A 72,089-nucleotide genomic window follows, 5' to 3' on the forward strand; every position below is an offset into this window, starting at 1 on the left:
CTCCCCCAAATTTTTCTTCATTTACTTGTTATTTCAACTTATTTTCATTCTATTCCACTTCAATTTCATCATTTTTCCTTCCCCTCCTAATTCCCCCAAATTCACATAAGAACCCTAAGTTAAAAAATCTAGGATTTAAGGGAAACTAAGGTAAAATTCCATGAAATTACTTCCTAACTTAATCAAATAAGCTTAAGAAAACATCTAAATCAAACATTAAATCCAAACTTCTCATGCTTACCTATTGCTTTTCTTCCAATTTCTCTTCTCTTCCAAAGTTAGCTGAATTCCCCTTCTCAAATCCTCCTTCCTTCACTTGCTTTAGTGTTTTATAGGTTGAACTTGCAAGCTTATAAAGGTATTTTCTCAATTTCCTTATTGTTTTTCCTTACTTTTCTCTCTTTCTCTCACGTTATGCTCTGTTTCTCTTTTCACCTTTTTGTTTCTGCCCATTTGGCAGTTAATAGAAGAGAAGGAGAGCTTATATGTTTTGTTTTCAATGGCAAATTACTATTATACCCTTAATGAATATTTTTTTCCTCTTTGACGGTCTTTATTTTTTTTTGCTAGCACTACCGAGCTCCATTCATCTTAAAATTTTAACCAGATTTTATTCAATATATTTTAAGGTTCCTCATAAAATTTCAGCTCAATCCGATGGTCGGATTGAAAATTACATCCAATAACGTAAGACTAGTCGAATTGTGATTTTTCGTCAAATTTTCGAATTTCTCTAAAAATTATGAAATTTTAACCCAAGCTAAGGTATCATATTAGAAGGCTTCACGCAAAATTTCAGAATTTTTTTGATAACCCAACCAAGAGTTACGAATTTTTTTGTTTTACATAAAACTAGTCAATTTATGATTTTTCGCCCGGAGGTTTTACAATTTTAATGTGTAGAAATGAATGAGGTTAATTATTAGAAAATGGTGTGATAAAACCAATAAAAGGAATGTGTAATGAGTGGATGAAAACATTGATATGTGTATATATGTTTACTTTGTATATAGGGTATGAGTGATAAGGGTGTTAAGTGATAAACTAATTTAAGGACTCTTAGAACAATTAGAAGAGAGGTAGGTGCTCAACATTCAATTTATCTATTTTGTTAATTAGTTAAATTAACAACGAATTGTGTAATATATTAAAGGCATCATGATGAATGGTATTAGCATTGGTTGGTATTCGGGTAATTGGGTACTAATGATATCAATAACAATTAGTGTCTGCAGGAAAGAATGATATCGACATCAGTCATTTGTTCATGTGTATGGCTGCTAAAGATAACAAGGATAATTAGAAAGAAACTCCTTCAATGTTTTTTTGTTTTTTAAAATCTAATTATTAAGGTACATGATTTAAGAATGAAAGGTGGATAATAGTCTTATAAATTAGAAGAATTTGTATATTTCATGAATAATGGTTTTTAGCAAGACTAAACAAGGAAAATATTGTAGGTGAAAAACTTAATTGATGGTTGATGAAATTGAAATGAGACTTGGTTGGAAAGTCTTGATGTAAATATATGTATACCTAGTCATTTAATGTATTGAATAGTTAAATTAAAATGTGTTGTTACGATAATTTAAGCTGAAGAGCTGTTAAGATTCATAAGCCTAAGGTTATTTTGAAGAGGAACATGATACATATGGTTTAATGTAATACAAAGATAGTATGAGAATGTGTTAAGTCAAAGGAAGGTATTGTAATTGAAACTTAAAATGACATAATGAAAAATATTGTCAAAGGACCATCATTAAATGATTTCTTAATGTTGGTTAAGGCTCGTGGTCAGGATTATGGACAGGGCTATATGAAATTGTTGTAATAAATTCTAAAAACAAATAAAATAGTAAAGTTTCTTTTATAGATAAATATGTGTGATATAAATGATGGATGAAGTGCTCGATTAAACTTTCCAGACACAAGTATAAATGGTTTCCATCTAATGATTACATCAAATACTAGTTTGTGTGATTAGTAAAAGCAAAAAATGAGTTAATGATGTCAAATGTTGAATCATTATAAATTGGTATATTGACATAATAAACGATGACAAATGATAACAAGTATGGAGATTGAAATACGAACTAACTTAATAAGGTCGTGTATGTCTTATAGGAATTATCCCCTTAAAGTTTAAGTGTTGAATGATGTTCATAAATCCAAGTTTGTTATACATCTAGGAAGCTATAAGATATACAGAGATTTGCAAGAATTTTGTTAGTTGTCAAGATAGGTAGAAGAGTTATGTAGATAATAGGAGGAGACCTCTTGAGTTCAATATAGAAGACAAAGTGCTTTTAAAAGTCGCACCATGGAAACACATGCTGCTTTTTGGCATGAAAGGAAAGCTAGTACCGAAATACATCGAACCTTTCGAGGTTGAGAAGAGAATTGGACCTATAGCATATAAACTAGCTTTACCCCTACAATTGGCCTAGATTCATGATGTATTTTATGCCTCACTACTATGGAAAGCCGAAGTAGATCTTTCTCAAGTACTACCCCAGTTTCCTTTAGAAGTTAAGGAAGACCTAACTCTAGAAGTAAAACCAATGGGGGTGTTAGATCGAAGTGAAAAAGAGCTTAGAAATAGAAATATCCTTATGATAAAAGTATTACAGAGAAGCTTCCACATCATGGAAGAGACCTAGAAAAGAGAACACGAGATAAGGAGGAGGTATCCCAAACTATTTGTAAATTTAGGTACAGGTTCAAATTTTGAGGATGAAGTTTTCATTAAGGAGGGGAAAATGTAACACCTTAGTAAAAAATAAATAAAATTATACCAATGATTAAATGGTTTAAATTACATTAGAGAAAATATGAACAATGTAAAGATAAATAAAATAGGTGAATATAGCACTAAAGTGCTAGAAAGGAAAGCTTAGTGCAACAAAATAAAAATGTAAGACCAATAGAAAAGCCAATGTACAAATAATAAGAGATTAGTTATCAATGTACAAAGGATAAAAAGGGGTGAGGGTCAATGTACAAATGATAAAACATAAGTGGCCAATGTACAAAGAACAAAAAGGGTGAGGGTTAATGTGCAAATAACGTTAAAACAACACTATAAATACTTTTTTTTCTCTCTAAGGCAGTTGACCACAAGAAAAAAAAGAGAAGGATTAGGGTTCTTTTATTTCTTTCTTCATTCCTAATGAAATGTTCAACAAAAAGCTAACTTAAAGCAATTAAAAGAGCCAATACATGTTCATGTTTTAGGTGGTTTTGAGAGTTTAAAGTTTGAGAGTTAGGTTATTGAAGAGATTGAAGAAGACTTGTGTTGTTCTTACAATGTTCACTTGATTTATCATCCATTTAAGGTAAGAAAATCAATTAAAGAGTTTAATTTGATTGAACATGTGATTTATAGATGATGAGAATATTAGTGTTGTGAAGAACTTTAAATTTATGAAATGGGTTGTTTGGAATGTTATTCTTATAATTAAATGATTTTTGTTGACATGTTAAATGATTGGGTAATGTTTCAGTAACATTGCTGGATTAATTTGTATCCGGAAGAAGATAGCTGGAATATTGATGATTAAATGAATTGCCAAAGTTTTGACATGTACACGGGAATGTTGTTGAAATGAAATAATTAATGTTGGATATCTGAAAATGTGATTAATAATTTAATGAATTGATTTGTATTACTTTTGTTAAAAGTAGTATTAAGAATGATATTGAATAATAAGTTAACGAGTGAAATAGTGATTAAATTTTATATTATAATTGTATAAATACAGGGTCATCACAAGCCAAACAAGACTAGTAGGGAGTATGATTTGAAATAATTAGAAGAATTGATAGTTAAACTGTTATTTGAATGTGTATCAATATGGATACTAGTTTGATGTGCCAAGTAATTGAAAATAGGTAGTAGTTGTTTATATATATTGAATTCCTTTAAATGAGTATGTGTTGTTTATATTTTGATCGTCTTTAAATACTTATGTCATATGGTGGTTCAATGTATGCTTGGATACGTGGTGAATTGGAAAGTATGGTTAGTCTCGAATAAGACATGATCCAAAATGATTATATCATGAATGAAATTTGGAAATTGACATTAGTGATTAAGAGTGTGAATGTAAATAACTTGGTATGTAAAATTGCAGGGAAAACTCTACCAAAATAAATAAATAAAATTTCTTTGGTTTTTACTAATAGAATTTAAACATATAAATATGAATGTGATTATTATCATTGAGGTTGTTACATTTAAAAGTCTTGTCCAAGTTCGCTTGTTTTTTTTCTTTTTTAAGGTGATGTTTTTATTTATTTATTTTGTAAACACCTTAAAAAATATTATTATGAAATTAATGAGGGAATAATTATCCCAACAAATTAAGGTGAATATTTACCTTATAGGGAATATAATAGATGGACAAAATAAAATAAAAGGTTTGTGTATGTATTTTTAAAAATTAAATTATGAAAATACCTAGAAAAAAAACACAAAAACCTGAATTAAAACCAAATGAAAGGAATAAATAATGAAAGGAATATGGTGAAATGTAGTATAATGAAATTCAAAATAGTATGGTCTAAATTTAACAAAAACGGGTCTCATGATCAGGTAAAACAACAATTAATTAATGAGGAACATGAAAGGTTTAAAGTTATGATGTAAAGGAAGATAAGAAAGTTGTTATAAATATGACCATGTTGGCCGATCAAAGAGAATGAAATAGGGAGGTAATTGTCTTAAAGATTCCATTAAATTCTAGAGAGAAAGAGAGGAAACAAAAGAAGGGAATGCTTAGGAAAGTGTAGAGAAAGGAGAGAAATCTTTCAAATTTATGAGAATTCAATACTTAGGACACTAAATAAAAAGGAAAAGAAGTGAGAGGAGGAGGCGAAAGAGAGGAGGAAGTCGGCCAAGGAAGGAAGGAATGAGGGAAATCTTGAAATTCAATTGGAGCACATTTCAGGTTGAAACAAGTACTTTGGCAAGGTGTTTTCACTTAATTTTAACAAGTTGATATGAGATTTAAATGATTTTTTTAGTTGAAATTTTGTAAATTACATATAGGGATGATATGAATGAATTTAAGGTTTTTGGAAAGATTAGTTCAAATTGTTATTATTGGAAAGTGTTTTTATGGTGAAACTAATGAATTGATGGAAAATTTGACAAAGATTATGGTGTTGTGAGTAGGCTTATGGCCGGCCATGGAAAGGAAGTATATAGATGGATTAGAGTAGTTTATTTTTGTTTGTGTAATTGTGTTACGGTGAAATTAAGAAAATTAAAGAATGAATCATGGTGATTTGAAGAGGGGAAGAAGCGACCATTATAGATGATGATAGGAAATATTCAATACAATTAGGTATTAGAAGAGATTGTATGTAAATTGTGTTAGAGGAAAGTAAGAAATAGTTTAAGTAGAACTTTATTGATGCTAATACAAAAGAAAAAAAAAAGTGTAATTTTACCTGGGAAAAAAAGTGACATTATGAAATTTTATGAATGAATATGTAATGGTATTTGTTTAATGAAATTTGAAATATTTGATGATGAATTTGATGATTTATACAAGTTTTACATAAGATAACATTATGTGGTAAAAGTAATGAATGGTTAAATTGTTGTTAGTGTAGATATAAGATGATGAATTATGGTCTAACTATGGCAAAATCATTTTTATTTAGGAAGTGTAAACATGTTGATGGTGTGTTGTAATTAATTAGAATGTCTAATTGAATTGGAATATATTGATTTATAATCAAATGTTTTTTTAGTATGTTGCAACATGATGATTTGAGTTTGAATGGAGTTTTTGGTGTAATGTAACTACTAAAATTTAATGCATCTCAAAATAAGGCACGTTAGAATTATAGACAAGGTTATAACGAAAAGAATCTTGTTTGTTATAAAGGAGGTTGCTAGGAAGGAACAAGATTGTCACAAATAGGAGGTAGGTGTTCCATATTACACTTGAGTATTTGTTTTCTTTTCTTACATTTGATGTAATGTTTTATTTATAGTATCTTATTTATGTGTTAAGTAAAAGTGAATAAGGATGAGAAATTAATTAAATGAATAATAATAAGAAATGTTGGTAACATGAGAAGTTACTGATTTTGTTGGCATCCATGAGGGGATTGCTAGATTAATGATAATCAGAAGGATTATTAGATTTTTTGGCATCTGTGGGGGGATTGCGAAATTATTGACATTTGAAAGGATTGTCAGATTTATTAGCACCCATGAGGGGATCGCCAAAATAATGACAATCAGAAGAATTGTTGAATTAATTGGCATTCGTGAGGGGATTGTCAAATTAATGAAAATCAAAATGATTGTCAAATTTATTAGCATCCGTGAAAGGATTGCTAGAGTAATGATAATTGAAAGGATTTTCAGATTTATTAACATCCATGAGGGGATTGTCAGATTATGGATAATCAAAATGATTATTGGAGTTAGTGGCTTCCGTAAGGGGACTGCCAAATTTATAACATTCGGAAGGATTGTCAAAGATGGTGGTAATCATGGAAGGATAATCAAAGACCACCATGGAAGGATAATCAAAATAATATTAAAGTAATGTGTTCTTGTAACAGCACGGCTTTTACAAGCCCAAAACAACAGTAAATTTTTTTTTTTTTTGTACTTGACACACATCGTGTCGGTAATCGGCGAACATGTTCCCTTCACATCATCAATATATAATCCATACATCAACAATAATCAACATTTCATTTAAAAGTGAATCTTACATAAACTTATAATATTATGTTTGCATGATTAGAAGTTCGCATTTAAAATATACATGCATAGTCATGAGTTTGTATTCTATCCTACAAATAGTCATCACGAATTTAATCTAAAAGGATCTAATAATAGTTATACATTCAGTACATTGATTCATATAAAATACATCATGATTTAGAATGCAACTACATGATTCCTTGCAAAAGTAGGTTCCCATGTATCGGGTTTCCTAGGCACCTTGTTGGTATGACGTCCCTACTGCAGTACAAAACATTTACAAGAATGCAATTACTTAATAATAATAATAATAATAACAACAATAAGAAAATGGTCTGGCAGTTTAACGAAGCATTAACATTATCTCAAGTTTGAAGCGTGACATTTGTAGTTCCTTCATGTTCTTGATATACATAACTTGCAGTATATATATATATATACACCAATTCTTGCAATCAACTATAATCTTAAATCCGGCCATTCTTTTAAGACATCATTTGTCGAGGTTAACTATTAACTCACCCCGGCCATCCCCTTCAAATTCCATCAGCCAAAACTAATCAACCGTTTGTCCTGGTCATCCCTTTGGATGCCATTAGCCGAAGCTAATCATTCATTTATTCCGGTCATCCATTCGGATGCTATTAGCCGAAGCTAATCAATCGTTTGTCCCGGTCATCCCTTCAGATGCCATTAACCAAAGCTAATCATTTATTTGTCCTGGTCATCCATTCAGATGCCATTAGTCGAAGCTAATCAACAGTTTGTCCCGGTCATCCCTTCGGATGCCATTAGCCGAAGCTAATCATTCATTTGTCTCGGTTATCCATTCGGATGCCATTAGCCAAAGCTAATCAATCGTATTAGCCGAAGCTAATCATTCGTTTGTCCCGGTCATCCATTCGGATGCCATTAGCCGAAGCTAATCAATCATTTGTCCCGGTCATCCCTTCGGATGCCATTAGCCGAAGCTAATCAATCATTTGTCGCCGAAGCTAATCAATCATTTGTCCCGGTCATCCCTTCGGATGCCATTAGCCGAAGCTAATCATTCGTTTGTCCCGGTCATCCATTCGGATGCAATTAGCCGAAGCTAATCAATCATTTGTCCCGGTCATCCCTTCGGATGCCATTAGCCGAAGCTAATCAATCATTTGTCCCGGTCATCCCTTCGGATGCCATTAGCCGAAGCTAATCAATCATTTGTCAACATTTAAGCATTTGGCAATCTGATATCTGAATTAACACAATACGACAATGTTCATGATAAGGTATTTCAATGTTCAAGGTCATCTCTTCAGATGCCTTTAGCTGAAGCTAATCGTTCATTTGTTAACATTTAAGCATTTGATAGTCTGGTATCTGAATTAACACAATACAATAATATTCATGATAAAGTATTTTCATTATTCAACATTATTTAAAAGGAAGGTGAAAGTCACCTACCTGCAGTAGAAGCTCTACTTGTGCTCCCCTGTTGCTGCTGTTGCACCACACCGGTGGTCCCTCCTACAGTCACAGACTCATCTCATAAATTTTTCTCATTCAAGGATATGTTTTATAATAATCATATCAATAGCTAATAAATCTTTCTTTCAATCATTTCTTTCTTTATATCTTACGTTTTTCTCATTACACCCATTAATGTTGTCATCCTTTATCCAACCATAGTTATCATTCCTTTAGGCCGATATTATAGAGAATCCATATTCATCCATTACTCATATGTTACTTTCTTATGCATGTTCATTTCCTCATAATAACATACATACATATATCATGTATATTTTCAGAGTTAGTATCTCAATGTGCAAGTGTTCGTATGACTCAATTCCTTTATATAGTATTCACGTGAAAGTCTACTGTTACTGTCTAACTTTGAACTGTTGTTGTCCACTTTCCAACTGTTACTGTTTGACTTTGAGCTGTTACTGTTTGACTTTGAACTGTTACTGTTTGACTTTTCCAACGGTTACTGTCTGACTTTGAACCGTTACTGTTTGACTTTTCCAACCGTTACTGTTTGACTTTGAACTGTTACTGTTTGACTTTTCCAACCGTTACTGTTTGACTTTTCCAACTGTTACTGTCTGACTTCGAACCGTTACTGTTTGACTTTTCCAACCGTTACTGTTTGACTTTGAACCGTTACTGTTTGACTTTTCCAACCGTTACTGTTTGACTTTTCCAACTGTTACTGTCTGACTTCGAACCGTTACTGTTTGACTTTTCCAACCGTTACTGTTTGACTTTGAACTGTTACTGTCTACACTTTGAACTGTTACTGTCTAGACATTTGAACTGTTACTGTCTACACATTGAACTGTTACTGTCTAGACATTTGAACTGTTATTGTCTACACTTTGAACTGTTACTGTCTAGACATTTGAACTGTTATTGTCTACACTTTGAACTGTTACTGTCTAGACATTTGAACTGTTATTGTTTACACATTGAACTGTTACTGTCCAACTGTTACTATCTAGACATTGAACTGTTACTGTCTGAACATTCATCAGATTTTTAACTATATCTAGACTTATAGAACTCTGTTTCAAGCGAGATTAGTCTCGTTGGAAAGCTAATACACGAGGCTACAAGTTCTTTGAAGGAAGGAGAACCCAGTTCTGCCTTTGAGATAGTCAAAATTGCTCATCAACAAACACTACCCTACAGGGTCTGTCAAGACCCAATCTCGGTTGATGACCCATAGCTGGGGTTCTACAGCTCCATATTGAGCAAGACCAATTTCTTAGTTAGCTAACATCCAAAACTACAATTACTATGAGAAACTTGATCTTAATTCTCTCATCCTTCTACTCGAATTCTCTCCAAATGTTAGGAGACGAATTTGTCCAGATTCATCAACCTTTCCATTTACACACAACATCCACAATTTAACTCTTTCTCTATCATCTCAACCCCTGGTCATATCACATATCGTTTAAGACTGTAAAAAAAAAAGAATATATTTATAAGAGCCAATTTATCTTATTTATTTCAATCTCCCCCCTTAACGTCAAAATAAAACATTCTTGTCGATTTTACAAACTTTCCGAACAATATTCTTCTAAACACAATCCTTGACACAGTTCCTATAAACCATAAATAACAAACGAATAATATTCCAAACAATCTATACTGTCAAGTTATAATGAATTATTATGAGTATAACATATCCAAATATTAACTTCATCAAATGGTGAAATTTCCAGAAATATGGGTTTAACCGAACTGACCTCAAACTTGCAGACCTACTGTGCGAGATATACAACTTTTATACCAAATGTTTGTTTCAGATCTCCACCGTTCAGAATCTAGTCAAAATCAGGAAGAACAACATATTCAAGTTATAGCCTAATCCAACGGTGGCCGAAGGAGAAAACAGACAACAAAGAAGACTGTCCAGAAGTGTATTTCCCAAATATTTTCCTCCCTCGATATCTCTCAAACGGGGACTGATATAGAAGATCCCTACGGTGACAATGTACACGACATGGATGAGAACAACATACCCGAATATCGTGCTGATCCAACGGTGGAGGGTGGAGTTATAGCTGTCGGTTGATTTACCATCAATATATCTTCTCTCCAGCCTCTCTCTAAACTCTCTCCTACTCTTGCCAGTCACTCCAAGAGAGAAAATAGAATGATATTTATAGTTCTAACATCTTGTTAATTGCACATTTATCCCCACCCCTTTTTATCATTTATACATAAACTCCCAACCTTCTGTTATTTGAATATTGACCTCTCTTGATCTTACGTATTCATTTTGTCCTCACAAATGTTTTTCTTTTCAATGATTTAGTACTATATTCACTTTTCATTTCATTAATTTCACTATTTTTATCTTGATTAGGTTTCTTTAATTTAATTTAACCCATTTTACTATTGGTTAAATTTCTCATCTTTTAAATACCCAGAAAAATTATAACCGAGGGTTTACATCAATTAAAGATGATTATAAAGAATTACCAACGTAAAAATAATGGTATTTAGTAGTATGTGATATAAATGTTAGCTTGATGAATTGACCTTATCAAGTGGCATTAAATATAGTTCTACAATAGTTTATGAATAATAAATTTCATGGGTTAAGTAATTAATAAATTTTGATAAATTATTTGTTTTATTATAGGTTCATCATAGTTCAGACAAAATCAATAGGGTTTAGGGTATAAATTCTTTTAGTAGATATGATGTATTGATGTAATATTGTAGGCTTTTGATAACTTAGCATGTAAATTTAATGGTGTGCAGAGCTTGTAAATATATAGCATTTAAGGTAGGTGTCATGTTCTTGTAGGTACGTGTGTGCTTGTTGTTTTGTGAACTTTTGAATCTTTTTATATATTCATAGTTGTTAATTATATACCTTCTTTCAAATAATTATATGTGATTTTATAAATAGATTGAATTGTGTGGAAGCGATATTTAGAAGAAGAATGACATTGGTTGAGAAGTGATTCGGGATTAATGGATTAGGATATAAGATGGAAAATTGATGTGTTGGTAAATACATGAAAAAATATCGATAACTTAATATATAAAAATATAGGAGAAACTCTGCCGAAAACTTATTAAAAAAAATGCCATAATTTATCATTAAGATATATATAATTGGTTGAATTTCCTTGGTCTAATAAAAAGATGTGACTAACTGATTATATTTGATTTGTAAATGGTCGAGGATATTACATATTTTTTATCTATTTTTTTTGTTTTGTTTTTTTTTTATTTTTTGTGATTTATCTATCATTGTTTTTCAATTTCACCCCTTGCTATTTTTTAATCACTGAATGATCCATGAAATTATAAATATTTTTCAATTTCACCTCTAACATTTTTTTATCTTTCAAATTTGACTCTTATTCTTTTAATTACAATTTATTCTGTTTGTGTTCATTTTTAATTCTTTTTTTTCAAATTTCATTCTTCTTGAGTTTTTTTTTATCAAATTTTATCCCTATATTTCTCTTTGCTCTTTTTTTCTTTCTTTTGCAAGCTTTTTTTCATAATATTTTCACCAATTTCATCATTCAAAATTCAATTAGTTCATAATTGAGCTTCTTGATTTATTCTTGGTCCAATATTTCACGGGTTATGACTTTTAGAGATTAGATAAGATTTAAGAAGTTTGTCTAGGTTTGTTTGTTTTTGTTCCTTTTTAAGATGATATTTTCTTATTTTTATCCTTCTTCTTTTGTTGAGTTATCCCCTTATAATTTTTTTCAATTTAACCCCTTGTCATTTTTTAATCTATAAAATTATAAATGTTTTTCAATTTCATCTCTTATGATATTTTAATCTTTCAAATCCAATCCTCATTCTATTAATTGCTATTTATTTTGTTGATGATCATTTTCATTTTTTTTCTCAAATTTCATCCTCCCTACTCTTTTTCCTGTTAAATTTTATCCTCGTTTTGTTTGTTGTTTTTTTTTCTTTTGCAAGTTTTTTTATTGATATTTTTCACCAATTTTATAATTCAAAATTAAATTTGTTGAGAATTGAGCTTCTCGATCCAAAATTTTATGGGTTGTGAGTTTTAGAGATTAGATCGAATTTAAAAGGTTAATCCGAGTTTTCATGATTTTTTTTTATCAAGCTGATGTTTTCTAATTTTTTTAATCTTTTTTTGGAATTTTATTTTCTTATTTTTGCAATTTTATTACAATTTTTTCAGTTTCACCCCCTACCATTTTTTATTCTACAAATAATCTATTAAATTATAAATATTTTTCAATTTCACCCCCTATGACTTTTTAATCTTTCAAAACTAGTCCTCATTCAGTTAATTGCTATTTATTTTGTTTATGATCATTTTAATGTTTTTTTAAAATTTAATCCTCCTTGTGCTTTTTTCTATTAAATTTTATCCTTATTCTTTTTGTTGTAATTTTTTTCTTTTACAAGTTTTTTTTTTACATTTCATCATTCAAAATTAAATTTGTTTATAATTGAGCTTCTAAACTCGGGTCTAAGATTTAATGGGTTGTGAGTTTTAGATATTATACTAGGTTTAGGAGGTTCACCCGAGTTTACTTGTTTTTTTTTAAGATGATGTTTTCTTATTTTATATCTTTTTTTAGGTTTCTTTTGTGATTTTATGCTATTAGGTTATCTCTCTACAATATTTTCAATTTTAACACCCTATCATTTTTTAATCTATAAATAATCTATCAAATTATAAATATTTTTCAATTTCACCCCTATGATTTTTTAATTTTTCAAATTTGATACTCATTTTTTTAATTGTTATTTATTTTGTTTTGAATCATTTTTAATTTTGTTTTAAAAATTTTATCATTTTTAGGGTTTTTTCTCTCAAATTTTATACTCATTCTTTTTGTTGTTGTTTTTTTTTTTTTTTAAAAACTTTTGCAAGTTTTCTTTATTAATATTTTTTTCATCCTTCAAAATAAAATTGTTAAGTTTTTTTATTGAACTCGAGTCCATAATTTAACGAGTTGTAAGTTTTAAAAATTAAATCAAGTTTAGAAGATTCACCTTACTTTGCTTGTTTTTTTTTTTTTTTTTATAAGTTGTTTTTTTTTTGAAGTTTTGCTTTATTTTCTTTTGTGATTTATCTTCTATTAGGCTAGTATTAGGTTGTTTTAGATAGGCTAGTATTAGGTTGTTTTAGATAGATTGAGATCTAGTTTTTTTACCTTTTTTCGATACTGTTTTTATTTATTTTTATTTTTTTATTGTTACTATATTTGTTTTATATTATTTAAATTATTCAATTAAACCAATAACTTGTACTTTTAAAAAACTTAAATAATTTGGTTAAGCAAGATCCCTAAGGGTCCCTTACGGGCTTTAAGAGCGTGTTTGGTAGTGTGTTGCGGGTGCTTTTCAAATAACTTTTCGTGCCAAAATACATGCCACTGATGTTTTTTCATTTTTTAAAAATTATTTTTGACATCAGCACATTAAAACGATCCAAAACATACAAACTATATTAAATTTTAGTAAAAAAAAAAAAAATTAAATTTTTTAGGAACACAGCCGCAGCCGCGTTCCCAAACATTCCCTAAGTACGTCGTCAGTCCATCTCATTGTTTGGGCAAAACTCGGGCTAGAAACCAAACCAAACCAAATCCGGACCCAAGTCCTCGTGACCGGCTAACAACTCCCTCCGAGCCTATGTTCTTTCTAAAACCCTAACCTGAGAAATTCACTCACTCGTTCTTGAAAATTTGCAAGCAATCATGTACGGTGGTGGTGAGTTTAAAAAACCCCAACTCTACTCTACTCTACTTTACGTTTGTCTTGGAAATTGTTTCTTTTAAGTTTTTTTGTTTTGTTCTGTTGGTGAAAACAGATGAAGTATCAGCTATAGTCATTGACTTGGGCTCACACACTTGCAAAGTTGGTTATGCCGGCGAGGACGCACCGAAGGCCGTCTTTCCTTCTGTTATTCTCTTTCTCTCTCGCATATTATTTATCCTACATTTACAGCATTTTAACCTTTTTTTTAATTTGCTTTAGAAACAAGGAATTCCTGTTTGGAATTTCGAAATTGGCAAAATGCCTGTGACTATCAGCTAGGGTTTGAAGACTGTTATTATTATAATTTTTCCTTGTTTTAGAGGTTTTCTTGGTACATGTTACTCAGGTTGTTGGGTCGACGGATCAAATGGACGTTGATGACACTACAAGCAAATGTAAGTTATATGTAGGATCTCAGGCTTTAGGGTTTCGTCGAGACCATATGGAGGTCAGTTTTCTAGTTATTTTCTTGTCATGTTTTTGAGAGACTAGACGGGATTTGTTTAGGCTATGTAATAAATTCAGGTTTTTTCCATCAGGTGTTATCACCTTTTAAGGATGGGATCGTTGCTGACTGGGATATGGTTGACAACATATGGAATCATGCTTTCAGGTAAGATTCATTATCAAACACCCTGATTTCATTAACAAAAAAAAAGATAATTTTTTTTTCTTTTATTCTGTAATATCTCTATATCTAGAATTTTACTGTCTTTAGAGAGTGTCTATTGATTGACCCAAAGGAGCACCCGATGCTACTTGCAGAACCTTCATCCAACAGTCAACAACAGAGAGAAAGGTAAGCTGGCAATGCATGATATTCTCTACTTTAATGCCAGCTGCATCTGTTATCTCTGTACATTAGCTGGAAGTAACCCTCTTGATCCAATAAATGATTTCTTGCTTGTTGAGATTCTATGAGAATGACGACTACTAATGCCATTGATTAGTTGAATACTACTAATCTTGTGGTATGGACTATGAAGTTTTATCTAGGTCATTCTCTGGAAATTAGAAATAATTAAATAGTGTGATTTATTCACAAAGGAAGGAAGGAGGAAAAAGCTCCTAGTTTTGCAATATGTTCTTCACTTATGGTTGCCATGGTAATCATATGATTTATTCCTTGTTTCTAAGTGATGCAAGTTACTTCCTGTCCTGCAAGGCTTTGTTCGTCAGTTGTTTAGATTGACATTATTTCTTTGCTTGAAGTTAACTTTTTTTGTGATCTTGACCTTAAATAATTATTCTTTAGCTTGTTTTTGTGCGGGTAATGAATCTTCATAAAAATATTCTTTGTTTGTGTTATTGAAATTACTTTTTGCTTGAAGTTAATTTCAGTTTGTGTTATTGAAATTTAACTAAACTTCTTGGTTTCAGCTTATTTCATCATGCTGCTTTGATGTTTGCTGATTATGGTTGGGTTGTTGCATAATTGACAGGACAGCAGAGCTTATTTTTGAAAAGTACAATGTTCCTGCATTATTTTTGGCCAAGAATGCTGTATGTCCCTGTTCCATCTTATGCCCACCTCTCCAACTTGCACCTTAATTTTTTTTAATATGATTGGAGAATCTCATTCAATTTGGTGTGACTCAAGTTCTTCTTGCTGCCAGGTTCTAACATCTTTTGCATCAGGACGTGCTACCTCGCTAGTTGTTGATGGGTAGGAGTTATATAATTGTCAAGTCATGAGTGTATAACGTCTTCAACTGGCAGTGTCAGTGCTTTTCTGCATTTATTTTGCACTTAACTTCATCTTCTTACTACTTACACTATTTTAGTTGAAGTAACCACTTTGTCCCTTATCTCCACAATGTATTTCTTGCCATGCACATTTAGTGAAAAGGAACAAAACACAAGGAAACAAACTTGCTTTTAACTTTATAATGTGAGGATGCAATGGCATTTGTTAAAAAAAACAGTTTGGAACTGGTGCGTTTTTCATCCATGAGCTCTATGCTAAAACTTAGAACATTAAAGTTGTGACTGGTGGATAACATAATTTGAAATTGGTGCTCTCCTCACCATGAAAAGTTGATAGCAACATGCTAAACCTAGAAGATTGAAATATTCTATGGTATTAATTGGCAATTTATCTCCTTAGATTGATGCTGGCTCTAATCAATGTTTTGAGACTACAACATGGATGTTAACATAGTTGGATGTTTGAAGATTGCTTCTAGAACCATCTTATTTGCAATAACAGATTATGATGTGCCCATTATTTTCCTTACATTCTATTTGCCTTCTTTTTGCTAAACTTTTTGCTGGATTTTTTGCTTAATATAATGCTGAAAAAAATGGTATCTGTGCCAGTGGTGGAGGATCAACTACAATTGCCCCAGTCCATGATGGTTATGTTCTTCAAAAGGTACTGCTCTTTGCCTGATCAAGTGGCATATGTTACTTACAAATAATTGCTTTGGCTATGGTGTCTGTCTTTAGATTTTCAATAATAAACCAATCAATATCAGTCTTGCATTTTGTATGTGTTTGTAATTATTATTTTTAATTCTGTTGAAATCTCTTAACTTAAATCATTAGTAAAATTCTGGAATCTTGACATGTTCAATTTTCATTTGAAGATACTGGATAGTTCCATTGGAAATTATCGAATTTGGAGGGATTTGAAAGGACCAGCATGAAATCCCTTTAAAATGAACTGAGAATTTGTGAAATGTTTTAGAGTCACTGTGCTTGCATGTGAGTATGGAGTTCTCTCCTTCAGTTTTTCTCTTGGTCATTCCTTTGTATCCTATCAAACATTATGAATGTGTCCCTAAACTGCCAGATATCTGCAGAAATAATCTGTATTCAGCATCCCAAGAGATAACACTACTGATATCTTTGATTGGAATTTGTGGTTGTCAAGCAGTAAAAGAAATAGTTCCTTTGATATTTTTGTTTTTGTTCGAGAAAGTCTAGAAATTCATTAGAAAAGAAGCATTTAGAAGATTTGCTTTGGGAATGAGACATGCTCCTAAAAGATAAAGGAAAAGGGACTCCAAGCAAGAAAGCACTCCAAGCCTGTTGAATAACTGCTGGAGGAAACTCTTAATTGGAACTTTATTAAAAACTATCAACCTCTTTCACCAATCACTTGCCAGCAGCAGATTTAGTGCTGCTCTCTTCCTCTTTCTTAAAAATTTTAAAACAATAAAATTTAGCTAGGATCATGCCCCTGTTAATATCTCAAAGGTCTAATGCTGAGTTATCTGCCCATGACAAACTGACAGCCCTTTTCTTTTCATTGCTTTTGTTATTATAGGCAGTGGCCTCTTCTCCTATTGGAGGAGAACTTCTTACTGATTGCTTGCTGAAAAGCTTGGAGAGCAAAGGTGTCATGGTGAGTGAGTATAGGAATGAATTTGTGCTTTGAAAGGCCTAGTTGTTTTGTCAGAACTAACTAAAACATGCTCTTTTTTTTTCTTTTCAAAGTAATCTTTTTATTTGGCTATGCAGATAAAACCAAGGTACTCTTTCAAAAGAAAGGAAATACAGCTGGGTGTGTTTCAGGTAATTTTTAAATGTCACTGGAAATTGTTTTGGGTTGTTACCTGTTGTGATGACAATTCCTTTTTCCATGTTTCTGCTAGATATCCCTCAACATTTCTTTTGCTTTGTGATTCAGATCTAATTTCCATAGTTGCATTTTGTTCATTTGGATTTTTTTTTAATATATGCCATTGAGACCTCTTTCATTTTTTTGAATGTCGTAGACGGTGGATCTTGATTTTCCAAGTACAACTGAAAGCTATAGACTCTACTCTCAGGTCTGTGATTGGCTAGACAATTTTCCTCCTTGTGAAGTTGAGAATCTTTTTAAATCTGATTGTTTGTTTTGGAAACAGAGAGTGATTGCAAGTGATATCAAGGAATGTGTGTGTCGAGCCCCAGATACACCATATGATGGTGTGTATTCCTTCATGTTGTAAATGCAATGATTGATTACTTGTAGGTTTTATCCGTTAAGATCGCATGATCTACTTAACAGAATTTCTGGATTGTATATATTTTTTGTATGTGGATATGGTTTGTGGTGCAACCAATTTTTCTTGTTCTTGTAGTTTGAAAACATTAGAGCTGCTGTCAACTTTCATTAATGTTGCGGTTCATTTAATTCAAGGCATCAGATTTACCACCAATATCTGTTTGTTCCCACACAAAATGTGACCTTATTTCCTTTGAGGGGTTGGAGCACTGGTGATGTTGAATTAATAAAGCAAATGAAACTTGTACTGTAAAACCTGTTCCAAATTTTCTATCAAAGCTTCTACTTCTCAATGCATCCCAAAGTTCCGAAAGCACCTTTCTTTTTCAGAAGTACTGACAGAGTTGCTTAACATTTTCAAAATTGGTGAAATAGAATACCAGAAAATGTGCAAACTTTAGAAGCCAAGGGACACGCCTTCTCAACCAATTCATGATGATGACTGAATGATTTCCATGACAGATCATGACAATCATGCTGTTTATTTGTAAACTGAATCTCTTGCATAATTATGTTGGTTGCACCCTTGATATATCACATATAACAAGTTGTAATTTGTATTGAGTGTAGTGTTACAAGCATTCATTTATGCTAACCTTTCTGTTTCTTTTTCTTTCCTCTACAAATTCAGAAAGTTCATACTCAAACATTCCAATGACTCCATATGAGCTTCCTGACGGCCAGTAAGTCCCATACAATTCAATATTATCCAGTTTGAATGCTGTTTGGTTTGCTTTCTACATTTAGAAATTGAATACTATGTTTTTCTATCTTAACTTCTGCTCTTAAATGCAAACAGGACAATTGAAATTGGAGCTGATAGATTCAAGATTCCAGATATTCTATTCAATCCATCCTTGATTCAGGTTCATGGCTCACAAATACTCACAATCCCTCTTCAATGTTCTGTTCATTGCATCTTCTGTAACTCTGCAATATTTTCACTTTTTGTTTTGTTTTGTTTTGTTTTTTTTTTTTTTTTTTTGGGGGGGGGGGGGGTGTCCATTTGTTTATTCACTCCATGGGACAACGTGTCAGTTTCTATAATTTTCTCCAAGTACTGCTATTTTCTTCTTTTAACTGCATCAATAGAGGGCAATTTTATAAAGTCTATGCTCACTTTCTTTTTTACCACCACAAGTACATGTTACAAATTCATGGTGGGCAAGAATTTCAGGATTTTCCAATATTAAGTGGATAAAATGTTTACAATTCAGGGTCACTTCTTTTATATGTTTGGTGTATCTTTACCATAACTATTTTTTCATTTAACTTTGTTTCTTCTTGTGGTTATTGAATGGGTCTTTTCAGAATATCTTAGGAAGTATTCTTGAAATCTTTTGTCTCTTCCTGAATTTTGATGCTTCTTGTGCTTTAAATTATAATTTTGTTAAACATAAACACACTTCAATGATCATTTAATTTGTATATTTAACCAATTATTATCCTTTTCTTAGTACTTGTGAATCTGATGTTCATATGAAATATTCATGAGTTGTTGATTTATCTGTGTAGTGCAATTGGTTTGTGTATTGTAAGTCTATCTGGTATTTCATTGGTGAAAATCTTCAGCCTGTGTTCACATACAACAAATTGTTTTGTGACTAATATCAGACAATTCCTGGTATGGATAATTTTGTGGAGATTGCTTCTAGTGCTCGTGGTTTGCCGCAAATGGTAAATTTACTCTTTTTTACATAACAAATTTTTTGTTGAACTTAAAAATAACTAGTTACCTTCTATCACTTCTATATAAGTAGTTCTTTCTCAATGTTTGCAGGCTATTGAAAGCATTAATAAGTGTGATGTTGATATCCGAAGAGAACTGTTTAGTAGTATACTGGTAAAGTGAACAAGCTCATTATCAACTCTGATTGTAATGTTGAAAGAAAATAACTAGCAAAATGTGTGGATGGCATGATAACTGATTATAATGGCAGATCATAGTGTTAGTTCGATGAATTTCTTGAATGAGAAAAAGAAATAAAGGAAGAAATACATGGATTTTAGTTCACTAGATTTGTTTAAAATTTCAATGTTGATGTGGTTCCTTTTCTTTACTGTTTGATTTAGCTTGCTGGTGGAACAGCATCAATGCAACAGTTGAAGGAACGACTTGAGAAAGATTTGCTTGAGGTACTTTTTTGGCTGAAAACTTGATTTGTTTTTTACCCTTTGAAATCATTGGGAATCCTTTTTTAGCTTTCTCCATTTCAAGACTTCAACACTAGATTCATCATCTCAACCATCTCGCTTTACTTGCAACATATTTTTAGTATTCAGCGACCTGAAGTAATAAGGCAAAACTTTACCATGCCTTACACTATCAGTTCCATACCATCATACACTTGGAATGCAGCATTTTTACTTGCAATTCTATTATTTGGTGCCAATAGGATGGAAAAGCTCATTGTATTACTGTAGCCCTTTGTCACGCTTCTGCATGCATGCACTTTTTTTTGTTGAGACTGATAATACATTAATATTTGCATGATAGAACTATTCTTATCAGAAATCATCTAGATATGAATACAAATTTCATATGAGAACAAACTTCTGTTTCCACAGTTCAAAAAGAAAGAACACAGGAACTTCTGTTTCAGACTAAGTTACAAAATAATGGAATGATCATTCATCCATGTGCAGGAGTCTCCTCCAGCTGCCAGAGTTAAAGTGCTGGCTAGTGGAAATGCAACTGAAAGGAGATTCAGGTTTGATTAACTTGCTTAACCCCAAACAATCATGGTATCTTGGTATCTAGTGGCTTCTAGTGTATATTGTATTGGCAAAAAAAAAAAGTGAACTAAACAATAATGCATTCTCATTATTTGTAAGGTGGTTGACAACTGAAAAATGGTTTTGGGGGTTTGCATTAGAGATAGATGTGTTGAAGTATTGAGAATCCTGAAGATGAATTTAGAAACAAAGATAAGTCTAATAACTCAATAATTGAATGCTTTATGGATAGCCAGATATTCCAAAGAGCACAGACAGTAGTGGTGGAAAACTCACTGCAAACTTGAAACTTTGAGGAGTAATTCCTTCAGTCAGTTTATTCCAATGTATGGTGCTTTGATGTATTAGTTCTCATCTTTGTGAGAAACAAAGATGGTATTGTCTTGGTAGTCTAAAGTCAGCTTATTACCATTCATTTAAAGTATGATTTGGTGATTGCCACGTGTTTAGTTGATATTGTTTGTAGTGTTCGCCACATATTCTTTCATGTACAAACACTTGGTAGAAGAGCTGATAGTTTCTTTATGTTGTGAAGCATTTCAAGTTTAATTAACTGTCATATTTCTCTAGCTGAAAAGTCCTTTTTTTGAATAATTTCTTTAGAATCCGTTTTTATAAATAAAAAATAAATGGTTGTTTTTCAAATGATTATTTGAGCAGTGTATGGATAGGAGGTAGTATACTGGCATCTCTTGGTTCATTCCAGCAGACGTGGTTCTCCAAGTCTGAGTAAGTTTCATCTTTCAGAACCCTCTGTTATATGGATGCAGTTAATTACTGAGGTTCAAGGAGCATATTTTCAAGTTTTGCTCCTTTTTTCCCAAGATTTCCAGAATTGAAATTTTAGATTAAGCTTTACGAATTCAAGTTTGAACAAATATATCATCCTCAAATTTAAGCATGCGCAATTGACAGGTATGAAGAGCATGGGGTGTCTTATGTACAAAGAAAATGCCCTTGATACTATATATATGAAGGTAGCTGCGCAGAAGTATCAGTTGTCGGGGAGGATAATTTTATGGTTGGTGGAGATTTCTTCAAAGTCATCTGAGCTCTTAACATTTCTGGGATCATATAGCTTTCCAGCAAGTTTGCAGCATCTACTGTCACCACGAAACATTAGCTTAGATTATATCATTATCTTCTGGTTAGCATTTGCTTTGTATCAGCATTTTCCATTCACTCATTCCGTGACAATCTGATCCTGTAGCGTAGGTTGATGCCCTTTTGTGTACTATTTACAAACATGTATTAGGTTGTTAATGCGAACAATCTGTACTATTATTACTCTGACAGAGAAGATGGAATTGAAAAAAAAGAGGATTTTGGTTCTTTTTTGTTTAAGCAAAACCGATAATATATGATTAATTAAAGCAGAAAATTACAGGCCTTTTAATCTACCCTCTCCCCATTTCATTTGGTGTATTTTTGTTTCTATCTGCATGCCACCTCCCATCCAATTTTTTCCTTGGAACATCTTTTAAAGTTTTGTATTGATTCCTCGACAAGATTAGTATCATCAGTGTAAATTATACCATCTATCAGTTATCAAAAACCAAATCATAGAACTATAGAACTTCAACCTCGAGTCTCACAAATGGAGTTTCAAGACTTTGTCCATAAATGAAACTTGAAACCTCTAGTCTTGCTTTGCATAGAACTACATTGGATGTTTAGATTTTGTTGCTTTACCCCTTAGCATGGTTGCACCATGATAAACTTTGTTTCAATCTCATGATGGTGGTTCTTAGAGCACATTCTAGACCAAGATGGTAATTGTCACAGGTCTAGGTGCATGGGCGCGTTAGCAAAAACACTGTTGGAATCTTGGTAATGTGCATGGGTAGTGGCAGCATGCATGGACAATGACAGATTTGACAACAATGCATAACGGGTTCGTGTGAACACAATTGATTGGTTTGATGGTCCATTAGGTGGTGGATCAAGAGAAGTTACAACAGTAGGTAGTTAGAGACAATTTTCGGTAGTTACTGTTTTTAAACAATTGTCTAGATTTGGTTAGATCTGTCTTGAGATAGTTTTCTATGTAACATCTACATTCTTTTGTAATAAATAGAGGCTAGAGTTGTTTGGCATGCAAGAGAATTATGCATTGCATGCAATGAGTTTTGTGTATCCTTTGTTGTTGGTATTAATAAAGATTGATTTTTTTCCTATAAATTGTGCTTGTGATTCTTATTTTTGTTGATGTAGTTAGTCTATAACTTGTTGGACTTTAAGGGAAGCCTCCTTTGGGTGTGAAACACCTTAGTTTATAGGCCAAACAAGAGTTAAGATTGTGAGATAAGCTGAGTCTGGTGTGGGACGAGACTGTCGTGCTGGATCAAAATTGTGTTGGAAATTTTGTCCTTGTGTCAAGTGGTATCAGAGCGTTGGTTCGTTCTGTTTTGGAAATTGTTGGTTTGATGTCTAATGCCATCAGGTATGGAGATAATTTGAGAGAGACTCATCTTGAGAATGTTTTGAGTCCCATAGATGAAAACGAAGACCAATCCATAAATGATAGACTTGTGTACGCTGTTGAAATGGCAGAAAGGTCTGCTGGGTAATAAATGGATCTTGCGGCATGTGTAAGTCACAAAATGCAAGTTCTTGAGGATGAGATTGTTTTCTTGAAGAGGGTAGTAGCGAGTGTCCCTAGGGGTGATAGCTCATCCAAAACCAAAACTGCTAGAGCCAAAGTTATTTGGTGTTGCGAAAAGTTCCAAGGAATTGAGAAACTTTCTTCGGGACATGGAATAATGCTTTAGTATGGCTAAAATTGGGGCTGATGAACAGGTAAACATCACAACAATGTTTTTGTCAGGTGATGCAAAGTTGTAGTGGAGAACTCGAATCAAAGAGGATATGAACACAAGGTGTCCTAAGATTATGACTTGGGATTGTTTGAAGCAAGAACTGAAAGAACAGTTCTTACCGAAAAACACGTCCTGGCAGGATAAGGAGGATTTGAAGAAACTAAAGCATGACAACTCGGTGAGGGATATGTCAAAGATTTCAGTTCTTTGATATTGGACATTGAGAACATGTTTGAAGAGGATAAGTTGTTCAATTTTACGTCGAGATTGCAGCCTTAGGCTTAGGTTGAATTGCAAAGGCATAAAGTTAAAGATTTATCTTCTACCATTGTTGTCACAAAAGTTTGGTTGATTTCAAGATAGTGACGCGAGATGAGTCTCTTATTGTCCCTTTAAAATTCAAGACTAAGGATAAAATGGATGAAAATAGATGCATCAACGAAAAAAACCAAGTCGGATGTTGGCTGTTTTATATGTGGGAGACCGTACTATGCTAGGGGATGTCTGAAAATGGAGAAATTGAATGCTATTCTGGCCAATGACAATGAACATGAGAAAACAGTTGTCATAACCTAATTTTTGACCCTTTATTTTTCTAAATAAAAAAAATAAAAAAATATTCTTAATGTATTTGTGTCCTTTTCAAAAGAATTTAAAATTCAAAAATTTGTTTTTGACGCGTTCAACTATTAATGCACATATTTCAAAATCATTGATTAATTCTTCTTGTTAAATCAACATCAATATTGTTTTTTTTTTAAAAAATCAAAATACAAAAAAATTAAGAAAAAAAAAATACATGGGCAAAGGGACCAAAAGTGAAAAGGAAAAAAATAAGGTACTGAAAATTTAAGTTTCTTGGGAACCAAACAATTGGGAGGAAAAATTCAAATTATTTTGCTTATAAATAGATGGTTATCTCACACACAATAAAAGGGAGGAGACAAAAAAATAAAAATAAAAAACCCAAAAAACTCTTTCTCACTCTCTCCCCATATATATATATATATATATATATATATATATATATATATATAAACAACTTCGAATAACAAACTATTGTTGTGAGATTTTTTTAATTTTGGCCAAATCTTAATAGACAATTATAAATTGTTTACAATATTTATTTTTGTATTTTTAAAACATTATAAAATGCATTTTCTTGTTTTTATTTAGAAAATATGCATGAAAAACTTGTAGAACTTGGCCATATGCAATTAAAACATTTGGGGAAATAATTTTTTTTCTTTGATCTTTTTTCTTTTTTTATCATCTATTTAACACAAGATAAAAAAAAAAGTAATAAAAAAAAGCAACACACACACATTCTCTTTTTACTATATTTGTTTTACTTACACACCCCACAATTACATGTTTACAAACAATAAAAACTCAAAATTTAAAAATAAATAAAACACATATCAAACATCTAAAATTTTCTAAATAGACCTCCCAAAATTCACAAAATAATCTAGAGAAATCTCTGGAACTCGAGAACCAACTGAAAGCTTTTGAAATTGCTGGAAAAGTGGCGGCGTGTGGATCTTATGTGCCACCGTCACTGGTGGCGCTTAGAGCCACGTGCCACCTATGGTGAAGATAGAAAATTGGTGGATCAGGATCACCTCCTCTTTCTCTTTCTTCATGTACTGAGGGATGATACTATGATGGGAGGAGGAGATGTTGATATCAGGTTGGAAGTGATGCAGTTCAGCTTATGGTTTGGCCTTGGGTTACTCGTGATGAGGATTCAGTTGGGAGCTTGGGTTCAGATTATGACTTCTAGGCAGAGGAATGAGAAAGACTTATAGATACATGAGCTCATACGAAGGCTTTGATGAGGAAACGATTCATACCGAGTCACTACTATAGGAAGTTATATCAGAAATTACAGAGTTTGAGTCAGGGTTCTAAAAGTGTTGATGAGTATCATAAGGAGATGGAGATCACGATGATTCAAGCTATTGTAGTGGAGGATATGGAGACCACTATGGCTAGGTTTCTTAAGGGGCTGAATCACGAGGTCACAAATGTTGTGGAGTTGCAACACTATGTAGAGTTGGAGGACATAATACATATAGCCATGAAAGTGGAGAGGAAGATTAAGAGGAGAGGGGGAGCATGACCACCATTCATTTTGAGAACTTCTTCATCTTGGAAACCTAGATCGACGAGATATGGGGCTGCTCAAGTTTAGCCTACTATAAGAGGGGGTTCTGAGACTCCTAAAGAGAAGAAAAACACCTTCGCGGATGGTAAAGGTAAAGTTGAGGCTCCTACTTCTCGTAGTCATGACATTAAATGTTATCATTGTTTGGGTTTTGGTCATATGACTTCATTGTGTTCAAACAAAAGAGTCATAGTTACAAGAGCCCATGATGAGATTAAGTTTGAAGAGGAGGATAATATTGAGGTGGAGATGCCACCGTTGGCGGATGCTAGTGATGAGTGTATCGAGTATCCCCTTGACGGGGATGTGCTTATGGTAAAACGAGCACTTGATATGCATGTGGAGGTAGGAGGCTTGGAGAAACAAAGTGAAAACATATTCCATACGAGGTGCCACGTGCAAAATAAGATATGTAGCTTGATCATTGACAATGATAGTTGCACTAATATAGCTAGTGTGGATTTGATGGATAAGTTTTATTTACAAACTACTAAACATCATGTTCCTTATAAATTGTGATGGTTGATTGATTGTGGAGAGGTGAAGATGCATAAACAGGTTCTTGTATCTTTTTCCATTAGGAAATACTGTGATGAAGTGTTATGTGATGTAGTTTCCTATTCATGCTAGTCACTTATTATTGGGTAAGTCTTGATAGTATGATAGGAAAACTATGCATGATGGATTTCAGAATAGGTTTTTGCTTGTGAATGATGGAAAATCTATAGTTCTTGTTTCTTTATCTCTTAAACAAGTTTATGAGGATAGTTGAAACTTAGAGAGGATAAAAGAGCTGAAAAAGAGAGTTTGTATTTGAAGGAGGGATTCATAACATATTATTTGTTGATAGGGTTTTATAGGGTTTTGATGATTACACATTGTTTCGGCCTTGTAATGATGATGTGCTTTTAGTTTATAATTTTCATGTTTTAGATTCGAGTTTGAATCCTTAAAAAAAAAAAGGGAGGATGATACGGTGCCTATGGTTCAACCTTGGGTTACTTATGATGGGGATTCAGTTGGGAGCTTGTGTTTGAGGGGAAGACCATTCAACCAAGTGAGGATTTTTCCTTGGGTTTTAGCTTGTATTCCATTCAACCATGTTGGGTTTTCATATTATAATGCATTGGTCCAAATTGGGTTTATTGGTGTTGATGAGTTCAACCCAATTATGGAGGAGTATGTTTCGGCCAGATCTAACTTAGCCCTGATGGACGTGTATGGGCTTGAGTTACATGGGGTCCAAAAGTGGCTAAGATTAATTAGGGTGTTGGGATCCTTTTCCTATAAGGATTTGTCAAAAATCCTAGTTATGTTTGGGTTCATGATGGGCGATTACAAGGTTGAATTGGGGAGGGGTTATTATGTCTCCATATTAGACAAGAATTCTATATCTAACTTGGAAACCAAAGGGCGGAAGCATGCAGGAGTAAATTCCCCTATTTATTTGTCCATTACAAGCAAGGATTCCTTTCCTTACAAGGAGAACAAGAGGCAGCCAGATTTAGAGGACTTTCCTTATTGTTTTCTTTCCTTTCTCTTATAAAATTTCCTTACTAAGAGAGATTGTGGAAGGCTTTTAAAAGGGAAGAATCTAGTAACTCTCTTCCCTATTTTATAAAGCATTAATTCCATCAAACAAGGGAAGAAGATCAAGCATTGAAGGCAGCATGTTCCAAGCATGGAAAAAAGGGTGGCAAGCACACATTATTCCTACGTAAGTCAAACCCGGCTACACAAGGAAATTAATCAAGTTAGGGATGGTTTTGGGGACTGATTGTGTCCTTGTATTATGCGGAATATTTTACTTTTTTTTTTATTTTGTTTTAAGTATTATTTTAATCATAATATTTTAGTTTAGGTTTTTATGTTTAGTTGGGTTTGTTTTGGCCCAAATTAAGTGTTTTAGATCTATTTTAGGCATTAAGCTTGAGTTAGTTGAAAGCTTAATGGTTTGCAACCCAATATGGGTCCATTAGGGTTAATTATCTTAGGATTATATAATGTTTTCCTTGCTGTGAATTTCATTTGCCTTCAAATTAATAATATTATTGTGTTTTTGCTTGAAGCAAACATGTTCTTTACTATGACAAACTTATCAAGGTATAATTAATCTTTTGGCATCAATTCATGAATTCCAATACCTCCGGTTCTTAATTACAAGTTAACTCTGAGTTAAGGTTCTCAAACCAGATTTTTGACTTTCTTGGGAAGCATCATTTTTGTTTGAGGTTACTTGACCACGTGGTTAAGAGGTCCATATCAGAGAAGGAGAAAGGCTGTCGTGAGTGTTTTTTTTTTATAGCTAGTGGCTAGATTTAGGTTTAATGGGGCTAGGTTTTTTTGGTGTATGTGGGGAGAGAATGCGAGAAAGAGTTTTTTGGGTTTTTTTTTTTCTTTTCTTTTTTGGCCACCTCCCTTTTTTTGTGTGAGATAACTATATTTTTTATAGGCAAAATCATTTGTCTTTTTCCTTCCAAATGTTTGGTCCCCAAGCAACTTATATTTTTTGGTTCCTCCTTTTCTTCGTTTTCACTTTTGGTCCCTTTGGCTATTAATTTTTTTTTAAAGCAACATCAATGTCGACTCAACGAGAAGAATTAATCAATGATATTGAAATATGTGTGTTAGTAGTTGAACACGTCAAAATCAAATTTTTAATTTTTAAATTCTTTTAAAAAGACACTGTAAATAATACAAATACATCAATAACATATATATATTTTTTATTTTTTGTATTTTGAAAATATCTAGAAAAAAAGTGGATCAAAATTGGGTTATGACAACAATCATGCATGTTAAACTCAATGCATATGCTGAATTGTTTGGTTGTGAAATTGGAGGATTCGATGGACAAATTCAACATTGTTGACACTAATTTGGTGTATCTGGATGCTTTGTGTCATGGAAAGTTGGGTGTTATGGGCACTCTAGTGTATGTGAAAATTAGAGTGAAGGATAGGGAGATTATTGCAATGTCAGATTTTGGTGCTACAAACACCTTTATTACTGATAGATTGGTGACACTGTTAGGTCTGCGCTTAAGCAACAATAATATAATAATTAAGGCAATGAAGGAGAAGGCACAACATATATTAGGAATTGCCTTTAGTGTGTTTATAGCATTGGAAAAGTGGCAAGGGAAACATGATTTATTGGTTGTGACCCTTGATGATTTTGACATAATTCTTAGCTTGGACTTCTTGAAAAAGGCTAAGATTGTGTTGATGTCATACCTGGAGAGGATTCTGGTTACTAGTGAAATATGCCTAAGTTTTGTGTCTTATCATTAGACTTCGGTGGCCGAAAGTAACTGATGTAACCTAATTATTCGATAGTTTTATCCATATTTACCTAGTATTTTGCCTATGTTTTATATATAAAATGCCATGATATTCTTTATTTTGTGTTTTGAAAGACACTTTTGGATGAAAGATTAAAAAAGAAGTAAATTGGAGATAATTGATAGATTTGACCTCCAGTCGATGTTTTGTGCAGAGCTTGAGCTCTAGAGGTTGAAACGAAGTGATTCTAGTGGCATTAGAAAGCTAACATCCATACCTTTCTACACATACATGGCAAGAAAAATAAAAAGAGAAAAAGCATGGAAATCGCAGTCTTTAAAGACAAATATCGCATTATACCAGTGTTGCGATGTCACGGTCGCACTAATTAATTACCCTAGCTTCAAACACAACACACAAGATAGTATAGAGCAAGCAAGGGGTCGATCCCACGAGGAAGTTTCAAGTCAGATTTTTATGTTGTACGTTATGTAATTGGGAGGATTTGGTTTGTGATTATCTAAACTATGATAGCAATTAAACTAGCAAACAAAATCAATTAAAACCGAAACTTATCAAGAAAACAAACCTTGGTCACAAGAACACATCCACCAACAGAAATTAGAACCGATCCTTGAAACAAAAATTGCAGTTTATGTTCTGAAATTTTATCTTTTCTTAACGTTGATTAATTAACGGATCCGCCGTATAACTAATCCTAACCAACAAACAATCAAAGGGTCCGCACTAATGATTCAATTTAATGGTAGCTTTAAGAACTAGATAATTTCATCAAGATTAACATACAAGCTGTCCGCATCTTGTGTCACTTTGTTCAAATGTTCTCCCTAAGTTCAATAACGTAGTTCCGCCACTATTATCAAGCTTAGTTGCTTCACAAGTTCATATATCACAACTCCGGTTTTGATATTAAACTTAGCAATAGATTGTTCACAACAATAACTTAGAGTCCCCTCTAGCAATCATCAACAACAATTATAGGAAATATGCATAGGAGAACAATCATACTCATTCATAACATAAACTAAAAATAAAAGGAAGAATAAATCTCACGGTTCTTGAAATCCGAAGGTTTGTTGTGTCCTTGCAACCAAGAAAAGAGCTTAGCTTTGCATAACTATTGAACAACTTCTTCTAAAGAATGAAAAGAGCATGATTTTTGGGTTTGTAGAGGAGAGAATTTGTGTTTATTCTCTGCTGGTTGCTGCCTCCTTCTGCTCTCCCTCTTTTCTGCTGGCTGCTGCCTCCTTCTCTCTTTCTTTTTATATGCTAAGAAACCCTAGTCTCTATTTTACAAAATAGTCCTTCCTTGAGTTGGCAGTTTACATTGAAGTACTTCAATAACTATTTTTACTAAAAGGAGAAATAGCCTTGCATGAAATCTTCAAGCTCTGACTTAGAGGAGCTAAATTGCTGATATAAAAACTTGGATGTCGGTTTAGATGCTTTGGAATGTAATTTGGACTTGTTTTTTCACGAAACTTGTTTGCTGGCAGAATTCAGTTGTCATCTTTGAAAAATCATATCTCCCTCATATGACATCGTTTTTGGCTGACATTTGGAGCGTTGATAGGTATGTAAGTCAGAAATCCACTAAAATTGAGTTTGCATTAATTGAACTTCTGTAGCTCCAGATATTAAATTTTGAATGGCCAAAGGTCAACATTGGCAGAATGCGAGACTTGACTTTGCAGGATGTGAATTCCATGATATTTCTCTTTTTATTTTTCTTGCATTAAATTTCCAGAAAGGTATGGATGTTATCTTTTTAGTGCCACTGGAATCACTTCATTTCGATCTCTAGAACTCACGCTCTGCACAAAATATCGACTGAACGTCAAATCTGCCAATTATCTCCAATTTACTCCTTTTTGCATCTTTCATCCAAAAGTACCTTCAAAACATAAAACAAAGAATATCAAGACATTTTATATATAAAACATGGATAAAACATTAGGTAGATGTGGGTGAAACTATCAAATAATATGGTTGCATCAACCAGTGTTGATCTTTGACAATTTCCACTTGAATATCTTGAGCTAAAGAAGTCCATTTGCTGCAAACTCAATTGTTTTGGATTCCAAACTCGAAAACCTATCAGCATACCAAATAGCAGAAAACGAGATCATATGAGAGAGATATGAGTTTTCTAAAATGACATATGAATTCTGCCAGCAGACAGGTTTTGTGAAGACACAAGTCCAAAATACTTCTCAAAGCATCCAAACCGACATCCAAGTCTTTATTTCAACAATTTAGCTCCTCTAAGTCAAAAGTCAAAGCTTGAAGATTTTATACAAGACTATTTCTTCTTTTTTAGGAAAATAGTTATTGAAACGCTTAAGTATAAATTGTCTACTTCCGAAAGGACTATATTGTAGAAAAGGGATTAGGGTTTCCTAGGATATAAAAAGAAAGAGAGAAAGGAAAGAGAGGGTGGCCAGAAAAGAGAAGAAAAACACACCCTTTCCTTCAATAACCCGAACTCATGCATTCTTCTTTCCTTTTGATTAGTTATTCAATTGACATGAAGGCTGTTCTTGGTTGCAAGGACACATAAATCTTCAGATTTCAAGAACTGTGAGATTTATTTTACCTTTTCTTTTTAGTTTATATGATGAATGAATATGTTTGTTTTCCTATGCTTCTTTCTTATGATTGTTTATTTTAATTGCTAGAGTGGACTCTAAGTTATTATTGTGAACAATCTATTGCTAAGTTCGCTATCAAAACTGGAGTTCTGGTATATAAACTTGTGAAGCAACCGAGTTTAATAATTGTGGCCGATCTACGATATTAATCTTAGGGAGAACATTCAAACAAATCAAATATGAACTGCGGCTAGTTAAGTTGTCTAATCAATTTATCTTGTTCTTAAGGCTGTCATTGAATTAAATTACTAGTGTGAAACACTGTGATTGCTTGTTGGTTAGGGTTCGTGATACGATGAATCTATGAACTAACCAATGTTAAGAAAAGATAAAGATTTATAATATAAATTGATGTTTCGTTTCAATGATCAGTTTCTGATTTCCATAGGTTGATGTTTACTTGAAACCAAGGTTTGTTCTCTTGATAATTTTATGATTTATTTAATTTCGCTTGATTATTTAATTCTACTATAGTCTAGATAATCTCAAACCCCCCCAAATTACATAACGTTTATCATAAAAATCTGAACTAAAACTTCCTCGTGGGATCGACTCCTTGATTGATTTATACTATCTTGTTTATTTAAGCTAGGGTAATTAATTTGTGTGACTGTGACATCGCAACAAATTTTGGAGCTGTTGCTTTTAGTTTATTGTTATGCTGTGATTGTTATTTATTTTGTTGAAAAAAAAAGAAACAGAAACAATGTTGCTTGTGGCGGTACTATACAATTACTGTTCAAAACCGCTTTTTTGGTGGAATTAGGTCTCGACCTTTTGTTTCCTGAAGGGAAATGACATTCCGAACAAGACTAATGGCCTTTGGCCATTAGCCTCACCTTATCAAGGCCAAATTCCGCTGTTTTCTAGGGTTTTTAGGCAGTGTTTGTGTTCTAGCGTAGGATTTTCATTCAATTTGCACTATTTTCAATCTCTTGTATGGTTGATTTATTTTGAGTTTTCTTGATGATTTATGCCTATAACCCGTTCTACTAACCAAAAACAAGTGTAAGTAGATTTTGAAATTGAAAATACTTTACGTAGGTTACAAAAAGAAGCTCGCGTCAACACCATGGCTATTGCACGACAACAAACACTCAAGGATTTCACTGCTCCTAACATGGAGAATCAACCATTGTGCATAAACATTGACAATAATGTCAATTTCGAGCTCAAGTCTGGCTTTATACACTTACTACCAATATTCAATAGACTTGCCAGAGAAGATCCTCATACTCATCTCAAGAAGTTCTATATGTGTGTTGGCATTAAAACCGCACAGAGTCGACGAAGAACAAGTTAAATTGAAAGCTTTCCCTTTCTCTTTAAAAGGGGCAGCAAAGACATGACGTTTCTCTAGTCTCCTAGGTTCCATTGGAACTTGGAATGGCATGAAGAAGATTTTTCTTGAAAAGTATTTCCCAGCATCTCGAGTTGCCAACATAAGGAAAGAAATATGTGGGATTCGACAATCTTATGGGGAGACACTTTCCGAGTATTGGAAAAGAATTGAGCAACCGTGCATTCAATTCCCTCATCATCAGATACCCAATCAGCTGCTAATTCAATATTTCTATGAAGGACTGATGCCTACTGACCGCAATATCATTGACGCGGCAAGTGAAGGGGCATTGTTAGATAAGACACCCGAGGCTGCACACCAATTGATCTCAAATATGGCAGCCAACTTGAAAAAATTTGGCACGCGTGGAGACTTCCCAAGCAAACGAGTAAATGAGGTAAGTATTTCTAACCTTGAGAATAAAGTTAATGATCTTACTTCTTTTGTGCATTCTTTGGCTTGTGAAAATGTACAGCAGGTGAAAGTTTATAGCATATTCTCATTACGAGGACATGCTTCAGATATGTGCCCAACAATGGAAGAAGATTACATTGAACAAGCTAATACAGTTGATGGAGCATTCAATGGACAACCCTAGCATAAGTATGATCCCTTTTCTAACATGTACAATCCCAGATGGAGAGATCATCAAAACTTACGCTATGGGAACCCGCCTCAACAAGGCAATCAAGGCCAACAGTTCCATCCCCATGGATTTCAGTCTCAACAGAATTATCAAGCAAGACAACCCCCTGCATTCATAAATTCCAATGTTATGGGGTCATCGAGTGATGATCTTCATGAGATGATGAAAACCTTGGCTTTTAACACAGTGACCTTGCAACAAAAAGTCATGTCTTTTCAACATGAAACAAGGTCAAGTATTCACAACTTCAAGAAGCAAATGGGGCAAGTAGCTTTAAGTGTAGGGAAATTGGAAGTGCAAATGAATGGAAAATTGCCCTTCCAAACATTGAATCCAAAAGAGAATGTTAGTGTGATCACGTTGTGAAGTGGGAAAGAACTTAAAGAGCAAAGGTCGAAACAAATTGAGATGAAGGAAGAAGAGGAGATAGAAACCGAACTGGGTATAAAGAAGATACACCCTACTCCTCCACAAACTAAACCAATGACCAATACTCCAAAGGTAAGTCCCAACTCAATGAATTCCAGTTTTAAGAAAATTCCCCCCTTTGCTGTGAGTTCTTTTAGGTCTAAGAAAGAGGATAAAGAAAAAGAGATTTTAGATATTTTCAAGAAAGTGGAACTTAACACTCATTTGATTGATGGTATCAAGAAAATTTCCAAGTATGCCAAATTCTTGAAGGAGTTGTGTACTAACAAGAGAGCTTACAAGCTAAAACGTTACAAAACGGTAAGTATGGGTGAAGTTGTATCTGCTGTTGTTCAAAAGAATCTGTCTTTGAAACAAAAAGACCTAGGTGTGTTTATTATCCCATGTGTTATTGGTAATGCCAGTTTTAAAAGGGCCTTATGCGATTTAGGTGCATCCATTAGTGTTATGCCTAAACATGTTTATGATTCTCTTAGTTTTAAGCCTTTGATTAAAACTAGCATTGTATTACAACTTGTGGATTGTAGTTTTGTTTATCCACTTGGTGTGATAGAAGATGTCCTAGTCAAGATTCATAGTTGGTTATTCCATGCAACTTTTATATTCTTGATATGAAACATGATTCTAGTGATTCATCAAACAACACTCCTATATTGTTTGGGAGACCATTCTTGAAAACTGCCAATACAAAAATTGATTGTGGTAAGGATACTTTGTCCATGGAGGTAGGAGATGAAAATATTGAATTTAATTTTCATGATGCAATGAAATATCCTTAAAATAACATTTATTCTATCACATGCTATGACCAAGTTGATAAGTGTGTGCAACAAGTTTTTGATTTTGATTGTGAGGACGGATTAAGCGTAGCTTTGGGCTATGACTATGATTTTATGGAGATAGAAGAGATGGAGAGGCATATATGTGTTCCCCAAAACATGCAAGAATCAGCATTGGCTTTGCAAGCTTTGTAAACCATTCCACATGGTAATGTCTTTGTTGATTTAGTACTTTCACGTAAAAAGCTTTTGCCATCTATTTTACAGGCCCTCGAGTTATAATTGAAACCTTTGCCCGATAATTTGAAGTATGTATTCATTGGCGACACCAATACACTTCCCGTTATCATAGCAACATGTTTGACAAGTGTGAAAGAGGAAAAACTTGTGAAGTTATTGTGCGATCACAAAACGGCCATTGGATGAACTTTAGCTGATATCAAGGGCATTAGTCCCTCGATGTGTATGCATCACATACTATTGAAGGATAATGCGAAACCAATAAGGAAAATGCAAAGGAGGTTGAATCCCCCTGTGATGGAGGTAATGAAAGCTGAAATTTTGAAACTATTAGATGCAAGAGTCATTTACCCCATCACGGACAGTAAATGGGTGGCGCCTATCCATATAGTTCCTAAAAGACCGGAATCATGTTGGTAAAGAACAAAAATGATGAGCTCATACCTACTCGCATCTTGAGTGGATGAAGAATGTGTGTTGATTATAGAAAGCTTAATCTTTCTACACGCAAAGATCATTTCCCATTACCATTTATAGACCAAATGCTTGAGTGTCTAGCAAGTAAGTCTTTTTATTAATTTCTTGATGGATATAATGGATATAATCAGATTGTTATTAATCCCGAGGATCAAGAAAAGACTATATTTAGATGTCCATTTGGTATATATGCATATAGGAGAATGCCATTTGGTCTCTGTAATGCACTTGCAACTTTTCAAAGATGCATGATGAGTATTTTTTCTAACTATGTTGAAAGAATAGTTGAGGTTTTCATGGATGATTTCACGGTGTATGGTGATTCTTTTGATAAGTGTTTAGACAACTTATCTTTAGTCTTGAAAAGATGCATTGAAACTAATATTGTCTTGAACTATGAAAAATGTTATTATATGGTAGAACAAGGAATAGTTCTTGGGCATGTTGTGTCTTCACGTGGATTAGAGGTTAATAAAGCTAAAATAGACGTTATTTCATCATTGTCTTACCCTTCATGCATGAGGGACGTTCGTTCTTTTCTTGGCCATGCAGGTTTCGATTGACGCTTTATCAAAGATTTCTCGAAGATTACAACACCCTTGTGCAAATTATTAGCCAAAAAAGTGGATTTTGTGTTTGATCAAGCATGTAAAGATGCCCATGATGAGCTTAAGAGGCGTGTCACATCTGCCCCTATCATCCAACCACCAAATTGGGATGAACCTTTCGAGATAATATGCGATGCGAGTGACTATGCGGTAGGGGCTGTAATTGGGCAAATAATAAGGAAGAATTTGCATGTGATCGCATATGCGTCCTGCGTGTTGGACGAAGCGCAATGCAATTACCATACAACTGAAAAGGAACTTTTTGCAATGGTGTTTGCTCTAGAAAAATTCAAGTCATATTTACTTGGTACAAAAGTTGTTGTTTTTACTGACCATGCAACTTTGAGGTATCTTTTGAAGAAAAAGAGTCCAAACCGAGATTGATTAGGTGGATCTTGCTTTTACAAGAATTTGATCTTGAGATCAAAGACAAAAAAGGTGCCAAAAACCATGTGGTTGATCACTTAAGCTGACTGAGGACCAATGATATACAAACTGAAACAATAAGAGACATTCCCTGACGAGCAATTGTATGTGTTACATTCCTCTTCAAGACCATGATATGTTGATTTGGTGAACTATTTAGTCACCAAAGAATTCCCTCCAGGCTTTTCTAAATTCCAAAATAGACAAGTTACGAGCTGATGCTAAATATTATTTTTGGGACACTTCTTATCTGTGGAAATTTTGTGGATCAAGTAGTTAGGAGATGTGTTCCATAAGATGAATTTCATTCCATTCTCACTTTTTTTCATTCTCATTCTTGGGGTGGGCATTTTGGAGAAAAAAGAACGACTCATAAGGTACTTGAAAGTGGTCTCTATTGGCCTTCTATTTTTAACGATGCATATCACTTTTGCAAATAATGTGAAAAATGCCAAATAACAGGTAATATCACTCATAAGAACCAAATGCCTTTAACGAATATTCTTGTAAGTGAAATTTTTTATGTTTGGGGTATTGATTTTATGGGTCCATTTCCTTCTTCTTTTGGTAATCTTTATATCCTTCTTGCTGTTGATGATGTGTCTAAATGTATTGAGGTGAAAGCCACACGAACTGATAATGCCAAGGTTGTTTTAGATTTTGTCAGAACTCACATATTTGATAGGTTTGGAATCCCCAAAGCTATCATTAGCGACCGTGACACTTATTTTTGGAATCGTTCAATAGAAGCATTACTCTGCAAATACCATGTGACTCATCGGACTTCCACAACCTACCACCCTCAAACAAATGGCCAAGCTGAAATTTCAAATCGAGAAATCAAGTATATTTTGGAGAAAATAGTGCAACCTAACCGACGAGATTGTAGTCTGCGACTTGGTGATGCACTTTGGGCTTATTAGACTGCATACAAATCACCTATAAGAATGTCACCTTATAGGATGATTTATGGAAAAAAGATGTCATCTACCAGTGGAGCTTGAACACAAAGCTTTTTGGGCCATTAAACAACGTAACATGGATTATGATACTGCTAGGATTGCAAGGAAGTTGCAATTACAAGAGTTGGAAGAGATACGAAATGATGCCTATGAGAATGCAAGTATTTACAAAGAAAAGACCAAGAGTCTTCATGACCGAATGATTACAAGAAAGGAGTTTCATGTTGGAGACAAAGTCCTTTATCATTCACGTTTGAAACTTTTTTTGGGAAGTTGCCCTCTCGTTGGATTGGACCCTTTGTTGTTTCTAATGTTTTTTCTTATGGTGCAGTTGAAATTACAAGTTTAGAAACAAACAAAGTGCTTAAGGTCAATGAGCATTGATTAAAAACTTTCTATAAAGGTTGGACGATAGAACTCACCGCTTCTGTGGAGTTAGCTAAACCAATCTATACAATATGAGCATGTGATGTGTCGAGCCAATGACATAAAACAAAAGCACTTATTAGGAGGCAACCCAACAAAAAAATCAGAATTGCTTCCTTTTTCCCTTATCTTTTTTTTTTTTTTGTATTTTACTTTATTTTTGTTATTCTCCTATATTCCTTTTCTTTTATTTCAATATTGAGGACAATGTTGTGTTTAAAGTGTGGGGGTATTAAGAGAATTTTGGCTTTCTTTGTTTTTTTTTTATAAAAAAAAGTCTAAGTTTTATCTTTTGAACTCCCATTGGTTTATGAGAATATGAGTATCATGTATGAGAATTAGTTGAGAGAGATGAAAATATAAATTGAATGAATGAGTGTGCATACAAGTTTTAAAGTTTAATTAGTCTAAGGATTGACTTTAAAAATATGCCATGTTGACTTTATAGTGTTATACCAGTGCAAGCTTTTGAGCCTTCAACATTATATTATTTGATTGTGCATTCTTTCAATGATATGTATCTCTAGAACTTGCTTCATATCTTGTTGAGATTACATTCACATGTGTACATGAAGATGATAAAGACATTAGAAATTTTAACTACTTGAGCCAAAAAGCCAACCTAAAGCATATTATCCTTAGTAAGCCCTTTTGAGCTTGTTTATCTTTTATTTGCTTTACCCATGTGTAAGCCTTAACTTTTTATATGTTTTCCTTTTTCTCCGGTCAAGGATTAATAGAGCATATACTTGATGATATCTCATGGGATTTTGGATATTATGTGAAAAGGAAAAAAAAAAGTGACGCTTGATGAAAAGAATGGGCAAAGTTGCCAAAGGTGAAAGAAAAAAAAAGAAAGAAAAGAAAAAAGAAAGAAAAGAAAAGTTTTTCATTGTGTTCTTAAATTTTTTATGTTGATGGAGCTTGAAATAAAAAGAAGTTAAGCATTGGTGCTTAAAGATGAAAAATTTGTGTGCTTTGATGGGATATCTTGTTTCAAAAAAATTATTTTTTTAGAATGCTCTACTTCCTTTGGTTTTGGCCTTTTCTTTTCCTTTCTTTTATCTCACCTTAACCTTATCCCCATTACAACAAAAAAGTAAGATCTTTTTATTCATGCATTGCTTGTAATATTTTAGTAATGGAGATGAGATTGAAAAGCAAGCTTATGGTAGAACATATTCATTGATTGAATTTGAGAAATTGAAATACATAAGCCCTAAACACGTGAGTGTTGGAGTGTACATCAATGAGAGGACCTATCACTTTGGCATGACATAGATTTCATTTAAATCCCAATGATTAATTGGGTTTTGAAGTTCACATGTAAATAAATTCATGAAAATTTGTACTTTTTATCCTTCTTGATTGTATTCTTGTTTATAATGCATATATTCTTGGACATTGATGGGAGATTAAGAAATTAGTCATAGTTATTTTATTTATTTAGTTTTAGTTTGATTTTATCTATCTCTTCTCGAGGACGAGTAAGAGCTAAGTGTGAGGGTATTTGATGCAACCATATTATTCGATAGTTTTACCCACATTTACCTAGTGTTTTGCCTATGCTTTATATATAAAATGTCTTGATATTCTTTGTTTTATGTTTTGAAGGCATTTTTGGATGTAAGATTCAAAAAGAAGTAAATTGGAGATAATTGACAGATTTGACCTCCGATCGATGTTTTGTGCAGAGCTTGAGCTCTAGAGGTCAAAACGAAGTGATTCCAGTGGCATTAGAAAAATAACATCCATACCTTGCTATACATATATGGCAAGAAAAAAAATAGCATGGAAATCGTAGCCTTCAAAGTCAAATCTTGTATTTTGTCAGTGTTGACCTTTGGTCATTTCGACTTGAATATCTTGAGCTATAGAAGTTCATTTGATGCAAACTCAATTTTTTTAGATTCCTGACTCAAAGACCTATCAGCATACCATATGTCAACAAGGTTATCAATTTCGTTCTGTTTCGCCCGAAATGGCCGAAACATTTCATACCAATTCAAAAAATGGAACAAAACGGAACAATTTTCATCTCATTTTAAATCTTGGTCCGTTCCGGATTTTTCGGCTGGAATGTTCCGGTTCCATTCCATATATTCCGTTTCGGTCTTGAAAAGCCATTGAATCAAATTGAACTTGATTCAATTTAATTAATTAAACCACCCAAGTATAAAAAGCTCTTTTTCATTACTATTTTCAATAACAATGGTATTAATTTTTTAAAATTAGATTTATCACTAATATATATGGTTTATATTCATGTTATTTTTTTCATGTTTACACTTTGTAGGAATTTGAGCAAAACAATGGATGCTTTCGATCCAATTAGCCTTGATAACATTGACCTATATAACTTTATATTTTAAATATTTGTGTTAAAACATTTTACTTTCACAATATTTTGATATTTTGTTTAAGTTGAATTATTTTAAGTTAAAGATCTATTTAATCTTGACTATTTAGAAATATTTTAAAATTTGAAATTATATTTGTTTGGCATTGTGTTTGTATTGCATAATTTATAATTAATTTATCTTGAATTTGAATTATGTTTGTTGAATATATATATATATATATATTTGAACAGTACAATCCCGAAACGGCACACCGAAACACTCCAAAACTAAAACACTCAATTCCAATTGAAAAAACAAAACATTTACCGAAACGGAATTGACAACCTTGGATGTCAGCAAAAACAAAGCTCATATGAGAGAGATATGAGTTTTCTAAGATGACACATGAATTCTGCCAGCAAACAAGTTTTGTGAAGAAACAAGTCCAAAGTACTTCTCAAAGCATCGAAACCGACATCCAAGTCTTTATTTCAGCAATTTAGCTCCTCTAAGTCAAAATTCAAAGCTTGAAGATTTTATGCAAGACTATTTCTCCTTTTTTACGAAAATAGTTATTGAAACACTTAAGTATAAATTGTCTACTTCGGAAATGACTATTTTGTAGAAAAGGGATTAGGGTTTCCTACGATATAAAAAGAAAGAGAGAAAGGAAAGAGAGGGAGGCCAGAAAAGAGAACAAAAACACACCATTTCCTTCAATCAACCAAAATCATGCATTCTTCTTTCTTTTTGATTAGTTGTTCAATTGACATGCAAGGCTAAACTCTTTTTCTTGATTGCAAGGACACATAAACCTTGAGATTTCAAGAACTGTGAGATTTATTTTACCTTTTCTTTTGAGTTATATGATGAATGAATATGTTTGTTTTCCTATGCTTATTTCCTATGATTGTTTATTTTAATTGCTGGAGCGGACTCTAAGTTATTGTTGTGAACAATCTATTGCTAAGTTCTCTATCAAAACCGGGGTTCTGGTATATAAACTTGCGAAACAACTGAGTTTAATAATTGTGGCGGATCTAAGGTATTAATCTTAGGGAGAACATTCAAACAAATCAAACATGAACTGTGGACAATTATGTTGTCTAGATTAATCAATTTATCTAGTTCCTAAGGTTGGCATTGAATTAAATTACTACTGCGGCCACTATGATTATTTGTTAATTAGGGTTAGTTATACGGAGGATCTATTAACTAACCAATGTTAAGAGAAGATAAAGATTCAGAATATAAATTAATGTTTCGTTTCAATGATCGGTTCTGATTTCTGTAGGTGGATGTTTACTTGAAACCAAGATTTGTTCTCTTGATAATTTTCTGATTTATTTAATTTCCTTTGATTGTTTAATTCTTCTATAGTCTAGATAATCTCAAACCCCCCCATTACATAACGTCTAGCATAAAAATCTGAACTAAAACTTCCTCATAGGATCGACCCCTTGCTTGCTTTATACTATCTTGTTTATTTAAGCTAGAGTAATTAATTTATGTGACCATGACATCGCAATAGTAACAAGGGTAATAGTAAAATGATTTCGACCATCGAAATCAATAGAGCCTTGAAAATGCCAAATGTCATTGCTAGAGTGTTAAAGGAGTATGAATATGTCATGCCTCTAAAGTTGCCAAAAAAGCTTCCACTAAGAAAGGCTATTGATCACAAAATTGAACTTGTGCTCGGTGCGACACCATCATCGCAACCCTCGTATCATATGTCTCTAAGCAAATTGGATGAGTTGTGAAGACAACTAGATGAATTGATAAATGACAGGTTTATTCAGCTGTTTAAAGCTTTGTATGGTGCTCTTGTTATGTTTCAAAAGAAGGCAAATGATAGTCTTTGAATGTGTGTGGATATTCGTGCACAAAAAAAATTGACAATAAAGAACAAACATCCAGTGTCGCTGGTGTAGGACTTGTAGGAAAGGCTGAATGGGGCTTCTGTCTTCTCAAAACTGGATTTAAGGTCTGGTTATTGGCAGGTTAGAATTGCTTAAGGGGATGAGCACAAAATAACTTATGTGACGAGGTATAGATCATGTCTTTTTGGTTATGCCATTTGGCTTAACCAATGCTTCAACTACATTCTGTAACTTGATTAATGATGTGTTATATGAGTTTCTAAATGACATTGTGGTAGTGTATCTAGATAACATTATGGTTTTTAGTACAAGTATGGAAGATTATGTAGTTCATCTGTCTAAGGTTCTAAATGGACTAAGGGAACATAAGTTGTTTGTGAAAAAGGAAAAATGTGAGTTTGCATGTGATGAAATTATGTTCCTAGGATACTTGGTAAGTATAGGGCAAGTGAGGATGGATCCAAAGAAGGTACAAAATATACTGGAATGGGTAGCCTCTATAGTGTCTGACTTACGATCCTTTTCGAGTTTGGAAAACAAATATTGTTGATTTATTAAAGGTTACAATAAAGTGGTCACTCCTCTTTCTAACATGTTAAAGAGGAATTGGAGGTAGGACTGGTCAGACGAATGCCAACGAGTATTCGACAAGCTAAAGAGGGTTGTTACGTTAGTGTCGATGTTGAAACTACCTGATTTTAAGAGTCCATTTAAAATGCACACAAATGCTTCGAATATGGCTATTAGGGGTGTACTTGTGCAAAAGGGACATCCAGTTGCATTTGAAAGTCAAAAACAAAATAAGGCAAAATAGAGGTACTCAATACATAAGAAGGAAATAACAATAGTGGTTTACTATCTCGGTGTATGGTAGGTGTATCTGTTGGGGCCAAGGTTCATTATGAAGATGGATAATATGGCCAACACTTTTTTTAGAACACAAAAGATGTTATCACAGCGGTAAGCTCGATGACAAAAGTTCTTGGCCAAGTATGATTTTGTATGGGAACATAAGCCAGGATGACAGAATTAAGTTGCAAATGCACTTAAAAGGCATGAGGTGCTTGCTTTTGTTTTTTTCCCTTGTGTAGGTGGAGTCAGACATGCTAGAACGACTTCACCAAACTGCCAAAGAGGATGTAACTTATAAAAAGTTGGCTGATCTTGTACGGGAAGGGACAATACGAAGATATTGGTTGGAAAATGATCTCCTTTATGTCAAAGGGGTCGAATCTACATGCCAAAAAGGAAGCTGCAAAAATCCTTGATGTTAAAGACACATGATTCGTAGTGGGCTGGACATCTAGGGAGGCAAAAGATGCTGCATTTGTTGTCTCAAACATATTATTAGCCAAAGATTGATGAAGACATTGAGTTATATGTCAGAACTTGTCTAGTAAGCCAGCAAGACAAGGTTTTACGGCAACGTGAGGTAGATTTGGTTCAGCCACTACCGATTCCAGACAAGCCTAGGGTGTCAGTCTCTATGGATTTTATTATGGGCTTTCCAAAACTAGATGACATGAATGCAGTGATGGTGGTTGTGGATAGATTCACCAAATATACAGTGTCTGTTGTTGCTCCATCAGTTTGCACAACAAAAGTGGCAACAAGGATGTTTTACTAAAATATTGTGAAATACTTTAGGTCCCGTCAAAAATTGTTAGTAATTGTGATATGTACTTCACTGATACATTTTGGACGATATTGTTAGTAATTGTTGGAAGAATACCCATGACACTACGTGACAGCGACATAAAGAAATTGGCTAAAGCTGTTGGACAATGCCAATTTTTTTTTATCAAATGTAAGAATTGTATAGATCAAAGTGAAACAAAGCTGGAAACCAGCAAGTCAGAATATACAGGCATGAATATAGAAGCGAACGAAGGGAACAAACACCCTTGAATAGGCGAAAACAAAACAAAGGGAACAAACTCCCTTGAACAAGAGGAAACATGCTCCCTGAAACAAAAAAACAGGATAGTAGGCTAAACAAAGCCAGCAACTAGGCATCAGAACCAAACCAAACAATAGATGGATGCAGCTAATAACAAACTAGCAGGAATAGGCCCCAGCAGACCCACATAACCTGCAAGAATATAAGACAACAGCACCGAACAAAACAAAAGCAGCAACACCCCAAGCTAGAGAGCAAAGCAAACTCCAGCAAACCATAGAAACCGAATGCAGCGCAACAAACCACAAAACTTCTAGAGAACAAACTGCAACAGGAACACTGAAGCAGGCAAGAAAAAACAACAGCATAAGCAGGAACCAGCTGGAAAAAGAACAAATCCTAATTCCCAAGCAGGAACCCATAGTTGCCAAGACCAACCCAAATGAGGCTAATATCCAGACCAAAAGGCACTCAAACCAACTATGTAACATCCCCTGTTTCGGGGTAAAAACCACAATCTCATGTCAACAAAAAAAAATAGAGTAGTTAATTTTTTTTTCTATATCTATTCATGGTGTTCGTATTAAAGTCTACTAAAAATTTCGACGGAGTCTCCCCTATACTGGGAGGTCCCAAGTTATTGACATTTAACCTGATTACACTTCTAAGAACCCGCATCTCCTAACTCAATTCCAACCCAATCATCCTAAGTCTCAATCCCACAAACATCATCATACATATCAACCACAATATTTATGATATACATTATATACAAATATCATTATGGATAAAAATATAAATACGCGTACATGGAACGTGGTTATATGAACTACAGAGTTAAGTTCATTTAAATCAAATTTAAACATTAATTATACAAATTAAGTTATACAAACATTTCCATGTTTACAAAATACAAGGGTATATTTCCTAGAACCTAGATTACAAGAAGTGAATATAAGCTAGGATCTACTCCTGTCGTGCATGCGATGGTCCTGAAACAAGATACATATTATTGAAACATGAATATCACAATAAATAAAGCAACATAAATATCTAACAATTTAAAAGGGGCAACATGCATTCATATTTTGTTCACTTCTCCCTTCTGACTTTCATTAATATCTCTTTCTTGTTCAACTACTAAAAACTGTTTCCCCTCCCATTATCAACCTCCATTTCCAGATTTTATAAGATCAATCATGATTATTTCTGCTTAACACATTACCGATACAAATTTCACTGGTATCATCATTATCACCTCATAGGAATCGATGCAAGATGATCCCCTTACCCGGGATCCTAACATACACTAAATGTATGCTAGTTAATACATGGTTGATCCCCTTACCCGAGATCCTAACATACACTAAATGTATGCTAGCCAATACATGGTGATCCCCTCACGCGGAATCCTAACATACACTAAATGTACACTAGTCAATACCCGGTTGATCCCCTTACCTGGAATCCTAGCATACACTAAATATATGCTAGCCAATACATGCTTGATCCCCTTATCCGGGATCCTAACATACACTAAATGTATGCTAGTCCAAACATGGTGATCCCCTTACCCGGGATCCTAACATATACTAAATGTATGCATGTTCACGCCCTAAATTACACTTCTCATATTTCCATTGTCAGCGATAATTTCATTACTTGACAATTCACACAACAACCATTCACCTAATATTCAATATTTTATAATTCACATTTCACATTGGTAACATATTAAATCATGGAATTTAACTAGAAAGTATATGTGCGATTTACCTACCTGCAATAGAAGCTCTACTCGTGCTCCTTTACGTCTGTTGTTGCACCACGCCTGTAGTCCCTCCTGCAAATCACAGGTTTATCTCATAAATTTTCCTCACTCAAGGATATGTTTTATAATAACCATATCAACAGTCAATAAGTCTTTCTTTTAGTCATTTCTTAATATATGAATTGTTACCGTTTAAACCTCGAATTGTTACTATCCCACCTCTCCTTAGATTTTTAACTATATCTAGAGTTATAGAAGTCTATTTCAAGTGAGATTGGTCTCGTTGGAAAATTAAGACATGAAGGTACAAGTTCTCTGAAGGAAGGAGAACCCAGTTCTGCCTATAAGACTGTCAAAATTACTCATCAATAAACATTGGACTGTTACTGTCCAACTGTTACTGTCTTGATATTGAACTGTTATTTTCCGACCTCTCCTCAAATTTTTAACTATATCTAGAGTTGTAGTACTCTATTTCAAGTGAGATTGGTCTCGTTGGAAACTTAAGACATGAAGGTACAAGTTCTCTGAAGGAAGGAGAACCCAGTTCTGCCTATAAGACAGTCAAAATTGCTCATCAACAAACATTGGATTGTTACTGTCCAACTGTTACTGTCTTGATATTGAACTGTTACTGTCCGACCTCTCCTCAAATTTTTAACTATATTTAGAGTTATAGAACTCCATTTCAAGCGATATTGGTCTTGTTGGAAAGCTAAGACACTAGGCTACAAGTTCTCTAAGGAAGGAGAACCCATTTCTGCTTCTAAGACAATCAAAATTGCTTATTAACAAACCATATCTATTGCCCTACAGGATCTGTCATGACCTAATATCGGTTGATGACCCATAGCTAGAGTTCTATAACTCCAAATTGAGCAAGACTAATTTCCTTAGTTAGTCAACATATATGCATCAATTCATAATCGACTTTGAAACGACTCATAAGACCATGTTTAGAACACCTTACCCGGTAAGAATCAAGGTTTCGATCTTCAACTCCCTCCTTTTCTTTTAAATGACAGCCGACCCTCCTCTCTTCTTTTCTTGTTCAAATTTTCTTGTTAATCCCTTGCCCACCAGTGTTTATTCTGCCTATAACCCTTAATCTTGGATGTGTTCTTGAAATTTTGGTGTTTCTCTCTTGATTTGCAAAAATGGATACAAAAACTCCCTCTTTTCTTTCCTTAATCAGATGTAATACTCACATTCTCATAAACCAATAGGAGTTCAAAAGATCAAACATAGAAATTTGTTTTTCTTTTGGAACAACAAAGAAAATCAAAATAAGAAAACCAACATTCTCCCAATACCCCCATACTTAAAACACAACATTGTCCTCAATGTTGAAATAAAAGAAAAGGAATATAAGAGAATGACAAAAATAAAGTAAAATGCGAAAAATAAAAGATAAGGGAAAAAGAAAGCAAATCTGTTTTTTTTTCTTTTTATGTTTTATGTCATTGGCTCGACATGTTGCATGCTCATTCTTCATAGATTTGTTCAGCTAACTCCGCAGAAGTGGTGAATTCTACCATCCAACCTTCATAGAAAGGTTTCAAGCGATGCCCATTAACCTTGAGTATTTTGTTGGTTTCTAAACTTGTAATTTCAACTGTACCATAAGAAAAAACATTAGAAACAACAAAGGATCCAATCCAACGAGAGCACAACTTTCTAGGAAAAAGTTTCAAATGCAAATGATAAAGAAGGACTTTGTCTCCAACATTAAACTCTTTTCTTGTAATCATTCGGTCATGGAGACTCTTAGTCTTTTCTTTGTAAATCCTTGCATTCTCATAAACATCATTTCGAATCTCTTCCAACTCTTGTAATTGCAACTTTCTTGCAATCCCAGTAGCATCATAATCCATGTTAAATTTTTTAATGGCCCAAAAAGCTTTGTGTTCAAGCTCCATCGGTAGATGGCATGCTTTTCCATAAATCATTCTATAAGGTGACATTCCTATAGGTGATTTGTAAGCAGTCTGATAAGCTAAAAGTGCATCACCAAGTCGTAAACTCTAATCTCGCCGGTTAGGTTGCACTATCTTCTCCAAAATGGACTTGATTTCTCGATTTGAAATTTTAGCTTGGCCATTCGTTTGAGGATGGTATGCTGTGGAAGTCCGATGAGTCACATGATATTTGGTAACAATGCTTCTATTGAACGATTGCAAAAATGAGTGCCACGATCACTAATGATAGCTTTAGGGATTCCAAACCTATCAAATATGTGAGTCCTGACAAAATCTAAGACAACCTTAGCATCGTTAGTTCGTGTGGCTTTCGCCTCAATCCATTTGGATACATAATCAACAGTAAGAAGGATATAAAGATTTCCAAAAGAAGAAGGAAATGGACCCATAAAATCAATACCCCAAACATAAAAAATTTCACTTACAAGAATATTCGTTAAAGGCATTTGATTCTTATGAGTGATATTAGCTATTCTTTGGCATTTTTCACATGATTTGCAAAAATGATATGCATCCTTAAAAATAGAAGGCCAATAAAAACCACTTTCAAGTACCTTGTGAGCCGTTCTTTTTTCTCCAAAATGCCCACCACAAGAATGAGAATGACAAAAAGTGAGAATGGAATGAAATTCATCTTGTGGTACACATTTCCTAACTACTTGATCTACACAAAATTTCCACAGATAAGGAGTATCCCAAAAATAATATTTAGCATCAGCTCGTAACTTGTCTTTTTGGGATGTAGACAAACCTGGAGGGAATTCTTTGGTGACTAAATAGTTCACCAAATCAGCATACCATGGTCTAGTAGAGGAATGTAACACATACAACTGCTCATCGGGGAATGTCTCTTGTATTGTTTCGGTTTGTTTATCCTTAGTCCTTAGTCGGCTTAAGTGATCAGCCACATGGTTTTCGACACCTTTTTTATCTTTTATCTCAAGATCGAATTCTTGTAAAAGCAAGATCCACCTAATCAATCTTGGTTTGGACTCCTTTTTCTTCAAAAGATACCTTAAAGCTGCATGGTCAGTAAAAATAATGACTTTTGTACCAAGTAGATATGACTTGAATTTTTCAAGAGCAAACACCACTGCAAAAAGTTCCTTTTCAGTTGTATGGTAATTGCATTGCACTCCGTCCAACATGCGGGAAGCATAGGAGATAACATGTAAATTCTTCCCTATTCTTTGCCCAAGGACAACCCCTTCCGCATAGTCACTCGCATCACACATTATCTCAAAAGGCTCATCCCAATTTGGTGGTTGGATGATAGGGGCAGATGTGACATGCCTCTTAAGCTCATCATGGGCATTTTTACATGCTTGATCAAACACAAAATCCACTTTTTTTGCTAATAGTTTGCACAAGGGTGCTGTAATCTTCAAGAAATTTTTGATAAAGCGTCAATGGAAACCTGCATGGCCAAGAAAAGAACGAACGTCCCTCATGCATGAAGGGTAAGATAATGATGAAATAACGTCTATTTTAGCTTTATCAACCTCTAATCCACGTGAAGACACAACATGCCCAAGAAGTATTCCTTGTTCTACCATAAAATAACACTTTTCATAGTTTAAGACAAGGTTAGTTTCAATGCACCTTTTCAAGATCGAAGATAAATTTTCTAGACATTTATCAAAAGAATCACTATATACCGTGAAATCATCCATGAAAACCTCAATTATTCTTTCAACATAGTCAGAAAAAATACTCATCATGCATCTTTGAAAAGTTGCAGGTGCATTACAGAGACCAAAAGGCATTCTCCTATATGCATATATACCAAATGGACATGTAAATGTAGTCTTTTCTTGATCCTCAGGATTAATAACAATCTGATTGTATCCACTATATCCATCATGAAAGCAATAAAAAGACTTACTTGTTAGGCGTTCAAGCATTTGATCCATGAATGGTAATAGGAAATCATCTTTTCGTGTAGCAAGATTTAGCTTTCTGTAATCAACACACATTCTCCATCCATTCGAGATGTGAGTAGGAATGAGCTCATCATTTTTGTTTTTCACCAACGTGATTCCAGTTTTTTCAAGCACCTCATGGATTGGCACCACCCATTTACTGTCCGTGATGAGGTAAATGACTCTTGCATCTAATAGTTTCAAAATTACAACTTTCACTACCTCCATCATAGGCGGGTTCAACCTCCTTTGCATTTCCCTTGTTGGTTTCACATTATCCTCCAATTGTATGTGATGCATACACATTGAGGGACTAATACCCTTGATGTCAGCTAAAGTTCATCCAATGGCCGTCTTGTGATCACGAAACAACTTCACAAGTTTTTCCTCTTGCGCACTTGTCAAACCTTTTGATATGATAACGGGAAGTATATTGTTGTCGCCAATGAATACATACTTCAAATTATCGGGTAAAGGTTTCAATTCTAACTCGGGGGCCCATAAAATAGATGGCAAAAGCTTTTTATGTGAAAGTACTAAATCAACAAAGACATTACCATAGGGAATAGTTTGCAAAGCTTGCAAAGCCAATGCTAATTCGTGCACGTTTAGGGGAACACATATATGCCTCTCCATCTCTTCTATCTTGGTAAAATCATAACCATAGCTTAAAGCTATGCTTAATCTATCCTCAATATCAAAATCAAAAACTTGGTGCACACACTTATCAACTTGGTCATAGCATGTGATAGAATAAACATTGCTATAAGGATATTTCATTGCATCATGAAAATTAAATTCAATCTTTTCATCTCTTACTTCCATAGACAAAGTATCCTTACCACAATCAATCTTTGTATTGGCAGTTTTCAAGAATGGTCTCCCAAACAATATAGGAGTGTTGTTTGATGAATCACAAGAATCATGTTCCATATCAAGAATATAAAAGTCGCATGGAATAACCAAACTATCAATCTTGACTAGGACATCTTTTATCACACCAAGTGGATAAACAAAACTACGATCCGCAAGTTGTATTACAATGCTAGTTTTATTCAAAGGCTCCAGACTAAGAGAATCATAAACATGTTTAGGCATAATACTAATGGATGCACCTAAATCGCACAAAGCCCTTTTGAAACTAGCATTATCAATAACACATGGGATAGTGAACGCACCTGAGTCTTTTTGCTTCAAAGGCATATTCTTTTGAACAACAGCAGATACAACTTCACCCATACTTATAATTTCATGACCTTCCAGTTTGAAAGCTCTCTTGGTAGTACACAACTCCTTCAAAAATTTAGCATACTTGGGAATTTGCTTTGACAACATCAAGCAAAGGAATGTTGAGTTCTACTTTTTTGAAAACCTCTAAAATCTCTTTTTCTTTGTCCTCTTTCTTTGACCTAGAAGAACTCACAGGAAAGGGTGGAATCATTTTAAAACTAGCATTCATTAAGTGAGGAGTTACCTTTAGAGTGTTGGTCATTGTTTCAGTTTGTGGAGGAGGAGGAGGAGGATGTTTCTTCTTTGTACTCAATTCGGTTTCTATCTCTTCTTCTTCCTCCATCTTAATTTGTTTCGACCTTTGCCTTTCAAGTTCTTTCCCACTTCGCAGCATGATCGCACTAATATTCTCTTTTGGATTCAATGCTTGGGAGGACAACTTTCCATTCATTTCTGCTTCCAATTTCCCTACACTTGAAGCTACTTGCCCCATTTGCTTCTCCAAGTTGTGAATACTTGACCATGTTTCCTATTGAAAAGACATGACATTTTGTTGCAAGGTCACAGTGTTAGAAGCCAAAGTTTTCATCATCTCACGAAGATCATCACTGGATGACGACCCCATAACATTGGAGTTTGTGAATGGAGGGGGTTGTCTTGCTTGATAATTCTGTTGGGGCTAAAATCCATGGGGATGGAACTGTCGGCCTTGATTGCCTTGTTGAGGTAGGTTCCCATAGCGTAAGTTGGGATGATCTCTCCATTCGGGATTGTACGTGTTGGAAAAGGAATCATATTTACGCTGGGGTTGTCCGGTGAATCCTCCATCAACTGTATAAGCCCATTCAATGTAATCTTCTTGCATTGTTGGGCACATATCTGAGGTATGTCCTTGTAAGGAGCATATGCTACAAACTTTCACCTGCTGTACATTTCCACAAGCCAAAGAACGCACAAGAGAAGTAAGATCGTTAACTTTATTTTCAAGGTTAGAAATACTTACCTCACTTACTCGTTTGCTTGGGGAGTCTCCACGCGTGCCAAATTGTTTCGAGTTGGCTGCCATATTTGAGAACAATTGGCATGCAGCCTCGGGTGTAAGCATCAATCCTTCATAGAAATATTGAATGAGTTGCTGATCGGGTATTTGATGATGAGGGCATTGAATGCACAGTTGCTCAAATCTTTCCCAATACTCAAAGAGTGTCTCGCCATGAGATTGCCGAATCCCACATATTTCTTTCCTTATGTTAGCAACTCGAGATGCTGGGAAATACTTCTAAAGGAAAATCTTCTTCATGGCATTCCACGTTCCAATGGAACCTGGGAGAATAGAGAAAAGCCATGCCTTTGCTGCCCCTTTTAAAGAGAAAGGGAAAGCTTTCAACTTAACATGTTCTTCATCAACTCCATTTGGTTTCATGCCAACACAAACCATATGGAACTCCTTAAGATGAGTATGAGGATCTTCTCCTGCAAGACCATTAAATGTTGGTAGAAAATGTATAAAACCAGATTTGAGCTCGAAGTTGACATTATTGTCGATGTTTATGCACAATAGTTGATTTTCCACGTTAGGAGCAGCAAGCTCCTTGAGTGTTTGTTGTCGTGCAACAGCCATGGCGTTAACGCTAGCTTCCTTTCGTAACCTGCGTAAAGTGTTTTCTATTTCGAGATCCACCTGCACTTGACTTTGGTTAGTAGAACGGGTTGCAGGCATAAATCATCAAGGAAACTCAAAAGAAACCAACCACACAAGAGATCGAAAACAATACAAATTGTACGAAAATCCTACGCTAAAAACCTAAAACGGCCTGAAAACCATAGAAAACAACAGAATTTGGCTCGATAGGGTGGAGCTAGTGTTTTATCACTAGTCTTGTTCAGCACGTCGTTTCCCTTCAGGAAACAAAAGGCCGATACCCAATTCCACCAAAAATTCTGTTTTGAACAGTACCACAGCCGTAAATAAATAATACCGCAACAAGCAAAAATTATGTTTCTCTTTTTTTTTTAGAAAAATAAATAACAATCATAGAAAATAAAAATAATAGTAAAAGAATCAACTAAAATTACTTCCCCGACAACGGCGCCAAAATTTGTTGCGATGTCGCGGTCGCACAAATTAATTACCCTAGCTTCAAACACAACACACAAGATAGTATAGAGCAAGCAAGGGGTCGATCCCACGAGGAAGGTTGAAGTCAGATTTTTATGCTGTATGATATTCAACTGGGGGGGGTTGTGAAGTTATCTTTGCTAAAGGAAAAGAAAATGGAAAACTATCAAGTGAAATTAAATAAAATCAGAAAATAATCAAGAGAACAAACCATATAAATTGTTCGCACTAGTAATTAGATTCAATGGCAGCCTTAAGAACTAGATAAGTTGATTAATCAAGAAAACATAACTGTCTGCAGTCTATGTTTGATTTGATTGAATGTTCTCCCTAAGATTAATAACATAGATCCGCCACAATTATTAAACTCAGTCGCTTCACAAGTTCATATACCACAACTCCGGTTTGATATCAAACTTAGCAATAGATTGTCTACAATAATAACTTAGAGTCTGCTCTAGCAATTAAAATAAACAATCATAGAAAAAATAAGCATAGGAGAACAAACATATTCATCATATAAACTGAAAAGAAAAGGTAAAATAAATCTCACAGTTCTTGAAATCCAAAGGTTTTCATATCCTTGCAACCAAGAAAAAGAGTTTAGCCTTGCATGTTTGTTGAACAACTAATCAAAAAGGAGGAATGCATGATTCAGATTTCTTAGATGAAGGGGGCGTTTTTCTCTTCTTTGCTGGCTGCCCCCCTTCTCTTCTCTCATTCTTTTTATTTCCTAGGAAACCCTAGTCTCTATTTTACAAAATAGTCCTCCCTTAAGTGGACAATTTTCATTTAAGAATTTCAATAACTATTTTCCTAAAAAAGGAGAAATAGCATTGCATGAAATCTTCAAGCTTTGACTTAGAGGAGCTAAATTGCTGAAATAAAAACTTGGATGTCGGTTTAGATGCTTCAGAATGTAATTCGGACTCGTTCCTTCACGAAACCTGTTTGCTAGAAGAATTTAGTTATCATCTTTGAAAAATCATATCTCCCTCATATGACATCGTGTTTGGCTGAAAATTGGAGCGTTGATAGGTATTTGAGTCAGGAATCCAACAAAATTAAGTTTGCATCCATTGGACTTCTGTTGCTCCAGATATTCAAGTTGAAATGGCCGAAGGTCAACACTAATAGATTGCGAGATTTGACTTTGAAGCCTGCGATTTCCATGCTCTTCCTTATTTTAATTTCTTGCCTTAGATTTCCAGAAAGGTATGGATGTTAGCTTTTTAATGCCACTAGAATCAGTTTATTTTGACCTCTAGAGCTCACGCTCTGCACAAAACATCGACTAAAGGTTAAATCTGCCAATTACCTCCAATTTACTTTTTTTTGCATCTTTCATCCAAAAGTGCCTTCAAAATATAAAACAAAGAATATCAAGACATTTTATATATAAAATATAGGCAAAATACTAGTTAAATGTGGGTGAAACTATCGAATAATATGGTTGCATCAATGCTAGTCCAAACATGGCAATCCCCTTACCCGGGATCCTAACATACACTAAATGTATGCTAGTTCACGCCCTAAATCACACTTCTCATATTTCCATTGTCAGCGATAATTTCATTACTTGACAATTCACACAACCACCATTCACCTAATATCCAATGTTTTGTAATTCACATTTCACATTGGTAACATATTAAATCATGGAATTTAACTAGAAAGTATAGGTGCGATTTACCTACCTGCAATAGAAGCTCTACTCGTGCTCCTCTACTATTGTTGCACCACGCCTGTGGTCCCTTTTGCAAATCACAGGTTTATCTCATAAATTTTCCTCACTCAAGGATATGTTTTATAATAACCATATCAACAGCCAATAAGTCTTTCTTTCAGTCATATCTTAATATTTGAACTGTTACCGTTTAAACCTCGAATTGTTACTATCCCACCTCTCTTTAGATTTTTAACTATATCTAGAGTTATAGAAGTCTATTTCAAGTGAGATTGGTCTCGTTGGAAAGTTAAGACACGAGGGTACAAGTTCTCTGAGGGAAGGAGAACCCAGTTCTGCCTCTAAGACAATCAGAATTGCTCATCAACAAACATTTGACTGTTACTCTCCAACTGTTACTGTCTTGATATTGAACTGTTACTGTACGACCTCTCCTCAGATTTTAACTATATCTAGAGTTGTAGAACTCCATTTTAAGCGAGATTAGTCTCGTTGGAAAGCTAAGACAGGAGGCTACAAGTTCTCTGAAGGAAAGAGAACCCAATTCTGCCTCTAAGACAGTCAAAATTGCTTATTAACAAACCATACCTACTGCCCTACAGGGTTTGTCATGACCCAATCTCGGTTAGTGACCTATAGCTGAAGTTCTATAACTCCAAATTGAGCAAGACCAATTTCCTTAGGTAGTCAATATACAAGCATTAATTCATAATCGATTTTGAAACGACTCATAAGACCATGTTTAGAACAACTTACCTAGTAAGAATCAAGGTTTCGATCTTCAACTCCCTCCTTTTCTTTCAAATGACAGCCGACCCTCCTCTCTTATCTTCTTGTTCAAATTTTCTTGTTAATCCCTTGCCCACCAGTGTTTATTCTACCCTCAACCCTTAATGTTGGATGGGTTCTTGAAATTTTAGTGTTTCTCTCTTGATTTGCAAAAATGGATACAAAAACTCCCTATTTTCTTTCCTTACGATTTCTGCAGATTTTTGGTGAGAAGAGAAGTATTTATGCTCTATAATTATTCTTATTTGCATTTAAGCCCCATTTTCTTCAAGTGTATCATTTTTGCCCCCACATCTTTTGTTTTTTCTTCTTATAATTAAGTTATACCTCTTTTCTTATACTTTCACCCCACAACTTTTAGTTTAATTTATTTTCTTTAATTTAATCCAGCCTTGATTTTGTTTTCCCGGGGTTTAAAAACTGCCACCAAAACATGGAAGTAGTTGATATATCAAACAGGCTTTGCACCAGCACCAACCAACAACACTGAAATAGGGAAACCAAGAGAACCAGGCACAACAAGGCCACAGGCAGAAGCTGAGACTAGCGACTCTTGAACAAATAAGGAAACAGGCTTGTAAAAGGAAACCACATAGCAACAAAACCAGCAAAAGGCAAAGCAATCCCAAGCTGAATATTCACAAGAGATACAAACAAAGAACACAGAGGGAACAAACTCCCTTGCCAAATATACTATTCATAAGAACATAGAGAAATCAGAGAGAGGACGAGGCAACAGAAGTTGTGCTGCCCTGAATTCTAGAATAAGTCGTAGAGGAGGTCTTGGAGGGGCAACAACCTACTCCATCTGGCTTCCCTTGATGACCAATATTGGTGGAGGCAACAACTCGACTATGTGTTAATTATTGCCTTCTAGGAGGCGGCTCAGCTGTGACGCAGTAGGGTCATCAGATACTTGTACAACCTTTGGAGAAGCAGAAGGATTAGCACCAGTAGGTTTAAGCCTTGTTGCAGCTAGTTTGGCCTGTTTGCGCCCAGTAACAGCAGTTCTCCCTTCCACAGCTGCTGCAGCCTCAACAAACATTGGATCAATCCCTGGTTCACCCTGAGGTTCTTCACTATAGGACTGTTTCTCAACTACAACAATTTCTGTGGAAGGGCTAAAACAACCAGAGTGAGAGGGAACTGCCTGGGAGTGGTTCGTACACTTATGACTTGAACTTTTGGTGCAAGTGGAAATCGTATGTCCCAAGACTCGGCACTGCTTGCAAAAGCGAGGTAAAGATTCATACATCACCTGCTGTGATAAGGGCATACCATTGGGAAAGACGAGATTGATAGAGGTTGGCAGGTCCGCTAGCAAGTCAATCTCAACAAGCACTCTGACATAAGAGAGCTGGGTCATGGAAGAAGTTGGTGTATCACAATGAACAGGCTTCCCAAACACACTTGCAAGCTTAGAAAGATAGATTGGAGACCAACATTGGAGAGGCAGATTAAGGAACCTTACCCAAACCGACATCCTTACCATGTCAGAAGTGGTGAAATCAAAGAACTCTGGCATAATTTTTAGAATCAGGGGCCGGCCAAAAACAAAATAAAGGCCGCCACCAAGCACTTTAAACATGTCTATTTCAGAAGAGAGTGAAAATTAACCAACCGGAATCATGCATAGAAAATTTAGCTTTACATTTCCAGGAACTATTAATGAATTTTGTTAGGGGTGTGTATCTTGGGAATTTACCAGCAATGTATCCAATTAAACAAATGCTCCATAGGTCTTTATGCATACCCAAATCAGTTTCCATCAAATGGCAAGGTGTCAAAGCATTATAATCAGGAAAGTGCACTAAGGAGGGAGACTGAGTGTCAGGAGTACTTGCAGGGCAATCAGAAGAGATAGGTATGTGGCTTCCTAAGAAAGCTTTGTCTTTCATCGGGGGTGGCAGCGGAGCAATAACTCCTACCCTCGGCCTAGGGCTAGGGTTTCCAACACTAGGGTGAGAACCAAGGGAATCACACCTAGCGGAGTGGTCATGGCGAGGCCTGGTATGGACAGAAGAGTCTACATTTCTCCTACAAGAACCAGGAGAAAACGGTGGAGGAACAGTAAGAGGTGTGCTTTGCATGCCCCTATTTCGGTTCTTCACATGAACCCTAGCACCGCGGGTGAAATCAACTACATCAACAAATGCTACCTTTGTTCATGGAGGGGTGGAGGTTCAAGAAGGACTCGGGGAGTTCTGCATTATAGGGGATCTGCTCCGGCTCAGAGTCCTTGGTGCGTGCGAAGACGAAGGATGCGACGAGCGAAACCTAAAATCATGCGGGGCAAACCGTAGAACCGAGGACTTTTTCTTTGATTTGGCCATGTAGATATGACTCACAAAATTAGAAGAAGACAGGAGACCCCTAAGGCACAACAAGCAAGAAGAGGAAACACTACATAATGAGAAGAAACAAACTCACGCAGAATGGGAGCTTCTCTCTCTACAAGACGATGATAGTGCCCAATTATGTTACAACTCCACTAGTCATCTGTGAAAAAAGCCTTTGAGTTGGTGGTAGGGGTGGAGCACCAAACTCCTATGGAGATATCAATGCAGAAATAAAAAGGGGGAAGTCCAACATTATATAAATTTGTGATGGAAAGACAAGAGTTGTTGGAACAAATCGAACATAGGTTGCGGAAGGCAAGCAAATGAATAAAGATGTATGCTAATTTGAAAAGAAAACCCGTGATATAGGCGACAAGGTGTTGCTAAAATTGGCATCTCAAATCTGGAAGAAAATTACTAGCAGATTGACGCAATGATGGTTGATACCGAAATATGATGGGACTTTTAAAGTCAAAGAGAAAGTGGGAGTTGTCACATGCATACTGATCTTACTAGAATTACTAAAACTTCACCTCACATTTCATGTTAGTTACTTGAAACCCTACTATGAAGACAAAGAAGACCCAGACAAAAACAAGTTATAAAGTGCTCCCCCAATGATTCAAAAATAGTTTGACAATGGCATTGTTGATTATGAATCATCATGAACTTGGTCAGCATAGGAAGAATCGATGAACTAAGTTTTTAGTGAAATGGGACAAAAACTCAGAGGTTTTGTGGGAGGACACATACTTGTGGCAATTTGAAGATAATGTGCTAGAATACCTCACTTCTATTCTGACAAGGGCGTCAGAATCTTTTGGTAAGGGTGGTTTGTCACTGGTCTAGATGCATGGGCTCGCTAGCAAAAACACTACTAGAATCTTGGTAGCATGCATGGGCAGTGACAACTTTGACAACAGTGCATAACAGGTGCATAAGAACAACGGGTTAATGTTCGGAACAACTTTGGGCTTGGATGGTGGGCTGTCTAAGATGTTCAGAAACATAATTAGGTTGGAAGACCAAGAGAAGTTATAATAGTGGGTAGTTGGAGATAGTTTTCAATAGTTACTATTTTTAGACAAAACTGTTTAGATTTGGTTAGATATAGAGGCTAAAGTTGTGTAGCATGCAAGAGAATTATGCATTGCACACACAGAGAATTTTATGTATCCTTTGTTATTGGTATTAATAAAGATTGGGAGTTTTTCTTGTAATTTGTGCTTGTGATTTTGATTTCTAAAGTTATGTTGTTGTAGTTAGTTTAAGGCCAAACACGAGTTGAAATTGTGAGATAGGTTGAGTCTAGTATGGGACTAGTTTGCCACTCTAGGATCAAATTTGTATTGAAAATTTTGTACCCGTGTCAGTAACTATGATGTTGGTAAATATGTGTGAGAATAGAGTTAAAGAGGAAGATTAAATTATTTTTTCTTGTAAAATATAAACTATGTTCTAAGAGGGGAAAAAAGAGAACTTTGATAGAGTTGACTTCCAAATTAGATTAGTCAATTCTTATTCTAATTGTGCATTTACACCAAACTATTTTTGCTTTCAGGAATCCTGAAAGCAGATCTTCCACAACACCACATACACCTTGCACCGAGATTGAATGACCAAACTTTAACAAATATGTAATAGTTGTGGAAGAAGAAGAATAGGATGAAAACAATATTAGAGAATTAATAAAATTAATAAAGTAGCATAAAAAGGGCCTGGAAACCCACTACAGAAGAGCTTGAGACCATAAATATGGGTGATGAGCAAGTTGAGGGAGAACTAAAAATGGGAACCTTGATCACCCTTAAAGAAAGAAAAAAAATGACCACCCTGCTAGAATAATATACAAATGTTTTTGCCTGTTTCTACGATAATATGCCTGTTTTGGATACATATATCATTGTACACAGGGTACCACTTATAGAAGGATGCAAATCTATGAAAAAAATTAAGGATAAACCACTGAAATATCATGATCAAAGTCAAGGAAAAAATTAAGAAGCAGTGGAATACCAAATTTTTAGAAGTAGTTAAATATTCACAATGGGTATCTAACATAGTTGTCGTGCCGAAGAAGGCGAAGATCATAGTCTACATGGACTTTAGGGATTTGAATAAGGGTAGCCCCAAAAGTGATTTGAATAAGGATAAATGTTTTGGTTGACAATGATGCATATAGTTCCATGTATTCCTTTATAGATGAATTCTTGAGATACAACCAAATAAAAATGGCTCTATAAGATAAAGAGAAAACAACCTTTATCATACCCTAGGGAACCTTCTTTTACAAGGTTATGCCATTTGAGTTAAAAAATGCAAGAGCCATTTACTAGAGGGCCATGGTGACTCTATTCCATGATATGATGCACACAAAAATTGAGGTGTATGTGGATGATATGATTGACAAATCTAAGAAAGGAGAGAGTCATGTCCAGGTTTTAAAAAAGTTGTTTAAGAGATTAAGAAAGTACAAATTGAGGCTCAACCCTGTAAAATATTCATTTGGAGTAAAATCTGGAAAGTTACCAAGATTCGTGGTGTTTGACAGGGGGATAGTGGTGGATTCTGATAAATTAAAAGCTATTCAATCCAAGCCAGCTCCTAAAATAAAGAAGAAGGTGAGGGGATTTTTAGGGAGATTGAACTATATTGCTTGGTTCATATCTCGGCTAACAACAACATATGAACAAATCTTCTAGTTATTGAGCAAAAAGAATCTTAGAACCTAGAATGAGGTGTTAAGAAGCCTTCGATAAAATCAACCAGTACTTACAAAACCCACCTCTGTTTGTTCCTCTTGTATCAGGAAGGCCTCTAATATTATATTTGATAGTGACTAAAGTAGCTATGAGATGTGTACTGGGCCAACATAATGAAATCAGAAAGAAAGAAAGAAAGCGCCATTTACTATATTGAGTAAGAAGTTCATGGAATGTGAGTATAGATACACTATGATAGAAAAGATATGTTGTTCACTAGTATGGGCAGCAAAAAAACTCCTGTAGTATATGTTGTATCATATAACATGGTTAATTTTTGTTAGTAGAATACGACATAATATATATGACGAGGAAAGCTGTGAAAGGGAGTGTGTAAACACCCAAAAAAAGAGAGAAGTAAAGCCGAAATGACTCCATCATTGTTGCTGATTTCTGAATAGGCAGCAACACAGTTTTTGGCTGCTGATTTCAAAATCAGCAGCGACAAAGTTTTTGGTTGCTGATTTCTGAATTGGTAGCGACGCAGTTATTGGCTGCCGATTTCTGAATTGGCAACGACACAGTTTGGCTACCGATTTCTGAATTAGTAGCGACATAGTTTTTGGCTGCCGATATCTAAAACGGCAAAAGAATGGGAATAAAAACTAGCCCAAGATAACCCAAAAGGGGGATAAGGACAACCTTGGTCCAGCATCGAAACACCCCAGCACACTTATTGGGCTATAAATACAAGGAGAGAGAAAGGGTCACTCTTCCCAAAAATCTACCTGTAGCAGTTGCATGTTCAGCTGTATGCTTCTCTTCTCTTCCTCCTTCTCAATGGAAATCTAAACCAAACCAGTAAATAGTGCCTTTTTGAATGTGCGCGCGTGTGTGTGCGTATGAGAGAGAGAGAGGGAGTTGAGAACTTGAGAAGGAGATCGGAAAAGTGCCTAGAGTGAAGGAGAAAAGGGCTAGAACCGAGAAAGGGAGTAGAAGAGAAGGAATATTGTCAAACTTTCTCAAACCTACTTAGATTTAAAAGGTATGGGTCATGTGACTTCTTTCATCTTGTTTTTGAGACCCCACACTTATTCCAGAACACTTAACGAAGAAAAATGAATAAATGGAATGAACAAAAAATGAAAGAGGGTCAACCGTAGTTGAAGGATGGCCAGAGTACATTGTGTGATAAATTGCATGTAGTTCATGCTTGAAAATATATGATTCTGCTGGATTTTAATGACAAACTGTGTGCTGGAAATGAATTGTATGTAGTTGTTCAGTCTTGAAAATAAGTGATTCTGCTGGATTTTTAGGACAAATTGACCAAAATGCATGCAGATGTTTCCTGCCGAATTGTGTTGTCGACAATGAATTAACGTTCACAGCTGAATTGTGTTGTCGGCAGCGAATCAGGTGTTTGCTGCCTAATTTGTGTCATTTGCAGCGAATCAAGTGTTCTCTATCGAATTGTGTTGTCCGTAGCGAATCAGGTGTTCGCTGCCAAATTTGTGTTGGCCGCAACGAATATGGTGTTTGCTGCCGTATTGTGTTGCTTACAGTGAATTAGGTTTTTGTTGTCGAGTTGTGTTGTCGGCAGCAAATCAGGTGTTCGCTGCCGAGTTGTGTTGCCCACAGCGAATTAGGTGTTTGCTGCCTAATTTGTGTCGTCCACAGCGAATCAAGTGTTCGCTGCCAACTTGTGTTGTTTGTAGTGAATCAGGTGTTCGCTGTCGAATTTGTGTTATCTGCAGCCAATCAGGTGTTCGCTGGAACTAAATTCAATGTAGTTGTTCATGCTTGAAAATATGTGATTCAGCTGGATTTTTATAACAAACTGTGTGCTAGAACTGAATTGCATGTAGTTGTTTAGTCTTGAAAATATGTGATTCTGGTGGATTTTTAGGACAAACTGTGTGCTGGAACTGAAACGCATGCGGATGTTTCCTGCCGAATTGTGTTGTCGGCAGCGAATCATTCGCTGCTAAATTGTGTTGTCGATAGCGAATCAGGTTTTCGCTGTCGAATTGTGTTGTCCGCAGCGAATCAGGTGTTCGCTCCATTTCAATTTTTCATTACAAGTCTTTACAAAAGGTGTCAAACGACTAATTAAGCAATTAACATGTCTGTTCATACAAACTCATATCACCCATAACATGCGATTATATAGTTCTTTTCAAAATGAGTGAGCCGCGAAATAGATTTCCTTACGCACCATGGTGGTATGATGTCCCTGTTACAGGACAAGGAAATTTCAAGCATTATAGGCAATTTTAAAAAACTTAATAAAGCAATATTAACGTTACATTTTGTTCATGGACCAAAAAGCATAATTCTTTCATTTATCTTTACTTATGTAAATACCACCATAATAATTCATCAATTACTGAGGCTAATTACAATACTTAATCTCGGTCATCCATCTCGAATACCGTTAGCCGAACTAACATTAATCTCTGTTTAAATCATAACAATCGTAGTTCTTCATATACTTGGTATATACAAAACATAGTGTACATAAACGCATCAATTCTTAAAACTAACTCATAACTCTCAAATCCAGCTATTCTCTTAGGATACCATTAGCCGAAGTCAATCATTTATTCATCCCGGTCATCCCCTTAGGATGTCATTAACCAAAACTAATCATTTGTTCATCCCAGTCATCCACTTTGGATGCCATTAGAGCTAATCATTTGTTCATCCTGGTCATCCATTTAGGATGCCATTAACCGAAGCTAATCATTTATTCATCTCGGCCACCCACGTAGGATGTCATTAGTTGAAGCTAGTCATGTAGTCATCCACTTCGGATGCCATTAGCTGAAGCCAATCATTTGTTCATCTAGGTCATCCACTTCGGATGCCATTAGCCGAGTCAATCATTTGTTTATCCCGGTCATCCACTTAGGATGCCATTAGTCGAAGCTAATCATTTACAAATCAAATGTTCCAGATACGATTTATGAATAACTATTACATGATAATATCCTTTGAAATGCTCATTCAAACGATTCATAACAATTTGACATTCACTATAACATAATAGTAGACCCTTTGTATTACTCATCCAACCGTTCATGATAGTTAATGTTCAATACAATATAGCAACAGATCCCTCATAATTCTCATACAAAATTTATAACAATTTAGGACTATGTATAGCACAATAATAGATCCCTCGCAATACTTATATAAACATTCGTGACAAATAACCTTCAACATAATACAACGATAAATCCTTCGTAATACTCATACAATCATTCGTAATAGTTAACATTCATTATAATACAATGGTAAATCCTTTGTAATACGCATACAATCATTCGTAACAATTACATTCAGTATAATACAGTGGTAGATCCTTCATAATACTCATACAAAATTCATAACAATTTAGGGCTATATATAGCACAATAATAGATACTTCGCAATACTTAAATAAACATTCGTAACAAATAACCTTCAACATTATACAATGATAAATCCTTCGTAATACTCATACAATCATTCATCAGCAGCCCAAATTCATAACAGCCCAATCAACATCTCAAAAACGGTTTAATATTCATTGCAACGTAATAACATATATATCCACCTCAAACAGGTCATTTCAGAACATTAACATTTTCGACATCGTTTTAACATTCATCAAGAACTCGATAAACATTTCATAATCATTTCAACAATCATCAAGAATTCAATCAAACACTTCATCATCGTTTCATCATTCATCAAGGATTCAATAATATATCATCATAAATAAATCATTTCAAAACATAAACAACATACAAGAAAAAGGTGGAAATGATGCAACCATATTATTCAATAGTTTCATCCATATTTAACTAGTGTTTTGCCTATATGTTATATATAAAATGCCTTGATATTCATTTGTTTTTATGTTTTGAAGGCACTTTTGGATGAAAGATGCAAAAAGGAGTAAATCGAAGGTAATTGGCAGATTTGACTTTCAATCAATGTTTTATGCAGAGCGTAAGATCTAGAGGTCAAAATGAAGTGAATCTAGTGGCATTAAAAAGCTAACATTCATACCTTTCTCGACATATAAGGCAAGAAAATAAAATAAGAAAGAGCATGGAAATCACAGCCTTCAAAGTCAATCCCGCAATCTGCCACTGTTGACTTTTGGCCATTTCGACTTCAATATCTTGAGCTACAGAAGTCCATTTGATGCAAACTCAATTGTTTTGGATTCCTGACTCAAATACTTATCCATGTACCAAATTTCAGCGAAAAACAATCTCATATGAGGGAGATATGATTTTTCTAAGATGACAAATGAATTCTGCCAGCAAACAGGTTTTCTGAAGAAACGAGTCCAAATTACATCCCGAAACATCCAAACCAACATCCAAGTTTTTATTTCAGCAATTTAGCTCCTCTAAGTCAAAGCTTGAAGATTTCATGCAAGGTTATTTCTTTGTTTTTGGAAAATAATTATTGAAGTACTTAAATGTAAACTGTCTACTTAAGGGATGACTATTTTGTAAAATAGAGACTAGAGTTTCCTAGGATATAAAAAGAATGAGAGAAGAGAAGGAGGGCAGCTAACCAAGAGAAAAAAAATGCCCCTTCTCCTCCACAAACCCGAAATCATGTTTTCTTCTTTCTTTTTGATTAGTTGTTCAACAAACATGCAAGGCTAAACTCTTTTTCTTGGTTGCAAGGATACAGAAACCTTCGGATTTCAAGAACTGTGAGATTTATTCTACCTTTTCTTTTTAGTTTCTATGATGAATGAATATGTTTGTTCTCCTATGCTTATTTCCTATGATTGTTTATTTTAATTGCTAAAGCGGACTCTAAGTTATTATTATGAACACTCTATTGCTAAGTTTGCTATCAAAACCGGAGTTGTGGTATATAAACTTGTGAAGCAACTGAGATTAATAATTATGGCAGATCCAGATTAGTAATCTTAGGGAGAGCATTAGATTGATCAAATCAGACATGGACTATGGACAGTTATGTTGTCTAGATTAATCAACTCATCTAGTTCTTAAGGCTGCCATTAAATTAAATTACTAGTGTGGACATTGTGGTTATTTGTTGCGATGTCGTGGTTGCATAAATTAATTACCCTAGCTTCAAACATAACACACAAGATAGTATAGCACAAGCAAGGGGTCGATCCCACGAGGAAGGTTCAAGTCAGATTTTTATGCTAGATGATATGCAATTTGGGGGGGTTTGGACGTTATCTAGGCTAAAGCAAAAGAAAACAGAAAACTATCAAACAAAATTTAATAAAATCAGAAAATTATCAAGAGAACAAACCTTGGTCGCAAGCACACATCCACCTACAAAAATCAGAACTGATCATGGAAACGAAACATCAATTTATATTCTGAATATTTATCTCTTCTTAACATTGGTTAGTTAACGGATCCGTCGTATAACTAACCATAAACATCAAACAACCACAGTGTCCGCACTAGTAATTTAATTCAATGGCAGCCTTAAAAACTAGATAAGTTGATTAATCAAGAAAACATAATTGTCCGCAGTCTATGTTTGATTTGATTGAATGTTCTCCCTAAGATTAATAACGTAGATTCACCACAATTATTAAACTCAGTTGCTTCACAAGTTGATATACCACAACTCCGGTTTTGATAGCAAACTTAGCAATAGATTATCTACAATAATAACTTAGAGTCCGCTCTAGCAATTAAAATAAACAATCATAGGAAAAATAAGCATAGGAGAACAAACATATTCATCATATAAACTGAAAAGAAAAGGTAAAATAAATCTCACAGTTCTTGAAATCCGAAGGTTTCCGTGTCCTTGCAACCAAGAAAAAAGTGTTTAGCCTTGCATGTTTGTTGAAAAACTAATAAAAAAAGGAGGAATGCATAATTTCGGGTTTCTTAGAGGAAGGGGGCGTTTTTCTCTTCTTGGCTGGCTGCCCCCCATCTCTTGTCTCATTCTTTTTATATCCTAGGAAACCCTAGTCTCTATTTTACAAAATAGTCCTCCCTTAAGTAGACAGTTTACAATTAAGTACTTCAATAACTATTTTCCTAAAAAAGGAGAAATAGCCTTGCATGAAATCTTCAAGCTTTGACTTAGAGGAGCTAAATTGCTGAAATAAAAACTTGGATGTCGGTTTAGATGCTTCAAAACGTAATTTAACTCGTTTCTTCACGAAACCTGTTTGCTGGCAGAATTTAGTTGTCATCTTTGAAAAATCATATCTCCCTTATATGACATCTTGTTTGGCTGAAATTTGGAGCGTTGATAGGTCTTTGAGTTAGGAATCCAATACAATTGAGTGTGCATCAATTGGATTTCTATAACTCCAGATATTCAAGTTGGAATGGCCGAAGGTCAACACTGGGAGATTGCAAGATTTGACTTTAAAGGCTGCGATTTCCATGCTCTTCCTTATTTTATTTTCTTGCCTTATATTTCCAGAAAGGTATGGATGTTAGCTTTTTAATTCCACTTGAATCACTTCATTTCGATCTCTAGAGCTCACGCTCTACACAAAACATTGACTGATGGTCAAATCTGCCAATTACCTCCAATTTACTTCTTTTTGCATCTTTCATCCAAAAGTGCCTTCAAAACATAAAACAAAGAATATCAAGGCATTTTATATTTGAAACATAGGCAAAACACGAGTTAAATGTGGGTGAAACTATATGTAACATCCCACATCGAAAGAAAAGTGTCCAGAGCCAGGGCATATTAAGGCAGTTGGTACCTAACCTTGTAGGGATGCGTTTTGGGGCCTGTGGGCTGCCAGGAACAAAACTGTGAGGCATGGAAGCCGGGTGGGGCTGAGCCATAGCGGACAATATTCTGCAAGGGGGAGTGGGTTGGGCCTTACATATGGTATCAGAGCCGAGGACGACTCGTTCTTAAGGTGGGGGGATTGTAACATCCCACATCGAAAGAAGAGTGTCCAAAGCTAGGGCATATTAAGGCAGTTGGTACCTAACCTTGCAGGGACGCGTTTTGGGGCCTGTGGGCTGCCAGGAACAAAACCGTGAGGCATGGAAGTTGGGTTGGGCTGAGCCATAGCGGACAATATTCTGCAAGGGGGAGTGGGTCGGGCCTTACACTATCGAATAATATGGTTGCATCAAATACCCCCACACTTAGCACTTGCTCGTCCTCGAGAAAGGATAGGTAAAATCAAATTGAAGTTAAATTAAATTAAATCACTATGACTAATCTTCTAGTCTCCCATCAATATCCAAGAATATATGCATTATAAACAAGAACACAATAAAGAAGGATAAAGAGTATAAATTTTCATGAATTTACTTACATGCAAACTTCAAAACTCAATTAATCGTCGGGATTTAAATGAAGTCTATGCCATGCTAAAGTGATAGGTCCTCTCGTTGATATACACTCCAACACTCACGTGTTTAAGGCTTATGTGTTTAAATCTCTCAAATTCAATCAATGAATATGTTCTACCATAAGCTTGCTCTTCAATCTCATCTCCATTACTAACATATTACAAACAATGCATTAATCAAAAGGTCTTATTTTCTGGTTGTAATGGGGCTAAGGTTAAGGTGAGGTAAAAGAGAGTAAAAGAAAAGGTTCAAACCAAAGAAAGTAGAGCATTCTGAAAAATGATATTTCAAACAAGATATTCCATCAAAGCACATAAATTTTCCATCTTTAATCACCAATGCTTAACTTCTTTTGATTTCAAGCTTTTTCAACATAAAATCTTAAGAACATAAAGGAACACTTTTTTCTTTTCTTTTTTTTACCTTTGGCAACTTTGCCCATCTTTTCATCAAGTATCACTTCTTCTTTCTTTTCATATAATTTCCAACCATAATTCCATGAGATATCATGAGTATATGCTCTACTAATCCTTGGCCAGGGGAAAAGGAAAACATATAAAAAGTTAAGGCTTATACATGGATAAAGCAAAGAAAAGATAAACAAGCTCAAAAAGGGCTCACTAAGGATAATATGCTTTAGGTTGGCTTTTTGCCTCAAGTGGTTAAAATTCCTAATGCCTTTATCATCTTCATGTATATATGTAATGTGAATGTAATCTCAATAAGATATGAAGCAAGTTCTAAAGATACATATCATTGAAAGAAGGCACAATCAAAGAATATAATGTTGAAGGCTCAAAAGCTTGCATTGGTATAACACTATAAAGTCAACATGGCATATTCTCAAAGTCAATCCCTAAACCAATTAAACCTTAAAACTTGCATGCACACTCCTTCATTCGATTTATATCTTCATCTATCTCAATTAATTCTCATATATAATACTCACATTCTCATAAACCAATAAGAGTTCAAAAGATCAAACATTGAAATTTGTTTTTTTTTTTTAGAACAACAAAGAAAATCAAAATAAGAAAACCAACATTCTCCCAATACCCCCACACTTAAAACACGACATTGTCCTCAATGTTGAAATAAAAGAAAAGGAATATAGGAGAATGACAAAAATAAAGTAAAATGTGAAAAAGAAAGCAAATCTGTTTTTTTTTTTTTGCTAGGATGCCTCCCAGTAAGCATTTTTGTTTTATGTTATTGGCTCGACATGTTGCATGCTCATTCTTCATAGATTGGTTCAGCTAACTCCGCAAAAGCGGTGAGTTCTACCGTCCAACCTTCATAGAAAGGTTTCAAGCGATGCCCATTGACCTTGAGTACTTTGTTGGTTTCTAAACTTGTAATTTCAACTGCACCATAACAAAAAACATTAGAAACAACAAAGGGTCCAATCCAACAAAAGCGCGACTTTCCAGGAAAAAGTTTCAAACGCAAATGATAAAGAAGGACTTTGTCTCCAACATTAAACTCTTTTCTTGTAATCATTCGGTCATGGAGACTCTTAGTCTTTTCTTTGTAAATCCTTGCATTCTCATTAGCATCATTTTGTATTTCTTCCAATGTAATTCCAATCTTTTTGGGCACCAAAAGGATCGGCGCCACCCATTCACTGTTCATGATGGGGTAAATAACTCCTGCATCATGGAGGATAATTTGCAAAGCTTGCAAATCCAATGCTGAGTCATGCACTTTTTGGGGAACACATATATGTCTCTCCATCTCTTCTATCTTGGTAAAATCATAGCCATAGCTCAAAGCTACGCTTAATCCATCCTCACTATCAAAATCACAAACTTGTTGCACACACTTATCAACTTGGTCATAACATGTGATAGAATAAACATTGCTATAAGGATATGTCATTGCATCATGAAAATTAAATTCAATTTTTTCATCTCCTACCTCCATAGACAAAGTATCCTTACCACAATCAATTTTTGTATTGACAGTTTTCAAGAATGGTCTCCCAAACAATATAGGAGTGTTGTTTGATGAATCACAAGAATCATGTTCCATATCAAGAATATAAAAGTCGCATGGAATGACCAAACTATCAATCTTGACTATGACATCTTCTATCACACCAAGTGGGTAAACAAAACTACGATCCGCAAGTTGTATTACAACGCACCTGAGTCTTTTTGCTTCAAAGGCATATTCTTTTGAACAACAGCAGATACAACTTCACCTATACTTACCATTTCATGACCTTTTAGTTTGAAAGCTCTCTTGGTAGTACACAACTCCTTCAAGAATTTGGCATACTTGGGAATTTGCTTGATAGCATCAAGCAAAGGAATGTTGAGTTCTACTTTCTTGAAAACCTCTAAAATCTCTTTTTCTTGGTCCTCTTTCTTTGACTTAGAAGAACTCACAGGAAAGGGTGGAATTGTTTTAAAACTGGAATTCATTGAGTGAGGAGTTACCTTTGGAGTGTTGGTCGATGTTTCAGTTTATAGAGGAGGAGGATGTTCCTTCTTTGTACTCAATTCAGTTTTTATCTCTTCTTCTTCCTCCATCTCAATTTGTTTCGACCTTTTCTCTTCAAGTTCTTTCCCACTTCGCAGCATGATCACACTAACATTCTCTATTGGATTCAATGCTTGGGAGGGCAATTTTCCAATCATTTGTACTTCCAATTTCCCCACACTTGAAGCTACTTGCCCCATTTGCTTCTCCAAGTTGTGAATACTTGACCTTATTTCCTGTTGAAAAGACATGATATTTTGTTGCAAGGTCACAGTGTTAGAAGCCAAAGTTTTCATCATCTCACGAAGATCATCACTGGATGACGACCCCATAACATTGGAGTTTGTGAATGGAGGGGGTTGTCTTGCTTGATAATTCTGTTGGGGATAAAATCCATAGGGATAGAACTGTCGGCCTTGATTGCCTTGTTGAGGTAGGTTCCCATAACATAAGTTGGGATGATCTCTCCATCCGGGATTGTACGTGTTGGAAAAGGGATCATATTTACGCTGGGACTGTCCGTTGAATCCTCCATCAATTGTATGAACCTGTTCAATGTAATCTTCTTGCATTGTTGGGCACATATCTGAGGTATGTCCTTGTAAGGAACATATGCTACAAACTTTCACCTGCTGTACATTTCCACAAGCCAAAGAACGCACAAGAGAAGTAAGATCATTAACTTTATTTTCAAGGTTAGAAATACTTACCTCATTTACTCGTTTGTTTGCGAAGTCTCCACGCATGCCAAACTGTTTCGAGTTGGCTGCCATGTTTGAGATCAATTGGCGTGCAGCCTCGGGTGTCTTATCTACCAATGCCCCTCCACTTGCAGCATTGATGATACTACGGTCAGTAGGCATCAATTCTTCATAGAAATATTGAATGAGCAGCTGATCGGGTATTTGATGATGAGGGCATTGAATGCACAGTTGCTCAAATCTTTCCCAATACTCGGGAAGTGTCTCTCCATGAGATTGTCGAATCCCACATATTTCTTTCCTTATATTGGCAACTCGAGATGCTGGGAAATACTTTTCAAGGAAAATCTTCTTCATGGCATTCCAAGTTCTAATGGAACCTGGGAGAATAGAGAAATACCACGCCTTTGCTGCCCCTTTTAAAGAGAAAGGGAAAGCTTTCAACTTAACATGTTCTTTATCAACTCTGTTCGGTTTCATGCCAACGCAAACCATATGGAACTCCTTGAGATGAGTATGAGGATCTTCTCCTGCAAGACCATTGAATATTGGTAGCAAATGTATAAAACCAGATTTGAGCTCAAAGTTTACATTATTGTCGATGTTTATGCACAATGGTTGATTTTTCATGTTAGGAGCAACAAGCTCCTTGAGTGGTTGTTGTCGTGCAACAGCCATGGTGTTGACGCGAGCTTCCTTTCATAACCTGCGTTAAGTGTTTTCTATTTTGAGATCCACCTGCACTTGACTCTGGTTAGTAGAACAGGTTACAGGCATAAATCGTCAAGAAAACTTAAAAGAAACCAACCACACAAGAGATCGAAAACAATGCAAATTGTACGAAAATCCTACGCTTGAAAACTAAAACTGC

At 34.7% G+C, this 72,089-nt stretch overlaps 1 protein-coding gene across 6 annotated transcripts; it reads left to right on the plus strand.

The window, feature by feature from the left end:
• Positions 1-13,789: 13,789 nt before the first annotated feature.
• On the plus strand, positions 13,790-22,076 carry LOC18105693 (actin-related protein 4). Of its 6 annotated transcripts, none has more exons than XM_024585912.2 (20): positions 13,792-13,966; positions 14,067-14,158; positions 14,361-14,462; positions 14,540-14,627; positions 14,780-14,813; positions 15,457-15,517; positions 15,631-15,680; positions 16,334-16,388; positions 17,286-17,363; positions 17,480-17,533; positions 17,737-17,790; positions 17,869-17,929; positions 18,640-18,691; positions 18,808-18,874; positions 19,623-19,685; positions 19,789-19,851; positions 20,082-20,144; positions 20,655-20,719; positions 21,405-21,473; positions 21,660-22,076. In XM_024585912.2, the coding sequence occupies exons 1-20, from the start codon at positions 13,954-13,956 to the stop codon at positions 21,703-21,705; spliced, it is 1,230 nt and encodes a 409-aa protein (XP_024441680.1). In that variant the 5' UTR covers positions 13,792-13,953; the 3' UTR covers positions 21,706-22,076. The 6 variants fall into 6 exon arrangements, with proteins under 6 accessions (XP_024441681.1, XP_024441680.1, XP_006374349.2 ...); XM_006374287.3 differs by having other exon boundaries at positions 13,793-13,966; positions 14,554-14,627; positions 14,733-14,813; XM_024585913.2 differs by lacking the exons at positions 21,405-21,473; positions 21,660-22,076 and having other exon boundaries at positions 13,790-13,966; positions 14,554-14,627; positions 14,733-14,813; positions 20,577-20,708.
• Positions 22,077-72,089: the final 50,013 nt, after the last annotated feature.

This window comes from Populus trichocarpa, chromosome 15 (genome assembly GCF_000002775.5).
Source record: "Populus trichocarpa isolate Nisqually-1 chromosome 15, P.trichocarpa_v4.1, whole genome shotgun sequence".
NCBI classification, from domain to species: domain Eukaryota; kingdom Viridiplantae; phylum Streptophyta; class Magnoliopsida; order Malpighiales; family Salicaceae; genus Populus; species Populus trichocarpa.

Coding starts and splice junctions, on each gene's coding strand:
- LOC18105693 (XM_006374287.3), top strand. Junction 14,159..14,360: donor CGAAGGCCGTCTTTCCTTCT/GTTATTCTCTTT, acceptor CATGTTACTCAG/GTTGTTGGGTCGACGGATCA. Junction 19,686..19,788: donor CTCGTGGTTTGCCGCAAATG/GTAAATTTACTC, acceptor CAATGTTTGCAG/GCTATTGAAAGCATTAATAA.